The sequence below is a fragment of the Triturus cristatus genome, chromosome 12 (genome assembly GCF_964204655.1).
Source record: "Triturus cristatus chromosome 12, aTriCri1.1, whole genome shotgun sequence".
NCBI classification, from domain to species: Eukaryota; Metazoa; Chordata; class Amphibia; order Caudata; family Salamandridae; genus Triturus; species Triturus cristatus.
Genome location: NC_140595.1, coordinates 68,198,610 through 68,251,699, shown reverse-complemented (window position 1 = coordinate 68,251,699; position 53,090 = coordinate 68,198,610). Strand labels below are relative to the sequence as shown.

General features: G+C 45.9%; 1 protein-coding gene across 1 annotated transcript; it reads left to right on the top strand.

Annotated features, from left to right (window-relative positions):
• Positions 1 to 6,482: 6,482 nt before the first annotated feature.
• Positions 6,483 to 38,528, top strand: LOC146772517 (lectin BRA-3-like). Its single transcript, XM_085637989.1, has 6 exons — positions 6,483 to 6,684; positions 9,171 to 9,290; positions 9,658 to 9,780; positions 11,345 to 11,496; positions 13,473 to 13,582; positions 37,841 to 38,528. The coding sequence occupies exons 2-6, from the start codon at positions 9,173 to 9,175 to the stop codon at positions 38,004 to 38,006; spliced, it is 669 nt and encodes a 222-aa protein (XP_085494115.1). The 5' UTR covers positions 6,483 to 6,684; positions 9,171 to 9,172; the 3' UTR covers positions 38,007 to 38,528.
• The last annotated feature ends 14,562 nt before the right edge of the window (positions 38,529 to 53,090 follow it).

The following is a 53,090-nucleotide window of genomic DNA, read 5'->3' as shown; positions in this document are numbered from 1 at the left end:
GAGAATAATGAAAGTGGCGTCATCGGGTTTTGGGAGTGTACCAATCGACCAAAATAGGTAAGTAAAGATCATAATAAAATGAGCTAATACTTAATAACTATTATAACAGGTACTGTATTGAAAGCTGCTGAGATCACCACCCCCAAGACCACCAACATTTTTAAGGTCATCCCAAATGGAGAGTAGTGTGGACTCAGTTTGATGATGTGGTCCGAAACCATCTTTGGCCCCCACAAGAGATCATTCTCTTCAATGCGCAGGGATTGTAGATGTTCCTCTTCCATTGTCCTTTTTCCTATAGTTACCTGCTTTCATGCGGTCTAGACTTTGCCTTTTGAGTATACGTGTGATGTAAGATGTTACGAGACCCATGGGGAAAAGTCCTTTTCGAGCAGAGCTGTTGACAGTGGATATCTGATGCAGCAAGTAGAAAGAAGGCTCCAGGAGGGGAAGGGTTTTCCTGGAAGCTCAACTAACTTTAGGATGTTACAGGGTTTGCAAATGCAGCCACTGGGAAGAATGAGAGAAATGTAAGAGGACAACAGCCGGATGTGTCGGTGCTGAGGCAGTTTGTGGGACCTGTGAAAGGTAGAACGTAAAATGACATATTATACCCTGTATTTATAAGGTACTCGAGGACAACTGTGAGTAAAAATACTGCTTGCTTTCAAAAAACATATTAAAGTGATAGCTTTATATGCTATTTACAATCCCAGCAAAACACCTACACTTTTGCTAAATAGAGCAATATAAACAACAAATTGAAATGAATACAAGTTTGAGAAAGTTATTGACAACAGAATGATGACAGTGTGCAGCTTCTGTGGCTTAGAGGTAAAGCTGCTACCTGTCAAAACCATAGGCTGCGGGTTCAAGAGCTAGACCGGACACATTTTTAGAAATATTTTCCAAGCATCAAAAAAAGGATGTGGCACATATGCTACAAGGACTTCTGTGAACCACAAAAAGGAGTAGAGCAGGGCAAAGAAGCCTCTGGGACTGCACGAGGAACAAAAGATGGTGTGCACGACAGAGTTGCTGCTGTGGCAACTTCAGCTACAGAAAATTGCAGGGATGTCGAGTAAGGTGAAAAAAGTTAAAAATAAAATAGCAAAAATTAAAAAGTTGAGAAAGAAAGGAAACCCGTCAAAAGAAAAAATGGAGTAGGTATCTATTTTTAGGTAGATGTGAACAAAAAAGTGACCATGCAAAGTAAAGAGATCAAGTGACCAAAGTGGGCTGACTGATTGGCCCGTGCAGTGTGAAGTGGTAGGCGGAAGTAGTATGTGAATGTCAGTTATATAGACCAGTGCATGAAGACCGAAAGGCAACTCTATGTATGTCTTTATGTATTTTTATGTGTGAAGTGTTTGGTAAAAAAGTAGTGTGGTGTTTAAAAGCCCAGAATTAATAGCAAATATTCACCAGTATAAATAAAGCAGCGATGAGCACCATGAAGAGATAGGGCTCTGCAACTCATCTCACTGCCGCTTCATCTAGAGTCGTTTCTTCTTCCCAAACTGTTTCCTGACCTTTGTCAAGGAGATCTCAGGGGTTTTAGATGACAACAGGCACCAGCACACCACCTACTCTGTCAAGCAACTCGGGTGGCACAGTCCAGGAGGGTGCGCCCAGCTGCCATCTTCAGTGAAGTATTGGAAATACCTTGATGGACATCCCGGTTCCTGAGGCTGTTTGTAAAGAAAGCCAATTCCACCCAAGCTCTTTGTCGGCAAAGTCAGCAATGGTTGTTTATGTAACCCATGACAGTGGTCATGGTCTCGTTATGGTGCTGGGCTGAGGTCAGGATCAGAAAGACCATGCTGTGGGTTCACACTTCTCCACACCTGAATTGAGGACCAATCTCTTAGATATAGGGAGAGGAAAATTGAAAAAAAAACTGAGAACCACCTCTAAAATCATAGGTCACCTCAAGCAGTAGCCAAGGGACAAGCTGAGTATCATTGTATGGTTGATGGCATTAGCATCAATTTCTTAGGCTACACTTAGCAGCCAGCCAGGAGGAGACGAGAGCAAAAGGATTGCTGATGGCCCTGTAAGTGAGTAATTTGTGTTGGGCCCAGGAGGAATCGAAAAATAGAAACATTGCTCAAACAAGTTGGTACTCTGAGTTCAGAGCACGCAAAGTGGGCAGTGGTAAATGTATCCTCGTGTCTGCAATTGCACCAGAACACAGCATATTTCACCAGGGCGGCCCAGGGTCTGCTTCAATGACAGCTGCCAGATCCCCCCTTTTCCTGCGCCCTCAAGATCAATGTTCACTTGTTGAGACACTTCTGGTCAGTAATAAAGAGTTAACATAATCTATGAATGGTATTTACCTTACGAAGCACTTCTTTTCTGTTGTTTTATCGGCATCACTATATTGAGTTGAGGTCGATATACGTAAATTGTAATTTAATAACAATGTTTCTGCTGCTGCTCACCTGTTGTTCAGTGCTCTGTAAGCCTTCGACAAGGTTGGCATTCTATTACATTTTAAATAAAATAATAATAATAAATATGATTAGGCAACCTAAAAGCACAGAAATGCTGCCGTCCGTGTCTCACCCAGAGACACAGTTGATGAACAGCATCCTAACATCATTCCCATGCTTGCCTCAAACCACAGCCTTTTCTGCAGGATACGCTTCTATGACTGGATGACATCTGGGAGGGGCCAGGAGGCTCACCTCTTTTGGAGGCTCCACCTCCAGATCACACAATCACCTCTGATTGTGTGATCTGATTGCTGTATATTCATTCATGATATTGTGGTAATGAGCTTGGGCTGGTTGCTTGACTATGGGATGTAAGTGCTATGTTGCTGTCCGTGTCTCACCCAGTGAGACACAGTTGATGATCAGCATCTTCGCTGTGCGTTCCCACGCCTGTACGCCCCTCTGCCATTCTTTTTTATGGGGAAGAGGTTTGGGGGTACCTGGACAATCGGGTGATCACATTATGTGTAAGGGTGGGCGTAGTTCGCGAAGTAGCACTTCGCGAAGCTACGCAAAGTGAAGTTCGCACTACGCGAGCTACGCGTAGCACTTCGCGAACTGCGTAGTAACATGTTCGCACTGTGCAAGATGTTGTTTTCAATGATTGCACAGTGCGGACAAGCAACCGGCACTGTGCAATCATTGAAAATGGCATCTTGCACAACGCGAACTGGTAGTTTCTTATCGCGAGCGGTCGCGAGCATACGCGACCCCTCGCAATGAGAAACCTGACCTCCTCGCGTTGGGAATCTCGCCGGGAGGTTTATTTTCCATGCTCGCGATCGCCAACTTGATGTTGCTGATCGCGAACAAGGAAAAAGTCTCGCCGGGATGTCATTTTGCTTGCTCGCGGTCGCCAACTTGACGTTGAGGACCGCGAGCAAGCAAAAAATGACCGCAGCACTACGCAACACTACGCTACGCGTGTTCGCACTGTGCTACGTGCAGTTCGCGTAGTGCGAAGTAGCGCGAACTTCGCAAACTTCGCGAGCGTAGCGTAGTGCTTCGCTCAGGCTTAATTATGTGCCATTTTTCACCCTTCCTGTGGTTAGGTTACTTCCAGGGTTGGGTCAGGAGGCTTAACCTCCATTTGATTCTCAGCCTGACCTCTTTTTGGGTGGTTGCAGCAAAAGCCGCCCTTCCGCTTGACCTATCTGGAGATGGTTAATGTGTGTGCTATTTATTAATGGTAGGGTTCTTGTTGTAGGTAATACCACTAAATGGAACCCCAAATGCCTCTTGAGAGTCAGGGTACATGCAACATACAACACAATTGCACCTGAAGAAAACTCCCGTAGAAATTACTTCGAGGGGTTGTGAATGAATGAATCACATTGGTAAATGTACAGAGCAACTTACCCTGCGAAGCACGTAATGGAGCAAACCAGTACATCTGTATGTATATGGACATATTCAGAATAGTGTGCATCGCTTGAAGCAACACAGTTAATGATTTAAGCACCGCGCAATACAACCTAGCGCGGTGCTTAAACTCCACCAAACCAGCTGATGGAGCCATCCCTTGTCATCGGAAGTTGGGGAGCGTCTATCGTTGTGGCCGCCGTCACATCTAGACCCTGCATCGCTGGGATTTTGTCTAAAGTCTTGCCATACGATCTCGTGTCAAAATGGTGCCTGGGATGGAACAAACTGGCGTTTTAATGTTTTCGAGCTGGGGCTGCGACACCGGGAGCTGAATCCTGGGATCCTGCGAACCCGCTTCCCTGGTGGGCGCCCACAACGGAATTTGTTCCATTGCACCGTAGGGGCAGTTCTGACCATCGGACCTGCACCCATTTCGATCCTGGCATGTGGTGAGCCTCCTTCCGCTTGTGTGGTTCAATCGCTGCGTGCGAAAGGCATCTGGCGGCCGCAGCGGACATGCCGGAGAGTTTTCCTGGACCCTGGAGACACTTGCTGCCTAGGATTGAGGTTAGCGGTCATTCCCCCCCCCCTGCCTCCCCAGCGCGAGGCAATATGGTGGCTCCTACCGCGCTGCTTTCCGTTTTTGAGATGCGTCCCAGTGAGCTTACAGAGACGGTGCGAATCCCAAGCACCTGGGAGGGCTTGTGTCTTTTTTTAAGAACTAAGAGAGACTGGCACTTCCTTCCCTGCAAAGTTCTGTTGCACTCTCATGGTTCGGAAAAGGGTCCCATGATGCCTGACCCAAACATGGCCACCAGTGGTGACTTTCTTTTTTTCCCCTTCATGATCTTTTTCCTTGCATAACCCCTACCAGGACTATGCCTGACCTCAAGACGACGTCTGTAATTCTCTTGGACCATGGCTCTCTTCCCCCCCCCCGGCACTAATCTGATTATTCCTGAGTTCACATTCTCTCTATCTCGACTGCGGAGTCCGAGCACCATGTCCGACGCCCGGTGGAGCTGCTCTGTTCAGCTATAGAGGAGATTGGCCTTGGTTCACCCCCTGACCGTCACCTACCCAGCCGGACCTTGGGCACAGTTTTCTCCGTCTCCCTGTCTCACACATGCCCCCTCCTCATCGTATATCTGCAATTGAGCTTTTTCCTTATATCCTTTCTGTCTATCCTGCTGACCGATGACCGTTGGAGCTACTTTGCAAGCTATATGGGAGACTGGCTGTCGATTACCTCCTCATGCCGTCACCTACCTACTCGGTTTCTGTGCTGACTTTCCCCCTTGACTCTCATTCCTTCTTCCCCACCGTCCTCCCCCTCTCACTCCCCCTCACCCCCTTTCCCCCTCACTTGTCTCTCTTTCTCTCCCTTTAAGGTGTCACATATATTTGATGTATCTTGCAATTGTTTTGTTTGTTGTAACATTGTTGACCTTATGTAAAGCGCTCTGATACCTTCGGGTCTAACCAGCGCTTTATAAAACTGTCAAAAAAATAAATAAAAATGGAGCAAACCAGTAGATCTGTACGTATATGGACATATTCAGAATAGTGTGCATCGCTTGAAGCAACACAGTTAATGATTTAAGGGTTATGTTATTTCAATACTAAAAGTCGGGTCCAATCCGAATGAACACATTTATGTCCAGAAATGCACTCAATGCTCCCACAACAATGTAGGGTACATATAGGTTTTACTGCTCGATAAAGATAAACCGTGTCTATTAACTCTTTTCAAATGTTGACTATATGGCATTGGAATTTATCCAGGGCAGAGGCGGAGTCAACGTGTCAGTCACTGTTGTCACCAAATACACAAGACCATCCTCAATGCGGATATCTAGTCAACAATTGAAATACAAATGTACCCAGTACCGGGGGCCTAGTGACAATACCGCTCTAATCCTTTGCTCAGCCCGGATAAAGGGAATGGTGCCCCAGAATTCCCTGCAAGGGGTTCCAAGCCTGGGCACCAGCCTTGTTTTCGCTCCATCGTTGGTGAGAGCTACAATCCCTTGGACTATGGTCTCCAGAGATGGGGTAATCCCATTCCACAAGAAGTTTGAGTATTGCATTAGTTGTATGTTGCTGTGATGCTTGTTGGCTAAGAAGACTGGTAGTCACTTTAGGTTGCATCATCACTGACTACTTGTGGAACACCTGTAAGGTAACCCATTACCTTCTTTAATAAAACTGCGGCATATCTTTCTTCTATTAAAGTGTGTGCTGACACTTTACTTGGTCTGGATCCAGTGTCTGCATTAATGCAGTAGTGTTAATGGGTTTGGATTGTTTGCTCGTACGTGCAATTTCAGGGCTGTGTCACTCTGAGCGAACTGGCAAATTGGCCCCACTGTGGGTGGACGCGACACTGTATTGACTTCTTAAATGGGTATCCAGTGAAGGAAAAAGCAGCTCTCTCCCTACCAGTCCTACATCGCTTACATCACTTGCTTGATGACTTCTGCATGGGATTTGAGAACTCTTGTGACATCATTCATCGGATGGCCCCTTTAAGGCTGCATGATTTCCAAAACTTCCTCCGGCCACGATAGAAAAGGGGAAGTTGACGAACCACAAATTCATAAAGAGAAGTCTGTCAGAGATGTGTGAGCGACAGAACATCCCACGGTCTGTGATTTGGTGGGTAAATCTGAGCCCTGCTCTATCGTCGTGAAGAACCTGACCGTCCCAATTGATACCAGGGGCAAAATAATAGGACTGGAGTGCAGTTTTGTACAAACAGAGAAGCAAGTGCAGAGCAGCACAAGAGCAGAAGGATAAAACAGCTGCATCGTTAAAAGTAAGTACGACCGACAGTACTAATCCAGATTAGCAACCATGGCTAGATTGAGAGACCAGTGAACGTCTATGAATAGATGTGCCACTTTTGAAAAAAACATTTCTCCTCTGAGCAAATTAATATTGACTTGGGGAGATGTGACTTAGTGGCCATAGGTGCTGAATCTGTGATCTTGTGATTCTGGGTAAATTACTTAATCTCTGCCTTTCTTAAAAAAACACGTGAAATGTAATATTGTGTTCATGTACAGCCCGCTAATGACCTTGGGCCAAGTTTGCACTATATCAAACTTCCCAAAAATGTAAAATATTTGCCATTACACTGAAGCCGGTCTATGATTAAGTGGACTAATAGATCCACTTTAGGGATTTGTATTTGACCCCATGATCACAGGTTTGAAACTGGTAGCCCACTCAGCCTTTCATCTATTTGAGGTCGAGAATATGAGTACCGTAGTGTTCGGTAACAATAAACATCTGTTATTACAGTAACAAGTGGCCCAAGGCTGAACATGCACTTTGCAAATACATGTTATGTTACGCTTGCTGTGCTTCTTGTAGTGGTTAAGCTTGTCGCCAGTTCGCTATTTGAGATTGCAGATTCAGACTCTGGCTTGCAAAATGTGTCTCTCTCAAGTGACTGACTACAATTCTTGCACTTCCCTCAGCAGGAAGTTACAGGAAACACCATGACTGCTGGTTGAGACATGCCTTAACTGAGAGTTGAGAGGTAGATGGTGAAAGATTTCAGACGTAGTTGGCATGGGGAAGTTGAGAAATAGGGGGTTGGCTGGCTCAGAAGCCATGAGATATTTAAATTCGCAAAATACACAATGTACAAGTACACATGTACACGTACAAAATGCTAGCACGTTTAAAATGTTCCTCCCATTGTGAACTAAAGTACATAAAGAAGAGTGAGCCAGGTCCTTTCTGAACCAGAAAACAAGCAACCTGAGGTCAGTTTCACCTTGGGTTTTGACTCTTTGTCTGCTTGTGTTCTGGTTGGAAATGACCTGCCGTGGCCATTCTGTCGGGGCTGTTCCTATTGGAGTAGGATCAAGGCTGATTTGAATCTGGCTGCGTCTCATCTGATGTGGCATGGTGAGCAAACAAATGATGGACTGTTATGCGCCCCAGAGTAATTTCCAATGGCTGAGATTAATTCAAGCATTCCCTCATCCCATTTTTATATTTTCATTGTGACCTCTTCAGTTTGATGAGTCTGCCCAGATGTCAGTCCGTTGCTCACTATTTCACTGGAACCAAGTGCATTTCACTGAAAATGACAAATTAGGGTTGTCCAGACATGTGTCCCATGCTCACTATCTGAATTTAACCGATCTGCACCCCACTGAAGAATCCAATAAAGATTAGAATTTGAAAAACGGAGGGATTGTATTATGAATTCCTGGAGCAACAAAAGAGTATTGATGTACAATTTGAGGTGAGTTGTAAATTATATTCCTCACGGTACAGTGACTAAATGGGAACTGTTCTTTCTAAGAGAATGTCTAACTGCATAAGATGTTTCTTCTGTGTCTATTGTCATGATGGGTGTGGTCTTTCTAGACTGTTCGCTTCACATATGAACAAGGCATAGGATGGAACACGTGGACCGTCTTCTTACCAGCCAGCATGGTCTACTTTCATATGTCTCTCATAATCATTTCAAGTCAATCATAAATTTTGGCTTGGCATTATTTAGTTCAGCTAAAAAAACATTTTTTCAATACTTAAAATTACTATCAGTCTGATACATTGGACCACTTGCAACAGCAGTGAGTAACACTATCTTAAAAAAAATGAAAACTCCTAGTGGCGGGTAAAGAACCCATATTCATAACTCATATCTATTAACAAGTATGCTTTGCTAGTGAAAATAAATGTGACGACCTGGAAATCACAATGTGCTGCCAGTTTTGTAATAAATGTATGTTCACCCATTTATTACTACAGTGAGATATCACACCATGATACAGTACAAGCAATGGGAGAAAACATGCTTATTGAATTACAGATTGTATGAATGAATGACTTTACAGAGAAAACAACTCTACTATTACCAACAAAGTATTTTATTGTGATTTTACATTTCATATTTTAACCCCTTGAATTCTGCTTCTGATTGAATGCCTGTATTTATAACTGATACACGCGCTAAATAATGTGGTCTAAACCTTACATGCAGATCCACTGCGGGTAATATGCTATTGGACGCCATTGCTGGCGGAACAGAGGGGTTCCTGGATCCAATCAAGGATTTACTTTCCCTGGGTCATGGCCCCTCCCCACACTCAACAAAGCCCATTCACATCACATTAGACCCTTAAAAAAAACTTTAGCAGGCAAACAGTGAAAGGGTACCCGACGTAAGCGTAAGGAAGAGTTCTGAATTGGATGTAAGAAAATAAATGCAAAGCATCCCTTTTAGGGAATTTGGCCTATAGTGACCAACTGATAGACACACTGTTTTTTTTTTTGTAGCTATGAGAAAGACCCCGCAGACAGAGGACAAGAAGATGCTGTCAACAAAGAATCTGGTAGACATAGGACTGGTGATCAGTCTTCTGCTGCTCACTACACTGATTGCTCGCGTAATACTCTGTAAGTAAGATTTACTACCTTGAACTCTTTCAAAGAGATGTAATGAATTACTAGGAAATTAGATTTTCCCAAAGTCTCCTCTGATTCTACTATTGGACAAATGTGATCAAATTAGTGTCATCAAATGGCATTTTCTGCCCATTTTGTCACTGCCCTCTCTGGACTTTTTTCAATGCCATTCCATGTTTAAGAGAACAAGGTAAAACTTTAAGTGAAAAGTACTATTTTCACCCCTTTCCTAATTCAATAAATGACAGTGTGTGCCTGTACTTCCTTTTTAAGGACCAGAGGTGATTTGACATGAAATAATACACTTTAAATAGCATTTAGTTCAAGTCACTCGCACTCCTTTCTCCAATCTTCTTAGATTCAACAGTTACTGCCAGAGCCCAGCTCACCCAGGAAAAGTTGGCACAACTGGAGAGCAATCACAGCCTGGCAATGAAGTACATCAGGTGCAAAGAGAGAACTTCTGGCACCGATTGTGGGCGTAAGTACTCTAGCATGGACTGGTATTTGTACTGTACTACAGGCAGACGAGAGACACAAGCAGGCCTGGAAATTTCTAATGCCAGATCCATACTGAATGAGCAAGTGAGCATCATAGGAACTCTCCAATAAAGAACTTAAAAAAAAATGGGACTATTGTTACTTTTTGTAGCACACATTCTCATAAATATTGGACAAAAATCTAAAGGTTTGTTTCAGGTAGGTCTGAAAAGGAATTCATAAAATACCCAATACTTTTTCAGAAAAGCTTTACAAATGTCTCCAAATTAATATTCGTCAGGAGTAACAGTGCTAGTCTGAGTGTTCTTCATCCAGTAGATCCAAGATATCTTTAAGTAAACGTGGTGCTCTGTAAATCCCATTACAAATAAAAATACCAAAAATGGCTTTAGTACACAGAGCACTAACCAAGTGCATTATTTTGCCGCATGGCAAATTGCGTAATTGTCTATAAGAAAATTGTGCTGCTTTTTACAGAGCAGCAATGTAGACTAAATGGTCTGAGATGGAGTAGGGAAGGCTCACTGATTGAGACAAGAAACAGAGACCAGACACAAGTATTTGCAGCAAAGCATACAGACGTCAGATAACTGTGTACCTTCCAAAGAACTCGTTTCGATAGTCCTGGCGGATGCTGGGATCATTGCAGATCCTATGTGCCAGGATGAAATTGACCCTTGCTCTGATTTTCAGTTTGATACTATAGACTCCAGACTGATGGTGTTCTGAGTAGGGTGTGCTGAGATGCACTTGGTATGGTGAGCTTCTCAGAAAGATTTTCCATGAGGGTGGGGTGATATATGGTCTTATTTCTTAAGGCTCTTGATAAGTAGTGTTTTTTTGTGAGGAATGCCCTTGGTGTCAATGTGGGAGTCTGCGGAGCAGATTGTTCCCACCATCCCGACACCAGAGGGCGAGGGCTTGACCAGTAGTTCTGAAGTCACCTTCTGGGAGGAAACATTTCACTTTGTTTAGATTAGAAGAAGCTGATACTAGACACTTTTTGATTTCTGGAAATGTGTTCCTTGTGGGTGAGGTCCTGGGTATATCAGTGGCTTGGCATTGAGTGCAGCTTGCTGTATTAATAAGTCCCAGTTCATGTTGTTGGGCCAGGGTTTTGCTAGTTGATCCACGTTGTTGTTGGTGATTAGAGGAATTCCATTTTTAAAGGGCATAAGCTTCAGGGAGGGGTGGGTTAGGTCTTGCTCATGGAGGGTGTTAATGGTATTTTTCCTGAGTACTTAGAGAAAGGAGCTGGTAGCTTTGGCTATGTTAGAAGGTATATTGATTAGAACCATTCCTTAAAAAGCTAAACCACTTACACCGAGACAGGCCGCTGAACATGTGGGGCGATTGTAAAGAGTAACTGCGCACATATACATTCAGGGCAGTGGATGGTGAAGTTAGAAGCTGCTATGCTTAAGCTCAGGGCCCTAGAGACACCTCCATCAAAAACAGAATGTGGTTTGAGCACCCTGAGGCTTCACGTCTGACCCAACAGAAGTATTGTTGTTGGTTGTTCTCACTGTACCTTTGTCTTTCAGAGTTCTTCTACCAGGTCTGCCCCACAGATTGGCTGCCGTACAATGGAAAATGCTATTTCTTTTCTCGAATCAAACTCTCATGGGACGAAAGCAGATTAAAATGTCTGACAATTCAGGCAGACCTGCTCATCATCAATGACCAGATGGAGCAGGTGGGTTAAGATCCGTGTAATGCTTTGCTGTGATGGCTCAAAGGCATCTTCCATGGTGTATCTCTGCTTCGGAAGTGTTGTAGTCTGCAGCATTGTAACCTTAATTGTGTTCCAAAATCAATATCAATCTATAGATCAATTGCCAATCTATATGTTTCTCTACCAGCCTCTTTGTCTATCTTTGTAGCTATCTACACACACACACTGTAAAATAGAAGACCTTGCTCGAGTCTATTAGCTGTCAGAGCTGACTGAGGCAAGGATTTAGGTGAGAAAATATGTAAAAGAACCATTTCCTGAGCCAATTGTTTTTGCTTTGTGTAGTGGAGACATGATCTCCACTAACAAACACTGAACAGGTACAGTCAGGGCAGCAGAAGAATAAATGTCTTTTCAGTAGCAGTGAAAGGTTCTTTAAAGCGACACAAAAACAAGAAAACACAGAACAGTGAACAGTAGTGCAAGCTTCCCTCCCACACAAAGATCAAATACTGCACTGAATCAACAGCTCACTCTTCTCTCACACAAAAAACACAGCAGCAGCAGTGGAAGCTGCTCTCAGAGAAACGCAGAGCAGATCCAACCTGTAACAACAGTGCAACCTTCCATCTCACAGTGCAGTTGCAGCAGGAATGGCTGCAGTGCATGTTTCACTCATACAAAACAAATGAAAGCAGGATTGTAAAGTTGACACACACAGACACCCCCACACACACAGCAGCTGTTAATGCTTCTTTCAAGCACAGAATAGTTTCAGCGCAAGCGGCTGTAGAAGAAGCTTTCCTCAAAGTAACAGAATAGGTACCTTACTGGAGTCAGCTATGTTATACACAAAAGGTACATTAGCAGCACCCAGACTTCCATGCTTATATACATAACATACACCACCAGCAACAGAGAGAGTAGAAGCTCCTCCCACACATAACAGGTACAGCATTGGCAGAACAATGGAGCATAAAGCTCACACATGCATTGCTCAGCACAATATGTACAGTAAAATAAGTTTCTGGAAATGCTGTCACACATGCACACACACATGCACCGAAGCACACACAACAGGTACGTTGGAGGCAGGAAGCGGCCATGCAAGTTTCAGTCTCTACATTAAGAGCAGTAGGGTAAGCTCCCTCGCACAAACAGAACAGGTGCAGGACACGCACCAGCAGGAGGTGCTTCCATAGACAGCAGAAGAAATGTCTTATCCCTGTACAGAGATATGCACCATACATGAAGCATCAGTGAAAGATCCTCTCCCACAGAGAACTAATAAAGCCGTAGTAACAGTGCAGGCTTCAGCCGCACATAGGCCGAGAACTAGATGTGCAAACTACTCACAAACAGAGCAGATGTAGCACAAGGAGTAGCAAACATTTACCACAACAACATTTGTAAGCACAAGTTGTAATGGTCCCGGCAACCCTCACCCAGTACACATGTTCATTACAGCTGACAGCTGTGCAAACCTCTTCTCATAAAAAGATATATGGCGATGTATGGAGATGGTGTGGGGAGAGAGGGGACGGTGTTAGCAAATCCAGGATTGAAGACAGGAAAAAAGGAAGCACAAAATGTGCTTGCACTTATGCAAGCAGCGCACGCTACTCTGCTTGGACACTGTGGCACATTCTAATAAAGCTGGCGGTGGTTACAGACCTGCAGGAGTGCAATAGTGTTTGATAGATCTAAAATGATAAATACATTTAATTTAAATTGAATTTCATTTTTGAAGGCACATTTTAGTGAGAGCGGTTGCTGCACCACAAGTCAAAAGACCTGTTACTCCCAGCAGGCATTTTTCCATACAAAGGGTTTTGGTCAGTACATTTTCAGAATCCTTGCGGGCACCCAGCTCCATTGTATCCATGAGTTGTCTAGCATCAAAAGTGGCCACCTGTGTCTGAGACAGGTCACAAATACCCCAAGTACTCTGAGATTTGTGATCTTTTACAGAACCTGTTCCCTTTGCTCTCCTGCAGCTCTTCATCTCAAACACGACAAAGACGGAGATCCACTGGATTGGCCTGACGGACAGGGATCAGGAAGGTGTCTGGAAGTGGGTGAACGGTCTCAGTTTGCAATCAGAAGCGTAAGTCGCCTTCCAACCAAAACGAACACGATTTATATTTCTGTAAATTATAGTTTCTGGTTTTACCTTATTTTATTTATCAAACCACTGAATCTAGAACAGCAACGTGTTAACTAATGGTAATAAGCATAGGCAAAGCCAGTAGGTCTCGCTTACAGTCCTTGGTGAGTTTGTGCAAGCAATAACTCATGTTACCTGCTCAGTCATTTATACTTGAACTCATACATCCAATCAGCTATCACATGGCTCATTACTGTATAATTAAATTTGTCAAGAAAGGTAGTATGAAAGGAACCAAGGAATACATCAGATTAAATGAATGTGTTAAACTCAGAATCTAGAATTGATAGTATTAGACGATTTGCATCCAAATAGGAGATGGCTGAACAAAAACGAGATCAGAGATGTAATTTCACAGGTGGAAGAAGAGAAATAGAAAGAAAGTCCAAGGATCACATACCATTGGGCGGCATTTTGGGCTTGTTTTCATATTCAGACTGTACCCTATAAACACCCAGCCTACAAATAGGGTGGTATTTACCTGATGTTCAGTTAGGGGCCCATTTTGATTGAAGCGTATTGGAATTGAGGATCATGTACTAATAGGAGAAGGTATTAAACCATACTGAGGTCACCGAAGAGCACAAGTGCCCTTTCACCTTCTTAGATTTCAACTGGTTGTACTAAAACCCTGGAGTGCACAATTTGCTCCCAGGTTGAAATCCTGAATTTGGCCGCATTCGGGAGATTGTACCCAAATCAGAATTGTCAATGGAATGAAGACGTGAACTGTAAGTGGCAGACGATGAAGGGGAAGAGAAGGAGTGGAGCTTTGAATCCTTTTGAAAGACTTTTCACACAAACCCCAACTTCAGGAAAAAATTGTGCAAGAGTAAATTGAGGAATGATAAGGATAGGGGAAAGGAGATGGTCAGTAGCAGAAAAGAGTGGGCACGGCTGAGAAGAAGAGAGCGTATAGAGGACACAAGTAGAGCAGAGTCATAATAAAACAGGGGCTTGGCAGACAGACAAATCAATGAGATAGGGCAATCTCTTCCAGGCGATTTGAGTCAAAACTTTATTCAGCACAATCTCATTGGACCATAAAAGAACAAACAGTATAAAATTGCTACAACAACAGAAGTAAAAGATTTGTTTAAAAAGACTGGGAAGTGATCATGCAATAGTAGTAGGCAGCTCAGCGAAAGAACGTTAGCTACAAATAGCACCTAAGTGGCTTCTCCAGCATGGAACTACTCCAGCAACACAAATAAAAACAGTTCAAAAAGACAGGGGAGTGATCGTGCAATAATGATAAACAGCTCAGCTAAAAAACATCATCCGTAAATAGCACCCAGACAGGCTACCCCAATATGAAAACAAACTGTGCACAGCATTAATAGGAGAACCATCTAAAATAGGCAAAAACTATGTGTAACTAGATATGCTTTTTCTAGTTTGAATCACACTCCATATATAACAGGCTATTCTAAAGCACGTAGTATGATCCTCCAATGTGAACAGGTGCTGTGGAGCAACATTATAATCCTTGATACTATATTCAACAAAGGTCGGTATCAAGAAAAATCTCCTTGGACCGTCGTAGAAACGACAGAATAATGTACAGTGCTGGGTGCTCTGCTTCGAATTGAGCCCTCTCATCCCCATCTCATTTGCTGACGCCCTGGAAAAGACGCAGACCCTTGGATTTTACATTTTTTGGACCCTTTGTTGGGCTTTCAGCAAGCTCCTTTTCAACTAACGTGTGATCTTTTACGCTCCCTCACCTATTCCACTGAGAGCTTGTGGTTTTGTCGCCGCATTCTTCCTCTCTCTTACCCTCTTATTTGAGCTCCCTCCCCACAAGGTAACCTGATTAAAATGGAGATAAGTCCTGATCCTAACGTTAACAATGCCTTCATCATCAACTACCCAGCCAACCTCTCCAAGAACGCAGCAAAACAGGGGAGGAGCCTAGCGCTTGACCAAGATGGCCGCGTGAGCTTTGAGCTCCCGAGACCCTCGTGCCCTCCGTCGACTATCCTGTCTCTAATCCTGTTTGCATGCATGGCATCGTGCAGATGACTTATCAGGGAGGCGATTGATGCTACCCGCGGTCGGATCGCCCACCGGGAACCGGAGTTATGCATGGCGGAAGATTGAGGCCTATCTCCGAGGGATGCCAGGGGCTAGAGTTGGCAGGATGCCCGACCTCTAATTGAACAACAGCGGCCAGGCGAGTTGTGAACTACCGGACGGAGGTCCCTATCCTTTCACTTTCACTTTCTCGCCCTTTGTTGGCCCTGCCCAGGGAGTGCTCTCGGCTGCTTTATTATCATTTGGACGCTCTGCACGCTACTCTGGCGGCCCATGGCAGGACTGAGCACTCCTGCCTCCTTTCGCTGAGAGAGGGTCGTCCTGTTTGAACCGACCTGCTTGAGCCAACCATGTCGGGCAAAGCAGAGGTGGATCGGCTGAAGCCTAAGGCCACCAGGCGGGGAGCCTATACTCAGGCCAATAATATGGACCGCTACGCCCAGCAGAAGGGGTCACCGGGTGGACCGAGCCAGTCGCCGGATGCACAGAAGACTGCCTCACCCTTGGCCCCGGAGCTCTCGCTCCAGGATGTCATGGGCGCGCTCGAAGGGCTGCAGACTTCGATTGGGAGACAGTTTGATGCCCTGGCGCACAAAGTGGATGCCATCTTGGTGGACGTTAATCTGATCTGCGCGGATTTGGGCAAAACGAACGAACGAGTTAAAACCCTGGACCTCAAGACCACGGGCCTCGCTGATGATGTCTCGGAACTACAGACCGAGGTCCGTAAGTTGCGGACCGAGAGTGATCTCGCCGCCCGTCGGCTGGAGGACTTTGAGAGCCGGGCCAGGCGCAACAACATGCGCGTTATCGGGGTCCCGGAGTCCTCGGACGAGACTTCTGTAGACCTGCTAGTGGAGGACTTGGTGCTTAACCATCTGCAGCCTAAGGGTCTTGGAAAGTTTTTCGCAGTTGAGAGGGCCCATAGGGTGCCGGGTGGTAGGCCCAAGGTGGGAGCCCCACCGAGGCCGATTGTCGCCCGGCTCTTTCATTTTCGAGATCGGGACGCTATCCTGCAAGCATCGAGGGTGACGGGCCCGGTCCCCTTCCAGAACGCGTCGGTGAATTTCTATCCTGACTTCACCCAGCAGGTGCAGAGGCAGAGGCAGGGCTTCCTGGGGGTGAAGAGGCGGCTTCGGGAGAGGGAACTGAAATATGCCATGCTCTTCCCTGCCAGACTACGTGTGGTGTACGAAGACCGAACATTCTTTTTTGAGTCGCCTGTCATGGCCGATGAATGGCTGGACGCTCTGCCCCGACGACGGACGGGAGAGGACACTGCCGCAGACGGGGACAGTGGCCGGGATGAACAAGGTTGATGTCTTCGGAACCGGACTGACTCGATTTGACTCTAGCTAATGACTTGAACAGAATGCAGTAAATACGGAGGGTTGTGGGAGGACGAGGGGAGCTCTTTCCTCCCTTAGGGTACTTTTTGTAGATTTTGGGTTTGGTAGGGCGACAGGCACACTGCAAGTTGGGGGGGCTTTGTAAGCTGCAGCAGGGGTGCAGGGTGGGGGGGATAGTTGGGATTTTGGGTTTGTTGTTGGGGGGTTTGTTTCTGCAAGGCGTATTGATTATTTTCAGGACTGTTCCATGGTGGCTCTTCGGGTGTGGGGTTGGCCTCCTTACGTTTGGGGATGGGGGGTAGGGGTTTAAGTGTTATTAGCTGGAATGTTAATGGTTTGGGGGATCGCATTAAGCGCGGGATTGTTTTGCAATTTTTGAAACGGTCATTGCCGGATGTCGCCCTACTGCAGGAGACGCACGTTATAGGTAACACGTGCTATGCTCTTAATAGGAAGGGTTATAAATTCATAGCTCATTCGGGATTTTCCTCTGGATCCAGGGGTGTGGGCATCCTAGTCAGAGCCTCGCTACCATTTGAGGTGGACTCCACCATTGTTGACGATAGGGGAAGGTTTGTGGCGGTGGCGGGGCGGTGGGAAGGAAGAACTTTGGTTTTAGTTTCGGTTTATGTCCCGCCGGCCCTGCAGGCCTCCACGTTTACAGATCTGGGTAGGGCCTTGCTGGATCTCCCGGGGGGTATGCTTGTGGTGGGGGGTGATTTCAATGCTGTCGGCTCTGGGCTGCTGGATAGATACCCGCCCAGAGACACAGGGGGGGCTCAGAAGTGGCTTCCAGACTTTCTTGACACACTTGGCCTGATAGACTGCTGGAGGCTCCGGCACCCCACACAGAGCCAATACACCTTCCACTCCGGAGCGCATGGTAGCCTCTCTAGGATTGATTACCTGCTCACTCTGGCTGCGCACGCCTCAATGGTGTCCGAGGCCAGGCACATGGCGCGTGGTATATCGGACCATTCGCCAGTGTGGGTCAGGCTGGATGTTGGCCGTGAGGGAGGGGGAAGGGTGGCTCCTATTAACCCTTGGTACTTCCGAGACCCCAAGATGCGCAGCGCACTGGTGAAGACAGTTGATAATTTTTTCAAGGACAATCAGGGATCCGTGGACTCGGCAGTGTCGCTGTGGGAAGCATTTAAGACCGTGCTGCGAGGGGAGGCCCTCTCCCTTGTAGTGAAGGCCAAGCGGCGGAGAGATGGCGAGGTTATGCAGGTTGAGGAGGAGATCGTGGCTTTGGAGGGAGCGCTAGAGGAGGAGGTTACAGAGGCCTCACTGCATGAGCTGAGCGTGAAGCAAGCCGAGTATAAGGACCTGGTGACGAATGCCGCTAAGACCCTCAGTAGGGAACAGCAGGGCCGCTTGTATGATGTTGGTGACAAGGCCGGGAAACTCCTAGCTTGGCTGGACAAAAAAGAACGGGTTAATAGAGTAGTGCCGGAGGTGACGGGAGAGGGGGGAGAGGTGATTGTGGAACCTGAGAGGACTGTACAGTGCTTCACGGACTATTTCCGTATGGTTTATGCCTCAGTGTCGGATAGGCCGCCCGAGGACTCGCGTGACCTCTTGCGTGATATCGCTTTGCCCTGTCTATCCGACGTAGATAGGGACGATCTGGATGGACACATAACTGTCGATGAGGTGGCGGGAGCTATCCGCGCGCTGAACTCGGGCAAGGCCTCGGGCCTGAATGGCTTGCCAATTGACCTGTATAAGCTGTTTCCGGAAAGGGTTGCCCCTCACCTGCGCGCCATGTTCGTGGAGGCGCGGGGGAGTGGGACCCTCCCGTTGGATCAGCGACTGGCGACAATTGTTGTTATACACAAAGATGGTAAACCCCGAGATAAGTGTTCCTCATATAGGCCTATCTCACTTCTTAACGCCGAGCCGAAGATTCTGGCTAAAGTCCTTGCGGCCCGATTGATCAGGGTACTTGGAGACCTGATACATCCGGATCAATCCGGTTTTATTCCGCATCGTAACACTGCGTTAAACCTTCGGCGCCTTCATGGTGTAATCGCCAGGGCGGGCACGCTGCGTGAACCAGCGGTTGTGGCGTCTCTCGATGCCACGATGGCTTTTGATACGGTGGAATGGGCATATTTGTGGGCTGTGCTGGCCAAGTTCGGCTTTGGCCATGGTTTTGTGAGCTGGGTGAGGTTACTGTATGAGGGACCCCTTGCGAGTGTGGTGGTAAATGGCCGGGCGTCGACTCCGTTTCAGCTTGGGAGGGGCACTCGGCAAGGTTGCCCCCTGTCGCCATTGTTGTTCGCCCTCGCCCTTGAGCCACTGGCGGCGTGGATACGCTGGAACCCGGATATACGGGGACTTAGATGGTCGCCCGAACACGAGGACCGCATTTCGCTATATGCTGATGACATCCTGTTGTATCTTGCCTCGCCCCAGAAATCACTGATAGTGGTCTGTGACGTTCTTACATCTTTCGGTAGGAATTCGGGTCTCGTCATCAACTGGAGTAAATCGTATCTATATGTTCTGAGTGGCGAGGTTCCACCGATCCCGCGAACTTGTTCGATCCAGATCGCTCAGCAGGGCTTCGTGTATCTGGGGATCTTTATCTCCACGGACTCCGATTTGCGGTATGAGAGGAACCTGCTCCCCCCCCTAGCGCGCCTGCGGCGGGATGTAGAGGGCTGGCGGAGGCTGCCGCTCTCCCTCGTTGGGCGCGCTGCCTTGTTCAAAATGATGTCTCTTCCCCGGTTCCTCTACGCATTGCAGAATACTCTAGATTGGGTACCGGCCAAATACTTTCGGGAGATCGAAAGCCTCCAACGAACGTTGTTGTGGGACGGGCGGCCGCGAATAGCAATTGCTAAGTTGACGCTTCCATGGTATGATGGGGGTATTGCGCTTCCAGACATCCGACGCTACTATTGGGCCACCCAGCTGAGCGCGATTAATCATGGTCTCTATGGCCCTGCCCTCAGCCCTGGTTATGCCATGGATAGGTGGTTGCTGCGTGGTGGTAACTATCACAGGGCGTTGTACTCGCGGTCCCTGGACTCGTCCCTCACGGGGCCCACTGGGGTGGCGGTGCGTGTGTGGAAGATGGCAACTGACTCGCTGGGCTGGAAGGATAGGCTCACCCTCGCTACCCCGCTGTTTGAATCTGAAAGATTGGGTAGGCTTTGGCATACAAAAGGTTTTGATAAATGGGACCTGATTGGCATCTCCAGGGTCGGAGATGTGCTGATTAAGGGGAGGGTGAAGTCCTTTGAAGAGTTGCAGAAGGAGTATGAGCTGGGGACTTCCGAGTTTTTCCGCTATGTTCAGGTGCGTCATGCCCTCCGGTCAGTCCTCGTGGAGGGTGAGAAGGTGCCTGAGTCCTCCCCTTTGGAGGACCGGATCCTTGATGGCCATATGCCTGAGAGCATGATCTCGCTCATCTACAAGAAATTGATAAACGTCCGGGCGGATACGCTTCTGGGGCTGCGGGACCAGTGGACTAGGGATGGACTCGAGTTGGATGACGAGGATTGGCAGTCTGCTGTTTCCTCTCCCAAGGAGGTTGCGATCCCGTCGCGTCTGAGGCTGGTGCAGCTTAAAATACTGCATCGAGTGTATGTGACGGGGCCAAGGCTGGTTCATATGGGATTCTCTGAGGAAGGCCTATGTAGGAGGGGATGTGGTATGGTGGGTACTTTCCTGCATATCATCTGGGAATGTGGTGTCATCACGGAATTCTGGAGGAGAGTCCATGCAGTGATGGGGGAGGTGACGGGCATTGCTATGCAGCCGGAAGCGCGGTGTTGTCTCCTGAATGTCTGGGGGCCCACTGATCACGATGCGGCACAGAACCAATGGGTGACTCTGGGTAACATGGTCGCTAAGAGAGACATCGCGCGATTGTGGGGCTCCGTGGGGCCCCCCACATTGACCGCGTGGAAAGAAAATATGGATTGGAGTATGCTTAGGGAAAAGACAGTATATTGCGCTAGAGGCCGCCCTCGGAAGTGGCACGCCATCTGGGGGCGGTGGAATCAATACAGGGGGGGAATTTGTCTTGCCCCTGATTTGGATCCCCCCGAGGAACAGCTTTCATCTTGACATTCTTTCCAGCCCAGTATATAAGATGTGATGATTAATTGACTTCTTGGGCCTCTGCTGTCCCCCTTCTTCCTCTTATCACAGTACTGTGACTGTTAGATGATTGGGGTCCGGCCTCCCCTGGGGGGCTATCACCATGGGCATTCAGTGTTCTTGCCTTGCTGGGGTTTGTTGTGTGTTTGTGTTTACTTAAAAATTGAATCTTTTCACTGCTCCTTTAATGCAATGTGGACGCTTCTTGGTCCTTCTCTATCGAAGCTGCCGAACCTCCGGGTTGTCGGCTGAATAGCTGTGTCCAGACTCTTGGAGAAATAAAGGTTTTTAAAAAAAAAAAAAAAAAAAAAAAAAAAGAACGCAGCAAAACATTTCAAACATTAAATCCTCAAGGCTAGCCCAGAAACTCTAGTTTCCGACCCCTATTTCTGTACTAACAAGGGTAACAAGGTGAACGACCTTATTCTCTATACTGGGAAACGGGCGTGCTGGCGCACAGTGCTCTACTCTAAGCTGCGAATATCAGATTCTAAAAAAACTCCCCATGGTCTCAAGCTTACAACGTCTCCCTCGCCCTTCCTCAAAGCCACCACCACTATCACCCTCTACAATGATGGGATCATTCTAATACAAGCCTCCAATGACAACCTTGCTAAATTGGCCAGGATCTACCCCACCCTTAAGAAACTGTTATACGGCAACTCCACTGACCGCTATACAGCCACCACCTCTCCGTTGGGATTAGCTAGTTCCCCCCCACTATCAATCTCCCTCCCTGAATCCCTACCCCTCTGGCAACCTCAGAACCTCTTCGCCCTCGGTTGGTCGGCGTCAACCCCCCAGATCACCACCTCAGCTATCTGACGGTCATGTGGTCTCACTCACCCCGTCGACTGTCAGCCCAACTCTGAGTGACTCTCGTGATGGGTGGATTCCTCAAACTATTTTATCTCAGCGATTAACCTTTGATACCCTTTCCTCCTCCCTTTTAACTTTGCCCCCAGCCAGGCCGGTTTCTGGGCAACGTTCACCTTTGGATTCTTTTCAAGCCAACTCTCTGATCAATGACCTCCCCCCATCTGCGATGGTTCATTCCTCACTTTCGAACTGTCCTCTAGTACTTTCCAACCAACCACCTAGCCATGAACCTCCCTCCACCATAGTCAACCCTACAGTTCTTCTCCATGGCCCGATGTCACCCTCAGTCTCTCCTGCACTCCCTTCCTCCCCCGACCATTACTCAGTTTTGGCAGCACGCCTTGATGATATATCTCTACAACTGTTAAATCTCTTGGCTGAGTTACATGACGTGAAGGCCCTTTCGAAAGATCTTCTCACCATGCTCAGTAGTAATAATTGGCCCAGAGTCTCTACAGGACTTAGCGATCACAATGGGCAGTTTTTAGCAACCACCATCTCGAAATCTATTCCCTCTCCAAACCCGCCACCCTGACCCAGATGCCTTAAGCCAGGCCTAGCGGCTACTGATCCTCAAGACCATCTCTCTTCCTGCTCCCCTTGGTCCAATGCTAACCTGACCCCTCCGAGGCAAATACACTCCATTCTTCCCAACCCAAACAGAGACCCTTCCCGCAATCTGAGATGCAACATTTCTGACAACCTCACTAGGGTGAATATCACCCGGACTTCTTTCCCCTCGAATCCGCTTCGCCTCAAGTGCGTACTATTAAATTGCAGATCAGCCAGTAAACACGCCTCTGATATCTTTGACCTCATCCAACACAACAATTTAGATATTATCATCCTCACTGAAACTTGGCTAAATCCAGCTTCTACTCCTATTTTAGACCTCCTAGTACCTCCCACTCATGATATAATCAGGCTTGACAGAAATCTGAAATTGGGTGGTGGTCTAGCCTGCATTTATAGGAATACTCTCTTGAACTCTCAGGTGGAGTCCTCTCCCCCCTCCTCCTGCGAATATCTTTGTCTCAGCATCTCAAGTAAGAACCTACCAATCTGTAAACTTCACACCTTTTATCACCCACCGGGAGTGAATCTTCCTTTCATTGAGCACTTAATGGATATCATCTCTAACAATGTCGACTCTTCAGTATCACAAATCTTCCTAGGGGACTTCAACCTGCATTGGTCGAAACACAATGACCCAGCGGTATCCCGCCTCAAATCATTTCTAAATGATCATGATTTGTCACAGCACTGTGATCAACCTACCCACTCGAAAGGGGAAATCCTTGACCTCATCATCTCCAAGGAACAGACCATCTCCTTGAATCCATAACTCTTTGTGATTGGTCGGACCATCACAGCATCCTTTTCTATTTTAACAGAGAGGTGATATTGAGGAAAGCTCAACCGCTTAAAACTAAGATTCTGAAACGAGATCTCAGATCTATAAACCGCGACAAACTAGCTGCTCATTGTAAATCTGTCCTCTCCTCCCAAGCTGACTTGGTTGAGGTGCAATCTCTCAAGGACCACAACAATTCGAGCATCGCCAAGATCATGGACGACATTGCTCCACTCAAGCTTAAAAATACCTCATCAAAAATTTCCAAAATGTGGTACAACGAAAACTTACATTCCGACCGTCGCAATCTTAGAGCAGCTGAAAGATCCTGGCGTTCCAATCCTTCCTCGGAACAACTAAAACTTCTAAGAGTTGTCAGAGGCCTCTACAACAAACAGATCAAGAAAGCTAAGGTTGACTACTTCAGATTACAACTAGATCAAGCGGCAAATCGCCCCAAGAAATTCTTTGAACTTGTCAAACAGCAATCTGTTACTGCTCCAAGCCTCTCTGATTTGAATGGCAAACCACCCTCTTGCGAGGAATTTGACACTTTCTTCACGGAGAAATCCCGATTCATCTCCATGGACCTCGCCTCTAAGAAGGCCCTATTGCCCCCTTCTTTAGCTGCCTCGCCCTCTGACTTCCCTGAAAAGCGTATCCCGACCGTCGTTGACGCTAAGAACAATGCTTCATAGGGCTCCTTCTCCTCTTTTAGTGAAAATGACATTGAAAAAATTCTCCAGACTATCAACCCGTCTAACCACTTCGGGGACCCGCTGCCTCCAGCCATCTTCAAAGAGATCAAGAGCACTCTCATCCCCACCTGGACCACGATTGTAAACACCTCCTTATCTCAAGGCTTGATCCCCGACTGCCTAAAATCAGCCCAGGTCTCACCTATTCTAAAAAAAACTCAACGCTGACAAATCAGATCTCAATAACTTCCGTCCTATCTCCAACATCTCCACCCTAGCGTAACTTCTTGAAAAATGTGTCCAATCCCAGCTCTGTGCTCACATTGAGACCTACCAACTCTTAGACCATCATCAATCCGGTTTCCGGAGTGGTCACAGCACATTTTTGATGACATCCTGAAAATGCTTGACAAAAACTAATCCTGCCTCTTGATCCTCCTTGACCTCTCCCCTGCATTTGATACGGTCAATCATGACATTCTCCTATCCATCCTACAGAACAGACTGGGTTTCTCGGATCGGGTGCTCCACTGGTTCTCATCCTTACTTCTCCACAGATCTCAAAGATTCAAGGCAAACCACTCTCTCTCTCAGCCCTCCCCAGTACTTATGGGGGTCCCCCAAGGATCGGCCCTTTCTCCTAGCCTCTTCAACCTTTTCCTGGAACCTCTTACTAACTTACTTAACTCTATGAATATTCTCTTCCACATGTATGCCGACGACACACAACTCTATTTGAAAATTTCATCCCCGGACAACATCATCTCACTAAATTCTATCCTCACGTCGACCCAAAATTGGTTAACCGAGAACCATCTCCTGCTCAACGCTTCCAAAACGGAATTCTTGCTCATCTCCCCGCCGAACCACACCCCCAAGATCGATCTCTGGTTGCCTCACCTCACGGCTCTCAACTGTACTCTGATCATCAGAGACTCAGCCAAATCGCTCGGAGTCACAGTGGACAAGCACCTGAGTATGAAGACTCATATCAGCAATGTCTGTAAGGGAGCGAACCACCTGATGAGGACATTCAGAATGATCAAACCCTTCCTGCCACAAAAGGATTTCAAGCAGGTGGTACAAGCTCTTGTCTTACCAAGGTTAGACTATGGCAGTGCAACTCTCTGTGGTCTTCCTAAATACGCCTTGGCTCCACTTAGGGCCTCGCTGAACTCTGCTGCAAGACTGATCACAGGCTCCAAACGAAATGAGCACATATTCCCAGTCCTTAAATCTCTCAACTGGTTACCCTTTGAAGCACGAATCCAGCTAAAGATTGCAATCCTGACGCACAAAGCCCTTCCCTACAATACTCCCACTTATCTAGCGCAAAAACTTGAATTATCCTGTGGGGTGAGGGCATCTAGAAGCGCCTCTACTCTCCTCCTGAAACCTATCACCCATAGCAAAAAGAGAACTTGTCACCGAGCCTTCTCTGGCGCTGCGCCTAAAATATGGAACTCTCTTCCTCCGGATGTACGCAGACTCGCCTCGACGACGGCTTTTAACCCTTTCACTGCGGCGGGAATTCCGCCGCAGCGCTGGGGGGGGTTTGGGGGCACCGCGGCTCATGACGGAGTGATTCCGTCATGAGCCGCGGTTGAGCTGTGCTCATGACGGAGTGGTTCCGTCATGACTCCGCCCACTGCGCTAATCGCCCGCACAGGAGGGGAATTAGCGCCGCGTGGACGGCGCGGCCGCCAACGGCCGCAGCATGACGGAACCACTCCGTCATGAGCACACGGCGACCGTGGCTCATGACGGAGTGGTTCCGTCATGAGTGGGGAAGGGGTTAAACCAAAATCCAAAAGATTCTTAATGAGCAATTTCCTACCATAAGCAGTTGTGGCACTCATAAGGCGGCTGTCTCTGTGTTCCTAGCCCCATGGCACAACTAACAGTCACGGATCGGATCGTCTGCATAATATTATACCTTTTATGTGTACCATTGCTTACTGTTTATCATTGTTTTTTATTTTATTTATTTATTATTTTCTTTACACAATTGCTGTGTATATTTCATTTTGTCCTCTCTACCAACTTATTGTAAAGCGCTCTGATATCCTTCGGTATCTTGTTCGCGCCATATAACACTTTATAAATAAAGAAATAAATTACATTGGCATGGTACTGGGCCTCTGTGCCAGTGATTCGTAATGGGGAAGGTAACAAGGTGGTTTACTATGCTCAGCCGCCACCTTGTAAAAACAAAGCGGTGTTGAGTGTTGCTCACTTAGGAAAGATACAATTGGAGGCCCTCAGGTACGGTGCCCGACAAATTAGAGACAATTGTTGATTTTTGGACTCAACAAGAGCCCTCTTTTCTTTCCTGTAAAAGAACTATTGATGGACAGAATGCAGAACAATGTCATACATTCACCCCAGTACAGAGATCTGGGCCTAAATCCATCATTTTTTGCTCATCATGCCATTCCAGTTTGGACCCAGCCATATGCAAATCAGTCTTGACCCTGTGCCCCATGGGAACTGTCCAGCCCGAACTGCCAGGCCAGGTCCTCCCTGGACTGGAAACAAGCATCCTAGGACCGGTTTCGGGGTTTCACCCCTTTTCAGCCAGGATAGCTTGATTCCAGTGGCATGGAGAGCACGGGACTCACGTCTGAGCATACACGTCCCACTCGGGGTGACAAATGCAAAAAGAACTATTGATGGACAGAATGCAGAACAATGTCATACATTCACCCCAGTATAGAGATCTGGGCCGAAATCCATCATTTTTTTGCTCACCATGCCATTTCAGTTTGGACCCAGCCATATGCAAATCAGTCTTGACCCTGTGCCCCATGGGAACAGTCCAGCCCGAACTGCCAGGCCAGGTCCTCCCTGGACTGGGAACAAGCATCCTAGGACCTGTTTCGGGGTTTCACCCCTCTTCAGCCAGGATAGCTTGATTCCAGTGGCATGGAGAGCACGGGACTCACGTCTGAGCATACCCGTCCCACTCGGGGTGACAAATGCAAAAAGAACTATTGATGGACAGAATGCAGAACAATGTCATACATTCACCCCAGTACAGAGATCTGGGCCTAAAGCCATAATTTTTTTGCTCACCATGCCATTCCAGTTTGGACCCAGCCATATGCAAATCAGTCTTGACCCTGTGCCCCATGGGAACAGTCCAGCCCAAACTGCCAGGCCAGGTCCTCCCTGGACTGGAAACAAGCATCCTAGGACCGGTTTCGGGGTTTCACCCCTCTTCAGCCAGGATAGCTTGATTCCAGTGGCATGGAGAGCACGGGACTCACGTCTGAGCATACCCGTCCCACTCGGGGTGACAAATGCAAAAAGAACTATTGATGGACAGAATGCAGAACAATGTCATACATTCACCCCAGTACAGAGATCTGGGCCTAAATCCATAATTTTTTTGCTCACCATGCCATTCCAGTTTGGACCCAGCCATATGCAAATCAGTCTAGACCCTGTGCCCCATGGGAACAGTCCAGCCCAAACTGCCAGGCCAGGTCCTCCCTGGACTGGAAACAAGCATCCTAGGACCGGTTTCGGGGTTTCACCCCTCTTCAGCCAGGATAGCTTGATTCCAGTGGCATGGAGAGCACAGGACTCACGTCTGAGCATACCCGTCCCACTCGGGGTGACAAATGCAAAAAGAACTATTGATGGACAGAATGCAGAACAATGTCATACATTCACCCCAGTACAGAGATCTGTGCCTAAATCCATCATTTATTTGCTCTCACCATGCCATTCCAGTTTGGACACAGCCATATGCAAATCAGTCTTGACCCTGTGCCCCATGGGAACAGTCCAGCCCAAACTGCCAGGCCAGGTCCTCCCTGGACTGGAAACAAGCATCCTAGGACCGGTTTCGGGGTTTCACCCCTCTTCAGCCAGGATAGCTTGATTCCAGTGGCATGGAGAGCACGGGACTCACGTCTGAGCATACCCGTCCCACTTGGGGTAAGAAATGCAAAAAGAACTATTGATGGACAGAATGCAGAACAATGTCATACATTCACCCCAGTACAGAGATCTGGGCCTAAATCCATAATTTTCTTGCTCACCATGCCATTCCAGTTTGGACCCAGCCATATGCAAATCAGTCTTGACCCTGTGCCCCATGGGAACAGTCCAGCCCGAACTGCCAGGCCAGGTCCTCCCTGGACTGGAAACAAGCATCCTAGGACCGGTTTCGGGGTTTCACCCCTCTTCAGCCAGGATAGCTTGATTCCAGTGGCATGGAGAGCACAGGACTCACGTCTGAGCATACCCGTCCCACTCGGGGTGACAAATGCAAAAAGAACTATTGATGGACAGAATGCAGAACAATGTCATACATTCACCCCAGTACAGAGATCTGGGCCTAAATCCATAATTTTTTTGCTCACCATGCCATTCCAGTTTGGACCCAGCCATATGCAAATCAGTCTTGACCCTGTGCCCCATGGGAACAGTCCAGCCCGAACTGCCAGGCCAGGTCCTGGGGTGAATGTATGACATTGTTCTGCATTCTGTCCATCAACTGTTGTTTTTGCATTTGTCACCCCGAGTGGGACGTGTATGCTCAGACGTGAGTCCCGTGCTCTCCATGCCACCGGAATCAAGCTATCCTGGCTGAAGAGGGGTGGAAGCATTATCTTCCACTTGAAGAGGACAACAAGAAGAATAACCTCTCAGGCCCCCTCCATACATAGCAGCAGAAAGGGCTCTTGCTTTGTAAATTTTGACTATTTCCCTAATAGGTCGACTGCTAAGTTTACGGGAGAACCTAAACATTCCCTCGCACACTGTACTAATTTTCGATCGAGATTTTTAAATATGTTAAGTCCATAAACCATTGTTAGTGAAAAGGATATCTAAGTAGCAAAATTAATTGAGCTTTACGATGGGAAAGCCCTTGATAAAAAATATTTTACACTTCTGGATGTTTCTACCACACGTCATCGTAAATGTTTTAGCTATATTGATCATTAATTTCCTAGCCTTCATAAAGTCTGCAAAAGTGTCCATCAGTCTCTGCAGACCGACAACACCCAAACATTTTAAGACCATGTCATCTGCATTCGAAAGCCCTGGGACCGAACGTCCAACAACTATAGGTGAATTGGCCTGAAGAGTCTGCAGGGCACCATCCACTCCATTGATAACAAGCATTGGCATAGCCAATAGGTCTCGCTTTTGGGACCTTATAACTATTTAGTTATGCAGCACAATATCCTTGGTGCAACAACATCAACTGTTGCAGGGCTAAACACTTATAAGGTCCCAAAGGTGAGTCCTATTGGCCATGCCAATGCTTGTTTTTGTTAGGCGCGGGGAGATTAAGTGATTTGCACAGAATCACATGAAGTTGAGCGTCCTTGCTGAGACTCGACCCGGTTCCCCAGCTCCGAGGTCCACCGCTCTCGCAGTAAGGACTTAACCAATTTATGGTTATTCTTCTTTTTGCCAGTAGGACTGTGAAATGTTTCAACCTTGTTTTTATCTTGTGTTTAGTTAGGCTAAACTCCTATTTGCAAAATGCTTGTTTATGGTTTTAATGCCAGTTTTGTGTGTGTATATCCGCTGTACCTGTTTATCACTCACTTCCAATATTCCTGCACCCTTGAGCAATCTCACCTCATTTGGTAATATGTTGATCTTGCTTGCACTATGGGCCTTCTGTTTTTTTCTGTGGGGTCCCTTCTATGAAGGATCACTGCTATAATATATGTATTATGCGTGTTAAATTGAATCAGCCTAAATCTCGTATTACAAGATGCTCGGCAAATAAGTGTGAGGACCTCTTCCTACATCTTCCTACATTTTATCTGTGAGTTAAATTTCGCAGTCCGGTTCCCGCTTCTGTGTAGTTTTAGTTCGTGGCTTGTGGTTGTCCATATATAGGGCTGTAGATGATGCAGCTATGATTCCTCTTCATCGATCTGCTACGAGTATTAGTTCTAGCATGTTCTGTCTCTTCCAGTGTTCTTTATATCTTCCTCATGTTTCTACGTGTCACAGTATGGCAAAAACTGTCCTGTTTCTAATTGTGACCTTTCTGCTGTTTTCTCTAGGGAGCCTAAGGCTCCAGTTTCTTACAAGTGGTCTGCTTTTATGCAGCCCCATTTGTTCCAGCTTGCATGTTTAGTTCTCTATCCATATGTGTGAAGACAAATTCAGGTATTTCCTTTACCATGAGCTGCTTTGTGTATGGACGTAGGGTACCCCTTCATGGTCTTCCGTGGTTGTGCTGTCATGTGAGCTAGGTGTAGTTGTTACGGTTTGTGTTGTTTGCGGCGGGGTGTGCGCATAGCTCTCAATGCTCTAATGCTGCGTTGGCTGCACTCGTGTTTTAGTGCTGGCACCTGATCCTCTTCTGTTGTCCACCATACTCTTTCTGCATACAACACCCAATGTTGAACCGGTTGTATTGTTTGAAGTGGTTATGGTGGACGTGTATGCAGTTTCCAAGAGTTGCCAATAGGTCATTTACCCCTGATGAATTGAGAGCTACTCAGACAGGAGGTTTCCTTGCACGGTAGTACATGTATGCTGTAAAGATGCACATGCTTCCATATTTTGGCAGGCAATCACGGCCATTCTCCTGCTACGACTAGCTGAGAGCAATGTGGCTGTGGCTATAACATCTCCCTCTCTCTCGGGGGCGTGGCCTGGTGGTGATGGAGTGAGCAGTGGTGCTCAAGAGCTCCGTCTGGCCGACCGCCATCAAGCTCCATCCTGACCCCCCTCAAGCGAAAAATTGAACTCTGAGGGCCCCCAAACATGCCCAGAGCTGAAGGGAGAGGTAGAGGTTGTAATATGCAGCTGCACCGAAAATAACTAGGCAAGTGCAGCCGCGGAAAACAACGCTGCTCTCACCAGATGGCGGCGCTCATCGGAGCCGAGAGAGAGGCGGCTTGTGGAGCGGATTCCAGGGACTGTGGGAGTACCTGGTGGATCGAGGGAATGAGATGATCTCGTGCCTCTCTGAGGTCACGAGCGGCGGCAGAAGCGACTGGCGGACAGTGGCACCTGGACTTGGTGGTCGGTGACGGGCCGAGACCAGAGTGGCAGTGGTGAGTGCATCAGCCCGGGCCTTGCAGGCTAAGAGGCACAGGCAGTGATGTGAAAAGACGTGGGACCTGCAGCGAGAGCCACGACCCAGGTGACCCTCCGGGGCATCGGAGAGACTGCGGGGCGCTGGAATCAACAGGGCGGGGAGCAGAGGGCGGATGCGGCCCTCTCAAGATGGATGGCCCCCAGCATAGGTGAGCAGTGAGAAGTGACCGGGCAGATGAGCTGTGGAGGGGTGCGCCAGCAGCAGGAGCAAGCGTTTGCCCAGAAGAAAGGCCCGGTGTGTGTAAGCCATACCTATATCCGTTATGTGACCTCGTTTGCGTGTTATTCTGTGCATTTTTACTATGCAGTTTATTTTATACCTTTAAATGCGGCCCCTGTAGTGTATTTTGTAACTTGTAACGCTGGCGGCAGCAGTGTATGTGTTTGCATACTGTTACGGTTACTATACAGCCGCTGGTCTGCTTCCTGTTAACAGTTCTTCCAAGTGCGAAAAAGAGCCCGATGACTAGTTTAAAGTATGTAGATAACAACTGATGGTAGGAGGGCAGGGAGGGGAGAGTTTTGGGCAGGAGGCAAGGATGGGCGGAAAGAAGGAATAATAGAAGACGCAAGAAAGGAGCAGGGCCGAGTGAGCGCAGCAGCGAAGCGAACTCGCTAATTACAAACACATGGTTATAATTACAAACAGATGCTGCTGCTGCACGTAACCGCAAGCCTTAGGTCGTGGGCGGTTAAATTTGTTGGGAAAGGTGGGACATGCACCCACCTTTACCCAATTGCGTGCTGTCTTTTTACAAAGACGCACGCAAACACCAATTAAAATATTGCAGGAAAAATAGCCCCAAGCACGAGCTTGTGAAAAGTGCTGGTCAGCTCCAAGAGGCCCTCTCCTAGGGCAGCACATGCGTGCTGCGCTAGGCTCGACCTACAAAGGGAAAAAAAGAATGCAGCAGGACACAGACCTGCCTGAATCCCCTTTTGATATTAAATGAGGGAGACCATTCTCCATTCCAATCCAATCAGCATTTATAAAGCGTGGCTAATCACCCAATAGGGTATCCAGGCGCTTGCAGGTCCCTGAAGGCTTATTCGAACAGCCAGGTCTTGAGGGCCATTCAGAATTCTGGAATTGAGGTGATCCGGAGGTGTGTGGGGAGGCTGTTCCTGGTCTTTGCTGCATTGTGGGAGAAGGAGCGGTAGATGTGGGGAGTATGGGCAATTGAAAGGGAGGCGGAGCATAGTCTTCTCGACGGTTAGTGAAAGTTCAGGCGGTGGTTCATGTAGGCAGGTCCTTGGTTGTGCAGAGCCTTGTGTGCGTGGGTCATCAGCTTAAATTGGCATCTCTTCTGTACGGGGAGCCAGTGGAGTTTCCTGAGGTGGGGTGTAATGTGGGTTTGTAAGGAAGGCCAAAGATGAGTCTGGCTGCAGTGTTCTGTATGGTCTGAAGTTTCTATAGGAGGTGTGCTGCGAACCCTACATAGAGGGCATTGCTGTAGTCTGGTCGGCTGGTGATGAGGGCTTGTGTTATGGTGCATCTTGTGTGTAGGGGAAGCCTCTTGAAGATCTTACATAGCGTGCACAAACTGAGGAAACAGGCAGAGGAGACGGCATTGATTTGTGATTTCATGGTGAGCTTGTTGTCTATGATGATTCTAAGGTTTCTGGCGTGGTTGGAGGGAGTGGGTGCTGGTCCTAGGTCTGATGGACACCGGGAGTTTGGAATATTAAAATCGCCAGCCCATAAAATGGAACAGTTAGAGTGACTTAGATGCGAAAAAGCATTTAAATCCACAGATGGAGACGATATCGCAGTGGGTGGAATCAAACACGTTATTATAAAAATTCATTAACATTAGATCCGACCCGCCTCTGAAAGATAAAAACACAAACTGATAATATGGGAAGGCAGTGACAGACCTTCTAATAATAGCAGCCAACAAATTAGAAATTAAAATCTGCAGGCTGCCGCTGGCCCGACCTGATGGAGACGGAGTAGCAGCAGTAAATATGGAGGAGAAACCTTCAGCATGGGTTGGTTCAGCACGCCAGGTTTCCTGGAGGCTTGAGAGGTTTCAGTAATATTGAGCCAGTCTGGGGCCATTCATTTGTTTAAGTGATATTACATACCCCATCCTAACCAGAGGTTATTGGTGGAATGCCTATGTCGGGGGGAGCAGGCAGCATTGACTGAACCCCCTAAAAGCCTGAGATGGATTTAAGAGGGTAGGAGCAGGAGGATAAACCATTGGCTCATGACTATGATAGAGAGAGGGACGGATGTTATCGGTAAGGCCATCCGGGGAGATTGGCTGAGGTGTACCCCAACTGTCAAATTGTCACTCAACCACCTGCAGGTCGCTCAAGGCTGCAAACCTATTAAAGAGGAGAAGTTGAAAAAGACGATTACCAGTGGAGGACTGACCAGGAAATAGAATGTCAGGGGCAACATGCACACGGTGTAGGTGGCGGTAGAAAAAGCCAAGTGGGAGAAGCTTAATGTTTACAGAATTAAAGAGGTGAGATTAGGACATCTAGCCTGCAGACCTAGTCTTTAAAATAACCCAATCTCCCTTAAAGGACTTCTTAGATGGGCCAATCCACCCAGTCCTTCGTGCCAACAGAATGTGACCAGCTTTACAGACCGTAAAGATAAATGTGGCCTGAAGCCAGTAGAGGACTTTGTTCTTTAACTGGTCTGGGGACTCGGTGATATGCGGAGACCGGGGAGGGACGTTCGTCATTATCGCAACATAAGGACAGCAGTCAGGTGGTAAATTAATGGTGACATCATTCTAACACCCCTCCTCTAGCCCTCATGTTCCCCGATCCCCGAATTGAATCACCCAGTTGGCCATAAAGTGGCGTAGTGCTGCTGGTAATGCTAGCGGGGTTATTTACGTCAGCACTAAGGGGCTGGGTGGATGGTCCTAGAGGACTTACCCAAAGTCGATTCCCTTCCAGAGTGTAAGGCCCTTTCCAGATCACTCAGCCCAATATCTACTTGAGACTGATGATTTTCTAAAGGGTAGTGGTGCTAAATTGGGTGGGGGGGTGTCTGTCCACAGAACAATTGGTTGGGAAATAGGGTTTGTTTGGGGGCAATTCAGGGAAAGAGTGCAGAGGCCTGGTGTGCCAGAGCATGAGGAAGTTGAGAAGCTATACTATTAGGAGAGGTAGGTAGACTTGACGTAATGCTGCACGAATGATTAATGATAGCCCCCAACCGCACAAGCATTAGCGAATGCGGTGATTCCACCTCCCCTCACAGAATCCAGTAATTTCCTCTGCAAGAGCTCCAAGTCCACGGCAGTAGACACAGTAGTGCTCACTGGGCTGTTCTCAAAAGCACAGGTTGACGGTTTTAATATAGGGGGCATCCTTCCTGATCCCTGGCATCTTTTTCGTTTAGCGGGGCACCCGCATTAAGTGGAGAAGTCCTATCCACTCCAACATTCCACACAGGGAATGAAATTAAAGCTTAATTGGGTTTGGACTTAGTTGGAATCGGGGCTTTATATTTCACCCTCTCGGGTGCTGGGGCAGATCAAAGAAACAATAGCAGATCAATAAAGCAATAGCACCTCCAGAAAACTGGAGTCAAGAAGAATGGCCCAGCCCAGCCTCAGGTATGCCCTTGGCCCGGGCACAACCCGGTTGCTTCCCACAATGTGGAATTCGAAGCGCCACCCTGGCTTTGCTGGACCCTGGGTCCACCTCCTCAGTGGGACTGGCAGTACCTGCGGCACAGTGCTGCAAAGCATCCCATGCTGCAGGATGAAGCCAGCGCTTAAAAGTGTTCCCCTGGTGTTCCTGGATCCTCCTGGGTCCTCTTCCTCAGTGGCCCAAGGCAGTATGGGACAGGTAGTCCCTGGCTACACAGTGGTGCAAAACATCCAGCTCAGTGGGATGAAGGCTGCGAGTGAAAGTGCTCCCCCAGCACTGCTGGACCCTGGGCTCTTCTCCTCAATGGCCTAGGGCAGTATGGGACATGTAGTCCCTGGCTACAGAGCGGTGCAAAGCGTCCCAAGCAGCTGGATGAAGACTGCACTTAAAAAAGTGCTCTCTTGGCATTGCTCGTCCGCCCCTGGCCCAGGCACAGCCCTGCTGCATCCGACGCTGTTGAGGGACCCTGGGCCCTCCTCCTCAGTGGCCTAGGGTAGCATGAGACAGGTAGTCCCTGGCTACTCAGTGGTGCAAAGCGCCCCGTGCAGCGGGATGATGACTGCACTTAAAACTGCTCTCCTGGCTTTGCTGGTCCACCCCTTGGCGTGGGCACAGCCCTGCTGCATTCGACGCTGTTGCTGGACCCTGGGCCCTCCTCCTCAGTGGCCCAGGGCAGCATGGGACAGGTAGTCCCTGGTGGTACAGCAGGCCCGGCTCTAGGATTTTTTCTCTGGGTGCGCCATAAATAAGCATGGGTGGTCCATGAAGCTGAACGGGCCAGTAACTATTTCAGAGATTCAATGTTTTAGGTGTTGTCATTTGTCCTCTTTTGACATTTTTAAGACAATAACCACCACCCAAAGAGCTACAGATTTCGCTTTCTCTGATGCCATTCTGGCTTTGGAAAAGGGGAGGGACTTTTCTTGTCAGAACTTTAAAATGTAGATGCAGAACGTTCAGGTTTAAGCATCCTCCTTATCATGTGCAGAAACAGACAATTATGCAACAAGAAAAGGCCAACTATGCAGCATAATGCGTCACATGTTGTGATTGTATTAGTTCATTATTTTGATATTTTTACGCTTGCTAACACTAGACATAGATTGCACCTCATTGGTACCAGTTCAACACCTAAATATAGATATAAGTAACCAGAAGGTGACCAGTCAACCTCAGGAAAGAACCTTCTACTCCGCGCCACCACATGTTGATGCGCTTTTATTAACTTTTGAACCGTTTGAGCTAAAAACCTTTTTAAAAATCTGCAGATTCTGCAGAAGATAATGGATTATGTGGCAAATGAATAGCTATGCTACACATGCCACGTCTGCACAGTCACATAATTCCAGTGGCCCTGCATATAGGTCCCTGCACAAGAAATCATTCTATCACTTGTAATAATCGACATACAAATTAATATGGCGTCAATTAATGATGAGTAGAATGTTTTTTCATTTAGCCAATGAAAACATAAAATATTTTTTTTTAACTTTTTCCATTAATTTATTTTTTATGTAATGCTGCAAGATAGTAATGGCCTCACAGCAGAAAGAGAATAGAAAAAAACCTGAGTAAATCTATATGCTTATTATAAACACATTTTCACAAACTTTTTTGGGGAAAAGGAAATCCTTTGCAAAGCGTTTCCGTCATATCACTTTTTGCAGCTTCTAGGTACCTTGTGATGGAAGCCTGCAGCCTCTTTAGTGTGAGTGAGTGAAAGTGTTCAGGATGTCTGTGCTTTTTATTTGCATATCATAGCAGCTACTATCCCTTCTGATTTCACACCTGTCCCCGGGCCTGAAAGTACAACATGTCAATTGTGTTAATAATTAAATAAACACTGAGGCAGAGCCCAATGGAGCTTCACGCCACTGTGAGGCATTACAACGCTCGTTTTTCAGTTCAAAATGGCCTAGGGTGGGCCAGGGTACTCATTGGGTGGGCCAGACTATTCCTTGGTGGGCCTGGCCCACCTGGCCCACCCTCTAGAACCAGGCCTGCGGTACAGTCCTGCAAAGCATCTTCCTGGCTTTATATAACTTGACAAGACCATGGGAGAAGATTCACCCAGAAGGAAGCCAAAATTGAGGAGATTTGCTTCCAGGCAGAAGGCAAGGAAAAACTGGAACAAGTCAACCACACAGTTCTGGTCAGAAGGAGCAGGAGGTGTGTAGTCAAAGTCAAGGCTGGTATGAGTAAAGGAGGGAGGGCTGCAGCAAGAGAAGAACAAAAATGGTGAGTTGTGAAAAAAAGTCAAATTAGAGGAAGGGGGGGGGGGGGGGTGGGATGTAGTTCTGTGGTGATGGATATGGCTGAGCCTAACAATTTCTTCAGGCTTTCCTCGGTGGTCCGTGTAGTGTAATAGTGACGTTGTGAGAAAGGTCACTCTATCAACAGAGCTCCTTTCCTAATTTACTCCATCTTAACACCTCTCTCTCTCTCTCTCTCTCTCTCTCTGCTGGTCAGTCCTTTCCAAATTCATCCCTTTGAGACATCCTAGAGTTGTCTAAACCCTAACATGACATCCTGAGCATGATTGAAACGTGAAACATAATGCAATGCAACACAATAGAACACAACACATAAGACAGAACAACAAAACCCATTACACAAATCACATAGCAGTTGCCACGTAGCATAACATGGCTGGCTTATGCGGGTGCAAGTGTTGCCTCCATTAGGTTGAGCTGTGGCAATACTGTGGGGCGGAAAAACCTCTTAGACATCAGGTAACAGAAAGAATGAGACTGAGACATCTAAATCAGGAGTGTGCACTTCTTGAAAAAAATCATCTTTTGTACTCAGTAGATGTAATGCTCACTGCATCTCAAGCCCTGGTCAGAGGCGGTCCAGTCTGGTGGGTCAGTGGACGTCTAATGCATTCCCTTCAGAAACCTGGGTTTCGCCTCATGCCCACAGGTTTGCATTCCATTGGGTTCACTCAGCCCTTCATCCTTCTGAGGCCGATGAAATGGGTATCGCTGGCTAACAGGTAGTTATACAAACATTTTCGTAAATTGAAACAAATTTCTTGATCCTTATGTTTTTTTAGATTTTGGGACTTTAATCAACCTGATAACTTTGCAAACTTAGAGGATTGCGTCACAGTGGGCACTAGAAGACTGTCGAGTCTCTGGAATGATGACCATTGTGGAGATAAATACAAATTCATCTGCGAAAAAGAGGCGGAGGACCGGAAGAAGGATTTCACCCCGTGAAATACCGAGCCAGACAACGGATCGCCTTTAGTTCAGCCCTTTTATGTTAACAAACAACAGGCCACATTTACACACAGCGACTGAATGCACAATTCTCATGGGCAGCAGTGGTTAGTTTGTCAAAATATGAATAATAGTGACGCCTAATTCCCATGTATATGAGAGAGAGAAATATTTTGCTTAACTAGATTTCTAGAATGTTTTCATTTGAATTTCGCGTTTTTAGAAATGAATGCTTAACTAGATTTCAAGAATGTTTTCATTTTAATTTCGCGTTTTTAGAAATGAATGCAATGTATTGTAAATAGATGATAAAAATGTTTAAAGGAAAAAAAAAGAAAAGTCTTCTAAATGCCAGAACCGGTGATAGTGTAAACTATGAAGAAAAGGGGTGGGAGTTGAAAGAAAAGGCCCACTGCAGTAAGATAAATAATTTGCAACATTTATGATAAGAAGGAGTTCTTCAGCAATTATTATGTAAAACAGTACAGTACAATAAAGGGTGTTATCTTTGGAGCAACATTCTCAATGTACATCTGCAGTGTATGTACTAGGGCCTCCTAAACAATAATTTCACAGTCCTAGAGACAGAAAATTTACTGTGCTTTTACTACTTTTGAGGTCGAGCCTGGGCAGCGCATGCGCTGCTCTGCGGAATGCTAGTTTGCAGTATGGAATAGAATCCCAGTCCACTCTTCGCCCATATTTGTCATTGGCTTGTGTCATTGCCCTTCGTAAATACTGGCTTCTGATTCGTTAATAGGCTCATTAGGCCGCCTTGTCTTCATTTGTAACCTCCCATGAGGACTGGCCTTTTAACTTCGGTTGTTACACAGTACATCTTATTTAATCTGAAAGCACAAGAGTTTCTCCTACTGCAGGCAAGACATGCTTTCCTGCAACATTCAGTGCGCCATGTGTGCTTTCAATTTCCGAAGCAGCCCGGGACAATGGCGGCCGCTTCTTTGAATAGGTCTCGCATTAACAAGAGTTTGAGCTATTGGCATTGTAAATGACAATGCCTTTTATTAATGTGTTAACTAGCAAAGCAGATAAATAAAAGGCATTGTCATTTACAATGCCAATAGCTTAAACTCTCGCAAATGCGAGACCTACTGCATTGCAAATGCTTGTTCCTTTTGCAATGGAGAAGGTTTGTGGACGTCAATGGTACCACGTCGATCTCCACGTGTAAATTCAAACCATTTTTCTGTGACAAATTCCAGGTTTGACCTCTTCTTGTATTAGAGGATGGAAAGCTACTATATTATGTGTAATATGGAATCAAGCAGACATCCTGTTTGACCCAAAACGCATAACAGTGAAACATAGAACAAGGCCTGAGCACTTGGCAGTGTGAATTAATTGTTTACTTTTGTACAGTTGGACATTGTCAGTAGTATGTCCATATACCAGCCATCTTAGTTTGGATTGTAACTGGGTTGCGTCTCACGCAAATAGATATAGGTTGTAAACAGAGATATATTCATATAGCCGTTTGTAGATACTAAACATCTATGACAATTTCTAAGTAACTGCTGCCCAAAATAAAAACAAACACAGGATATACTTTTAATATTTTCACTCTAAGGCAGAATCTATGGAAGAGAGAAGAACTTCATAGGTTAGAAAGTCTCTATGGTGCAATGAGAATATTCTCAAAAACAGACATGACTAAATCATCAACTGGATATACAACAATCTGAAATATATGTCTCTTTGATGAAGCGACATCGCGTCCATGTCTCTTAAGAATGGATTACACCTGAAAGTTACTCCCAACAGTTGTCCTTCGATGCTTATTAAGTGAACACTGGTCCTCTGATGCTTGGGACGCATGGGCAACCCGTCTGTGGCAATGATTACTATCAGTAAGTACAAAAAGAGAACTGGAATTAAAAATGAGTATTCATGTGTGGTAGCGCTGGGAAAGCTGAGATATTTTATGAAGCCAGTCGTCCATAGAAGCAACGCAGGAGAGTGTTTGACCAGTTGAGAACATCCTAAGTAAAAAGATTGAATGAAGAAAAATGCAGGACTTATTTGCTTTTATGTCTTGTGAGGAAAAGAAGGAAATCTACATTGTAATATTGTGCTTTGCACATGTACAGCAAGAACTATTTAGGAAGGGGTGTAGTGTGTGCTGAGGCATGACATCTTGCAAAATAGGTCAGAGGTGGACATCATTCTGCTTGACAAAAAGACAATGTAGTGCACTGACGACTTAAACACAAGAAGCACAAGAAAGTGATAAAGTGAAGTAGACCAAAAGGAGGAACGAGAGAGTGAGCAGCAGGAAAAGGATGAAAAAAATGACTGTGAGCACTAGTAAGAGACAAAAGTGAAGAAAATGGAGGCGATGAAGAGATAAAGACAGAGAGAGAGAGAAGGGGAAAAAGAAAACAAGGAAGCTGGAGAAGGAGGAAAGGGAGATGGGGAGTGGAAGCAGTGCGAATAGACTGAGAGGCAGGAGGAGAAGTCTGAATGTGAGAATGAGGATGGGTTACAGAAGAATAAAGAGTATAGGCCCAATGTAGTTCGGTAATAGACAAAGTTAGACAAAGGAGAAGGAGGAATGTGGAAACAGCAGAAGGGGGGTAAGAAGGATCAAAATGTAGAGAGGGAGACAGAAGAAAGAAAGAGAGATACATTAAGAAGAACATGGCAAGGGAGAAGAAGGCACAGAACACTAAGAAAAAAAGAGCAAGAAAAGAGTGGGGTGAGACACATATTGAAGAAAGGATGAGAAATGGAGAAGGAATAGAAGAAGGAGGGAAAGGATAATGAGAAGGATAAAGAGAAGAAGGCTGAAAAGATAGAAGAAGCAAAAGGAGAAAGTGGAGATGGAGTAAATACAGAAATGGGAGTATGCAGAATAGAAGAAGGAAAGGAAGGAGTCAGTGGAAGGGAAGCAGGAGATGGGCGGAACAATAAGGGAATGAGCAAAAGGAAGGATGAAGACACAAGATGCTTTCAATTGATCACAGAAAGGGACAATCTTTTGGTTTAGTTCCTCAACTTTCATGATTGTAATGAGTTGAAGAGTAAAAATGGTTGGACCCCGGCCACCTATCGCAGTAATGGGGAAAAGACAATGTGTGTGAATTATCAAGAAGATAGTGAGAGTTAAACTACCGATGAAATCATAAATATGTATTTCCATTTGATACATTTTGTGGTGTGACATGTCATGGTCAAATTATGTTGATGTTTATTTTTTAACTTTAGGAAAGCATCAAATTGCTCTAAAACATGTGTCATCAGGATAAGAATTAATTTCACTCTAAACAGTTAGTAACTATTTTATTTTGGAAGCGTCTGGTCACCGAAGAGATCTCATTTATAATAATAACCCGGTATTTGTAAAGAGCAAACTAATCACCCCTAAGGCAGTGGCGGCTGGTGACATTTAAAAGTGGCAGGGCGTAAAATCAGTGGTGGAGCACACCGGGCGAGCGAGCGTAGCGAGTGAGGCCGAACCACATAAGGAGGGTTCGGGGGGGGGGGGGTTCTTCCCCCGAGAAAATTTTGAAAAATGAGTAGGCAAATTGTGCATTTTCAAGACTTTCGGAAGCCACTGTGCTAAACAGAAACAGGCCACTGCCTCCCCTCAAACTATCATCAGTGCCAGATGACACCAAAACCCATCTAGTGGGGTAATCTGTGAGATTCTTTGTAACAAAATACCTCTTTGAAGGCTTTAACACAGCATATTAACAATCCACCCCTATAGGCCTATTGGCTTTAATTTGGGGTTTCCACTAAAAATAGGACACCTCTATTGCCATGTGGTAACTGCTCAACTTAAAGAGATAGACCATGGAGACTGACTTAACTTTTTGCAATGAACCAGTCAGGCCTATAGCAGTGCTTAATTTGAGATGTTGGTTTCCGGTGCTCAGCACCGGTGCTTATAGCATTAGTTAAGGACACACTCATTCAGAGTGTGTGTGATTTTCCTCAGAGTCACAGGATGTTGAGCCACGCTGAGACTCAAACCCGGTTCCCCAGCTCCGAAATCGGCAGTTCTAGCCATTAGGCCAAGTCCTCTCCAGAATAATGAGTGCCGGGGCTCTAGTAAGGAGGCAGTTTGCACCAGCACATTTCTCTTGTTAGCGCTGCCTCCTGAGGAGAGCCCCGGCACTTTTTATTTTACAAATAAAGCACTGGCCTATAGCCTTTATCCTTGGCTTGTCACACTAACCATCTCAGGCCTATGGCGTTGAACATAAGCTTTCCCATAAGGCAACCATTGGCATTCAGTCACAAAAGTATAAACTTGTACAAGATTAGAGTTAACAAGCTAAAACACACCCCACCTAAATGGATCTAGGCTATTCACAGTACAAATCTTCTACCCACGAGTTTTGGTGGAGAGTGTAGCCAACACTAAAATCATTGTCTATTGTGCTAATCTGTGAAATTCTGTGTAAAACTACCCATTTACAGACTTTACCACTGTACAATAACTATTCACCGTTAAAGGGATATTGCTTTTAAAATTTGTTATCCCTATAAATAAGGCAGTCCTACTACAGCCTCTGTTGTAACTTTTCATAATAAACAGACCATGGCATCTGACTTACATTTTCCCCAATGAACCATTCAAGCTTATAGCCTTTAATGTTAGCTTGTCCACATAACCAACTCAGGTGCACTTATTTTGAATTTATGCTTTCCCACAAGCCTACAGTCATAGCATTACACATTCGATCAAATTTACAGGTGGCAAATTAACATACAACCCCTCCGAAATGGGAGTTCCATGGTACAGTCTTTTATCTCAAGGGAAAGTCAGAGAGTGTGACCGACACCAAAATCCTTGTGCACTTATGATATCTGTGAGATTATCTGTAACAAAATACCTGTGTATGGATTAAATAACAATACACCCATACAGCCCTGTTGAATTTAGAATGTGCTTTTCAAGATAAATAAGTCAGTCCTTCTGCTTTTGTCATAACTTTTCATAGTAACAGATCAGACCTATGGCATCATTGGTTTGGAAATTCCAAGATTACAAAACTTTCCATGATTGCCCTACTGAATGCCATGCAGAGATTCTCTCTTTTACAGCCACTGTGGCCCTATCTAGGAGAGATAAAACAAAGTATATGGTGCATTCAGGGCTGGACGGTCCATTCTGCCTCTAGCATTTACCCGATGGGCTACATACAGGGTAGATGGCTGCTTGCAAAGACTGATACTAGGAAAGAACAATGGTTCTGTTGGGTCAGTCCGAGTGAATACCTTAAATGTTTTGGCAGACACAAACTATGAATTCACCTGCAGTGATAATTAACTAAACACCACAGGTTCCCTTTATGTCCAGTGTAACCTATGTTTTGGTTTTTCATCGAACACACACAAGTACAACTGGTGTACCATCTAAAACTGAACAGCGCATTGCTCGGGAGCAGTGAAACAAGTGGAAATACACAAATTCACAGTATGTGCAATATAACGTCGAAACGCCAATGCCCTTTATTTCAATTCTTGTTATGCAAAACCTGCATGATACGCTGTATTCTAATCTGGACTAATGTTTAAAGTAATTAATGTCCATTGCAGTGAAGCGTTTCTAAAGGAACATCTTCGATTTTATACTGGGACCTGGTACATTTTCAACCCTGCATGCTTGTTTCTATATTGAAGAGCAGTCGATGGCTCCTCCTTTGATGCAGTGGCAAGAACGGTTTCCTCATGAGAATCTGCTAAGTATATGGCAAGTACCTATTTGTTTGCTGCATTGTACTTTTCAGTCTGCCAAGGTAAAGAAAAAAGCACACCAATACCTTCCACAGGCTATATTGAACTTCAACAAAAAGTAATAAGATGAACCTGGACATTGTCTGCTGCGCATGTTTACAACTTAAAGCTTTCTATAGCAGATGGTCGACCTATGTTCCTTGAGTGCCCTCACTGCAGTGACGCGTTTCTAAAGGATGCAATGTATACTTCTACTTGGACGACTGACACACGTTATAAAAATATGAACATCCGTAGATGAAATCAATACACAGCCTGCACAACCTTGTTTAAGCCTCATTACTAAAATGACTCTTTTTGTAACTAGTCCTTTACCTGCCTATCTCGCGAGCATGTGGCCTTTGCAGCATACGGAGATGGAATTAATAATGCATTATGAAGCGTCGCACATGGGCACCCTATGTCAATACGTTTATCGTACAGTCACTAAACGATCCGAATCACTCAGGCAGCAGGCTCAGCTGTAACGCGGTGGGCCTATAAGTTAAAAACTGCCAGCCTGGGCCTCACCTGGTGTGAACTGTTTGAGTTCACAAGTCCTTCCTCCTACTACTGCCCTACTCCGGACAGCAACCTGGCGGCCTGCAACATGGACTAGCTGCTGCTGCTGGTAATGGCACGAGTCACACGATGATGCTTCAGGACACACTGCCTCGCCTCCTCGACCTTGGTTCTCCGCTCTGCAGTCCATCCATCTGGAGTGGAGAGTAAAATGGCTGATACTCCAACTGCCGACTCACGCACGCGGGAAGCAGTCAGATCGACGTCATCGAGCCTGCGCAGACGGTCAGGGGTGGGGTGACACCTTGACAAGCTCTCCTCCACTCTCTGATTGACGTGGAGAGTTAGCGATCCCGGGCTTGTATTTAAAACGCCCGGGGCTAACTTAACTTCCACGTCATCAGGGGGTGGAGACTGGGCCTTCCAGCTAGGTCTTTGCCGAGCTGATGACATCACAGCCTTCAGGGCTGTGATGTTGTCGGCCCGGCAAACACATAGCAGGCTTCTTTGGGTCCGGGAGCAAATCAGTCACGTGACGTGACAGCAGAGCTGCGCCAGTATTGGTGAGACTGCAGACTCTGCAGTGAGACAGTGCCCCGTGTTCTACTTTGGGATTTTTTTTTTATAAAATAAAATGTGATCTAAGCAGTCCCTGTGTTCTACTTTGGGGATTTAAAAAAAAAAAAAATGTGATCTAATCTCTCCTCTTGAGAAATGTACCTGGGGCGGAGCCCCGACGCCCTCAAAGAGAAACCGCCACTGCCCTAAGGATCTCTAGGAGCGAGCTATTGCCCAGAGTCACATGGTGCTGGGCTGAGCTGCCGCCAGCAACGGGCATCAAAGCGTGTGCCCCACACTCCAGAGTCAGCCACCCTGGCCACTGCGCCACACCTCTCCCTGACTTTAAGAGCAAATCCTCTTGCATTGCAAAGTTTACTTTGATGGTAAACCCATAATGGGGCTGTAACCCCCTCATGTAAATAAAATAATGTAACTCTCATGAATGTAAATCACTTCATCCTCATCTTCTGTTATACAATGTATATGAAATTGAAATGAAATGGAAATTTCCCAATTCAAATCTAATACAATTGAAAAATATTTCTCAACCCCTTCGGACCTGTGGATATCACTGTTTTAGAGGTGTAAAAAAAAATATTAAAAATAATAAATGACTGAAAAAAGACACTGCCTCCAGTTTTCATCTGTCTCCACTACAGGGTATGAAGGCCTCTGTGTTTCACAAGGGCCCCCTTGAAGTCTGTGACTCGGAGACATGACCTGATTTGTCTTGAAGGTAAACTCTGACCTGGAAATATATTGAATGTGGGTCAACCTTTCTAAACCTGGAGCACACAACACTGAGCTCACAACTCTTCTTTTTAACCAGCGTATGGCCAGCAAAACTAGTATTAAAATAGGCACAATATTATTTTTTTCTCTTATTAGCACTTACGCCGCTAAGAAAGTCGGGGGATGAAGGTACTTAATTGATCCATGTTTCCACCACCATGACGTATGGCGTATATTCCTATGATGTATGTATTGTGATGAAGAGGGCATGTCTGGTGATGAGAGGTAATTGGAGGACAGCGTACATTTTGGTCAAGTGCTAATCTGCAGACGTATTCGCACCTGTTTGTTAACACTGTTATTTTTGCCAAGCATCTGCCTTTGGTGCATAATGTGTGATTGCGCGAATGTTGATGGGGTGATGAGATAGAACTCAGCTTGGTCCTCCTTCCGAGGGAAGTGTTGTATTCTCCAACTGGTTCTGTTGCATCCAGTGACGATTGGTGCCCGACAAAAATGGTAGGGTGACATAAATAGAATACAATAGAAATACATACAAATAAACAAACATTTAAAAATTTAAAACGGAACAAAACTTACTTTATCCTGCAGCCTGTCCAGTCCCCGGCTCCAGACTCCTCGAGCGTGAGGTCCCACAGCTTCCCCAGGTCCTTATCCAATCCAGACGCTACTCTCATGCTGTTAAGCAGCATGAGTGAGGTATCTGAATTTTCCTGGAGCGGCTGCCTCAGTGCTCTGAGGGCACTGGAGGCCTGTATCTTGGAGAGTTTGAATGGTGCACGTCGGTTTGGCCGTAGCAAGGTACCCGGCCAAAGCACATGCACACTTTAAACTGAAGGGGCCACTTGTCATTGCTGCCAATCAGCATCAATGATGCACTGTCCCTGCCCTCTCCGTCCGGCAGAAAGCTGGAAAAATAAAATGGCAAAAAAATCCTTTCATTACCATTTTATTTTTCCAGTTTTCTATGCAACAGTTGGGTGGAGGGGAGGGGTGCCTTCCTCTCATATGAAGGAACCTCCACTGACTGCATCCCCACTAGGGTAGGATGAACAGGCACAGGGTGCTGAAAAGGAAGATAAAAGTGGACAGGGGGCAAAAAATGTCCTGTGTTAACCTCATATGCCACTGCTCATGAATTACATGAACGGTGAAGGACTGATTTACATTCCCACCGTAATTAATTTGTATTTTTATTTTTATGTGGTTTCCAATAGCGCAAACCTATCTGAAAGGCAGTGGATCTCGGTACAGGATCGAGGTCAGCGAGTGATGGCGGGCGGTAATGCATTGTAATGCAGTGCTCTTTAAAGAGGTGCATCTTCAACTCTTTCCGAAATTGATAGCATTCTGCCATTTCTGATGGTTATGGGTATATTGTTCCAGATCCTGGGTGAATAGATTTAAAAAACTTTCTGACTTGTTTTTTGTTTTTATACACTTCTTAGTCTGTAGTCCAATGGTGTCCTGGCCCTGGGTGTGCCGACAACCACCAGAGAAAGTGAGCTTGTTTGCAAGATAAGTGTGGTGCTGGTCTTGATGGCTTTGTTAATGGTTCAGCTGTTTTTCAAAATGGGGTGGGCTGGCAAGGAGAGCCAATGAAGTTCCATGAAGATGGGAGTGATCTGATCCTTTTTTCGTCAGGCCCTGGATGGCATGTGCTGCACCATCTAAGATGACCTTAACGGGGTGCCAGTGTGGAGTCTGGGTGGCCATAGAGAAAGAAAATACCACCTTTCAGATACAAGAATACCGGGGTTTGAACAACAGATGTAAAGTCACTTTTGAAAGAAAATGTTTCACCTTCTTTAGAAGAGAGAGGTGGTACCAGGCAGCCATTGTTTTTTGTCAGTGTGTTTATTAAGGGTAAGGTTGGTGTTCAGGGTCAATTAAAGTGGCATTTGTTGAAAGATGGGGTTCGAAGCACTCAAGGATCATGTACTTCACCCAGTTTCTTACAGTTACTTATTGCTTGTTCTTGGCAAATAACAGGAACTCTAGAGATTTAGAGGAAAGGTGTTAATGTACATCCTTTAAAGTCCAGGCATATCCGTCCCATGAAGGCTGTAGGTGCATGGATGGCAGCTTACTGATATCAGCAGGCTCTGCCACCATACCGATGGTACTTAGGGAAGCCAAGGCATAATAATGCAGGAGACTCAACTTTGTAATACATTGAGGGTGAGGCCAAAAGTGCAGGCCCAGACTCTCCAATCAATGTCTGGCCCTCTTTATGACCGCAAATGCCAATGACGAATGTTGTAGTGAAAGAATGGCTTTTTGAATCTTGTCCCTGGAATCAGACCACCCCAGTGACGTGTAAAGGTGAAGAACTGAGTAGTCTCAGACCAAATTGTCTAGTCCCTTCAAGTGAGAATTTTTGTTTTTGAAGCATTGAGTTCAGGATGATTCCAGCACATTCCATTTTATTCTGCCAGGAAGCAGTGACGAAGAAGGCAATGCTTGTTTTCTAATGGGTTCTCTCACTTTAAAATGACTTCTGCATTGTTGGGGTGAATGCATCTATTATGTTATATTAGCATCAATAGGTATACGTCAGATGAAGTCTTATACCTGTGTACAAGCATCAATTGGGATGAAGGAAGGAGAGCATGCACATTTACCCAGAAAGAAAAGAATTAAACAATTCCTTGTATGGGGTAGGGTAGTGAATAAACCACTCCAATGGGTAAGAGTACACATTTTTACTAAGACTTTGGAAGCCACCTTTTAACCTGTTCTCTCAGGTGGTGGCTACTGACATTCAAATTGCGCAGAACGTTAATATATGGTCATTAAAGATGCCCAATGGAACTACATCTTAACTCAATACATAGTCCATATAGAATTCAGGCGTTTCCTGGAAATTCTAGAATGCAAGTTAGAGATTCAGTATTTTTGTTTGATAGGTTGCAATGTCTGTTCCCATAAATGATAGAACAATGTGCCAATCTATCCATATTCCAGGTGCGGACTCTTCCATGACAACTACATTTGTTTTACCTTTGAAAGTTTCATAGGAGGCTGAGATGAGATGAGATGGGATGAGATGAGATGAGATGAGGGGAGGCAAGACAAGATGAGATAATTTATCATTGTGGAGTTTGGGCTTTTCAAACCCACACATTCACCTATAGTCCAAAGTTGGTCTTTTAGTCCTTGATTAGAGCCATTACTTCCTTTGTAGTTACTTTGATGAGGTCAGACTCTTTCCTTCATGGATTCTCTGTGAACCCAGAGAGGATCACCCCATTCAGCCAATCGGGAGTGTGCTTACTACCTGGATGTCTACTATCCAATGAAACAAAAGAAGATATGCCTGTTGCCAAGTTGACAGTAGTGGTTCCAAGGTACCACAACTACTCATCTTTCTAACATGGACAACTGAATAATGCTGTTTTGGAGCACAGCGATTGAGGGCGAAGGGATCTGTCAAGTGGATCAAGATATGAGGTATTTTAAACCTTTAAATAGAGAGACGTATAGCAAGCAACTTTAATGAATGTTTCTGCACCACGTAGATAATGGTAGTTTTTCACAAGAGTGGTAAACAGGCATGCATTGAAATAAAGCACAGAGTATAAAGCTTTAGTTTGTGCTGACAAAGGATCTAATGTGGAGAAGTGTGGCTCAATGGTTAGAGCGGCAGACCCTGATGCAGAGGTCTGGCCCGGGACCAGGGTGCAATTCCCGCCTCTGCAGCTCTTGGATTCAATTTCCCCGGACCTGATAATTCTCGCCTCGTGCCTATTCTAATCATGGGTCCCACTGTGCAACTCTGGGCAATAGCTTGCTTAATCTCCACAACGGCCCCCACAGCGCCAGGATGCCTGGCTTCACCTTGGGGGGTGCCCAGGAGTGGACATCTCACAGGAAAACCAGGAAGGGTTCCACAGCGGTATGAATACAGCGCTACGAGACCCCTGGGTAGAAGTGCGCTATATAAGTACAAATACATTTACATTTACATTTACAATGTATTGAAGAGTGAAGAGGAAGCATCAATCATGCAGGATCTGGACAGTAGGTGCTATGAGCCATAAAAGCGTGTGGTAATCCAGTCCCAATTGCAATAAGTAAATAGCCTATAGAAGGTTGTGCAGGATAATCAAGGAATACATACAACCATTCAGAAGTGAGAATACACTCACCCGACATGAAATAACTGGTGAGGTGTGGAAGAGATAAAAGTTAGGAGGGGAGGCGGATTGGCTGTCTCTTGCACAGCTCGCTTGATCCTCGCACCAGTCAGAAGCGACTCCAGGGGGCAAAGTAGACATCTTTATTAGGAATTCCCAAGCCATCTCCTAAGCCCTTCTCTCAGACAGGTCTCCTCACAATGCTCTCAGCAGCATTCCAGCCGCCAGCAGTTGATGGCATCATCAGAGAATAACTAAAGTGGCATCATCGGGGTTTGGAGTGTACCAATCGACCAGAAGAGGTAAGTAAAGATCATTATAAAAATGAACTAATACTTAATAACTATTATAATAGGTACTGTATTGAAAGCTGCTGAGATCACCACCCCCAATACCACCAGCATTTTAAGGTCATCCCAAATGGGGATTAATGTGGACTCAGTTTGACGATGGGGTCCGAAACTATCTTTGGCATCTGACAAGACATCATTACCTTCAATGCAAAGGAATAGTAGATGTTCCTCTTCCATTATTCTTTTTCGTTAGATCTATAGTTACCTGCTTTCAAGAGGTCGAGACTTTACCGGAGTTTACAAGTGATGTAAGATGTTACGAGACCCATGGGGAAAAGTACTTTTCGAGCAGAGCTGATGACAGTGGATATCTGATGCAGCAAGTAGAAAGAAGGCTCCAGGAGGGGAAGGGTTTTCCTGGAAGCTCAACTAACTTTAGGATGTTACAGGGTTTGCAAATTCAGCCACTGAGAAGAATGAGAGAAGGGGAAGAGGACAACAGCCAGATGTGTCGGTGCTGAGGCAGTTTGTGGGACCTGTGAAAGGTAGAACGTAAAATTACATATCATATCCTGTATTTATAAGGAACTCGAGTACAACCGTGGATACAAATACTGCTTGCTTTTATTTAGGTTCACAAAACATATTAAAGTGATAGCTTTATATGCAATTACTGTCCCAGCAAAACACCTGCACTTTTGCTAAATAGAGCAATATAAACAATATGTTAAATGAATAAAAGTTTGAGAAAGTTATTGTCCACAGAATGATGAAAGTGAGCAGCTTCTGTGGCTTAGAGGTAAAGCTGCTACCTGTCAAAACCACAGGCTGCAGGATCAAGCGCTAGACCGGATACATTTCAAAACTATTTTCCTTAGCATCAAAAAAAGAACGTGACAAATAAGCTACAAGGACTTCCTTTAACCACCGAGAGGAATAGAGCGGGGCAAAGAAGCCTCTGTGAGTGCACGATCAACAAAAGATGGTGTGCAGGACAGAGATCCTGCTGTGGCAACTTCAGCCACAGAAAATTGGAAGGATGTCGAGTAATGTCGAGCAAAAGATAGCGTGCAGTGCAGAGATCCTGCTGTGGCAACTTCAGCCACAGAAAATTGCAAGGATGTCGAGTTGTGTCAAAACATAAAAAAAATTAAAAGCAGAGAAAGAAAGGGGAAAATGGAGTAGGTATCTATTTGTAGGTAGATGTGAAGAAAAAAAGTGACATCAGGCAAAGTAAAGAGAGCAAGTGGCCAAAGTGGGCAGACTGATTGGCCCGTGTGGTATGCAGTGGTAGGCGGTAGTCATATGTGAATGTCAGTTCAATAGACCAGTGGATGAAGACCGAAGGCAACTCTATGTGTGTCTTTATGTATTTTTATGTGTTAAGTGTTTGGGAAAAAAGTAGTGTGGTGTTGAAAACCCCAGAACTAAAAGCAAATATTCACCATTATAAATAAAGCAGTGATGAGCATCATGAAGAGACAGGGCTCTGCAACTCATCTCACTGCCGCTTCATCTAGAGTCGTGCCTGCTTCCCAAACAGTTCTCTTGACCTTTGTCAATGAGTTCTCAGGAGTTTTAGATGCCATCAGGCACGGGCACATCATCCGCTCTGTCAAGCAACTCGGGTGGCACAGTCCAGGAGGGTGCACCCAGCTGCCATCTTCAATGAAGTATTGGGGAATACCTTGGTGGACATCCCAGTTCCTGAGGCTGTTTGTAAAGAAGGCCAATTCCACCAAAGCTATTTGTTGGCAAAGTGAGCAATGATTGTTTATGTAACGCATGAGAGTGGTTATGGTCTTGTGATGGTGCTGGGCAGAGGTCAGGATCCGAGGGACCACAAAGTGGGTTCACACTTCTCGCCTGAATTGGGGACCAATCGCTTAGATATAGGAAGAGGAAAATTATAAAAAAGCTTTAAACTATCTCTAAAATCATAGTTCAGCTCAAGCACTATCAAGAGACAAGCTGAGTGTCTGTGTGTTTGATGGGATTAGCATCAATTTCTTAAGCTACACTTAGCAGCCAGCCAGGAAGAAAAGAGAGTAAAAGGAGTGCTGATGTCCCAATAAGTGATACTGTGCATATGTGGGAAACTAAAATATGAAAGCAGGCTGCTGTTAAAACCCATCTGAAAGGCCAAGGGGATAAGAACATACAGGCAAGCAGTGAGAGTGTGTTTCGACATTTAATTGTTTATAATCTTCTGGTACTGCAACTGAAGGCTCTCAAAAGAGACTGATAAGAAAACGAGCCGCATCTAAGCGGGATGCCCCAACCTCCTCATGTATTGGCACAACCCTCTTGTTCACTTTACACATCCCACAGCTGAAACACTGCTCACACCCAGGGTTTATGAGTCTGTCGATACCATCCATATGCATTGGCACATTTATTCTAAGCCTCATGAACACTATGAACAGGAGTTAGAGACCCAGTGAATTTGTGGCTGAACTCTCAGGTGTGCAGCTCACATGGAACACTATGGCCCATGGGCACTCAACTACAACCAACCCATTAGGACGCTCAGGATTTATTTTTCCACTAATATTTGCCAGTCACCATCGCTCTGGTTATCTAGAGGACTATTTTGCACGCTGGTAACTTGCACAATGGTCCGCTGATCTTCAACCCCTTATGTCCCGGCATCCTGGGACCTTCCGTTCCTAATAATCTTAATTACAAAAAAATGTTTTAATGAAGTCAAAACATCTATTAAAAGCTTTCTTTTTTATACGGTTAAAATACAGTATCTTGACTTTTGGCACAAAGGCAAATTGCTAATTTTTGTATATAATTGTGGTCCTAACTCCGGAGAATTTACAATATCACTGTTTTATTATTGCAATGGTTTTAAGAAATTCTGCAAATAAAGATATGTATTATTGCTATAAGTGAGTAATTCGTGGTGAGCTCAGAAGAAATCGAAAAATAGAAACATTGCTCAAACAGGTTGGTACTCTGAGTGCAAAGCACGCGAAGTGGGCAGTGGTAAATGTACCCTCATGGCTGCAATTGCGCCCGAACACAGCATCTTTCACCAGGGCGGCCCTGGATCTGCCTCA

What these genes read in the sequence shown, in the direction of transcription:
- LOC146772517 (XM_085637989.1), top strand. Translation starts at nt 9,173, where the DNA reads ATGAGAAAGACCCCGCAGACAGAGGACAAGAAGATGCTGTCAACAAAG. An exon ending in TTCTGGCACCGATTGTGGGC is followed by an intron (nt 9,781 to 11,344) that starts GTAAGTACTCTA and finishes TTTGTCTTTCAG; the next exon opens with AGTTCTTCTACCAGGTCTGC. An exon ending in CTCAGTTTGCAATCAGAAGC is followed by an intron (nt 13,583 to 37,840) that starts GTAAGTCGCCTT and finishes ATGTTTTTTTAG; the next exon opens with ATTTTGGGACTTTAATCAAC.